The sequence below is a fragment of the Artemia sp. Qi Xiang Cuo genome, chromosome 9 (genome assembly GCF_049724085.1).
Source record: "Artemia sp. Qi Xiang Cuo chromosome 9, ASM4972408v1, whole genome shotgun sequence".
Taxonomy (NCBI): Eukaryota; Metazoa; Arthropoda; class Branchiopoda; order Anostraca; family Artemiidae; genus Artemia; species Artemia sp. Qi Xiang Cuo.
In genome coordinates, this window is record NC_142802.1 from 54,122,757 (window position 1) to 54,194,845 (window position 72,089).

The 72,089-nt window shown below is 37.7% G+C and overlaps 1 protein-coding gene across 1 annotated transcript; it reads right to left on the minus strand.

The window, feature by feature from the left end:
• Window positions 1-17,150: 17,150 nt before the first annotated feature.
• On the minus strand, window positions 17,151-46,769 carry LOC148948814 (galactose-3-O-sulfotransferase 2-like). The gene is made up of 5 exons (XM_089094096.1): window positions 46,523-46,769; window positions 43,926-44,221; window positions 38,109-38,463; window positions 37,232-37,411; window positions 17,151-17,806 (listed from the first exon to the last, which is right to left on the minus strand). Exons 1-5 carry the CDS (start codon window positions 46,720-46,722, stop codon window positions 17,692-17,694), a joined length of 1,146 nt encoding a protein of 381 aa, XP_088950222.1. The 5' UTR covers window positions 46,723-46,769; the 3' UTR covers window positions 17,151-17,691.
• Between the last annotated feature and the right edge of the window lie 25,320 nt (window positions 46,770-72,089).

Genomic DNA, 72,089 nt, shown 5'->3' on the forward strand with positions numbered 1-72,089 from the left:
TCTATGGAAGATAATAAAGAATAAAGCTTTAAACATAGGGAATACTGCCCATAACGGGCAGTAGTCATCACCAAATTTAGGTTGTCCCCATAGAGGGAAAAAGAAGTTTAGAGAAAGGATTTTATGGAAGAAAATAAAGAATTAAGCTTTAAACATAAGCTTTAAACATAGGGAGGTAAAGAAGAAGCTTGCGTAGTTGTGTTTGCCTCAGGTGGCTTGGTGCTTCAATGGCTTATAAGCAGTAGCGGTAGTAGTAGTCATCACCAAATAAAGGTTGTTCCTATATAGAGAAAAAGAAGTCTAGAGAAAGGATTCCAGAGAATCAAGAACTCTATGGAAGAAAATAAAGAATAAAGCTTTAAAAATAGGGAGGTGAAGAAGGAGCGTGCGTAGTTGTGTTTGCCTCCGGTGCCTTGGTGCTTCAATGGCTTGTTAGCAGTAGTGGTAGCAGTAGTCATCACCAAATACAGGTTGTCCGCATAGAGGGAAAAAGAAGTCTAGAGAAAGGATTTGAGGGAGATGGGCACTCTATGGAAGAAAACAAAGAATAAAGCTTTAAACAAAGGGAGGTAAAGAAGGAGCGTGTGTAGTTGTGTTTGCCTCCGGTGGCTTGGTGCTTCAATGTTTTATTAGCAGTAGTGCTAGTAGTAGTCATCACCAAATACAGGTTGTCCCCATAGAGAGAAAACGAAGTCTAGAGAAAGGATTTGAGGGAAACGGGCACTCTATGGAAGAAAATAAAGTATAAAGCTTTAAACATAGGGAGGTAGAGAAGGAGCGTGCGTAGTTGTGTTTGCCTCCGGTGGCTTGGTGCTTCAATGGTTTATTAGCAGTAGTGGTAGTAGTAGTCATCGCCAAATACAGGTTGTCCCCATAGAGGGAAAACGAAGTCTAGAGAAAGGATTTGAGGGAAACGGGCACTCTATGGAAGAAAATAAAGAATTAAGCTTTAAACATAGGGAAACGGGCACTCTATGGAAGAAAATAAAGAATTAAGCTTTAAACATAAGCTTTAAACATAGGGAGGTAAAGAAGAAGCTTGCGTAGTTGTGTTTGCCTCAGGTGGCTTGGTGCTTCAATGGCTTATAAGCAGTAGTGGTAGTAGTAGTCATCACCAAATAAAGGTTGTTCCCATATAGGGAAAAAGAAGTCTAGAGAAAGGATTCGAGAGAATCAAGAACTCTATGGAAGAAAATAAAGAACAAAGCTTTAAACATAGGTAGGTAAAGAAGGAGCTTGCGTAGTTGTGTTTGCCTCCGGTGGCTTGGTGCTTCAATGGCTTATTAGCAGTACTGGTAGCAGCAGTCATCACCAAATATAGGTGGTCCCCATAGAGGGAAAAAGAAGTCTAGAGAAAGGATTTGATGGAAATGGGCACTCTATGGAAGAAAATAAAGAATAAAGCTTTGAGCATAGGAAGGTAAAGAAGGAGCGTGCGTAGTTGTGTTTGCCTCAGGTGGCTTGGTGCTTCAGTGGCTTATTAGCAGTAGTAGTCATCACATAATACAGGTTGTCCACATAGAGGGAAAAAGAAGTCTAGAGAAAGGATTTGAGGGAAATGGGCACTCTATGGAAGAAAATAAAGAATAAAGCTTTAAACATAGGGAGGTAAAGAAGGAGCGTGCGTAGTTGTCTTTGCCTCAGGTGGTTTGGTGCTTCAATTGCTTATTAGCAGTAGTGGTAGTAGTAGTCATCACCAAATACAGGTTGTCCCCATAGAGGGAAAGAGAAGCCTAGAGAAAGGATTCGGGGGAAACGGGAACTCTATGGAAGAAAATAAAGAATAAAGCTTTAAACATAGGGAGGTAAAGAAGGAGCAAGCGTAGTTGTGTTTGCCTCAGGTGGCTTGGTGCTTCAATGATTTATTAGCAGTAGTGGTAGTAGTAGTCATCACCAAATACAGGTTGTCCCCATAGAGGGAAAACGAAGTCTAGAGAAAGGATTTGAAGGAAACGGGCACTCTATGGAAGAAAATAAAGAATAAAACTTTAAACATAGGGAGGTAAAGAAGGAGCGTGCGTATTTGTGTTTGCCTCAGGTGGCTTGGTGCTTCAATGACTTATTAGCAGTAGTGGTAGTAGTAGTCATCACCAAATACAGGTTGTCCCCATAGAGGGAAAAAGAAGTCTAGAGAAAGGATTTGAGGGAAATGGGCACTCCATGGAATGAAATAAAGAATAAACTTTTGAAAATATTGAGGTCAAGAAGGAGCGTGCGTAGTAGTGTTTGCCTCCGGTGGCTTGGTGCTTCAATGGCTTATTAGCAGTAGTGGTAGCAGTAGTCATCACCATATACTGTTGTCCCCATAGAGGGACAAAGAAGTCTAGAGAAAGGGTTTGAGGGAAATGGGCACTCTATGGAAGAAAATAAAGAATAAAGCTTTAAACATAGGAAGGTAAAGAAGGAGCTTGCTTAGTTGTGTTTGCTTCAGGTGGCTTGGTGCTTCAGTGGGTTATTAGCAGTAGTGGTAGTAGTAGTCATCACCAGATACAGGTTGTCCCCATAGAGGGAAAACGAAGTCTAGAGAAAGGATTTGAAGGAAACGTTCACTCTATGGAAGAAAATAAAGAATTAAGCTTTAAACATAGGGAGGTAAAGAAGGAGCGTGCGTATTTGTGTTTGCCTCAGGTGGCTTGGTGCTTCAATGACTTATTAGCAGTAGTGGTAGTAGTAGTCATCACCAAATACAGGTTGTCCCCATAGAGGGAAAAAGAAGTCTAGAGAAAGGATTTGAGGGAAATGGGCACTCCATGGAATGAAATAAAGAATAAACTTTTGAAAATATTGAGGTCAAGAAGGAGCGTGCGTAGTTGTGTTTGCCTCCGGTGGCTTGGTGCTTCAATGGCTTATTAGCAGTAGTGGTAGCAGTAGTCATCACCATATACTGTTGTCCCCATAGAGGGAAAAAGAAGTCTAGAGAAAGGGTTTGAGGGAAATGGGCACTCTATGGAAGAAAATAAAGAATAAAGCTTTAAACATAGGAAGGTAAAGAAGGAGCGTGCGTAGTTGTGTTTGCCTCAGATGGTTTGGTGCTTCAATGGCTTATTAGCAGTAGTGGATGACTACTGCCCATAACGGGCAGTAGTCATCACCAAATACAGGTTGTCCCCATAGAGGGAAAACGAAGCCTAGAGAAAGGATTTGAGGGAAATGGGCACTTTATGGAAGAAAATAAAGAATAAAGCTTTAAACATAGGAAGGTAAAGAAGGAGCGTGCTTAGTTGTGTTTGCTTCAGGTGGCTTGGTGCTTCAGTGGGTTATTAGCAGTAGTGGTAGTAGTAGTCATCACCAAATACAGGTTGTCCCCATAGAGGGAAAAAGAAGTCTAGAGAAAGGATTTGAGGGAAATGGGCACTCTATGGAAGAAAATAAAGAATAAAGCTTTAAACATAGGGAGGTAAAGAAGGAGCGTGCGTAGTTGTGTCTGCCTCTGGTGGTTTGGTGCTTCAATGGTTTATAAGCAGTAGTGGTAGTAGTAGTCATCACCAAATACAGGTTGTCCCCATAGAGGGAAAACGAAGTCTAGAGAAAGGATTTGAGGGAAACGGGCACTCTATGGAAGAAAATAAAGAATTAAGCTTTAAACTTAGGGTGGTAAAGAAGGAACGTGCGTAGTTTTGCTTGCCTCAGGTGGCTTGGTGCTTCAATGGATTATTAGCAGTAGTGGTAGTAGTAGTCATCACCAAATACAGGTTGTCCCCATAGAGGGAAAAAGAAGTCTAGAGAAAGGATTTGAGGGAAATGGGCACTCTATGGAAGAAAATAAAGAATAAAGCTTTCAACATAAGAAGGTAAATAGGAGCGTGCGTAGTTGTGTTTGCCTCAGGTGGTTTGGTGCTTCAATGGCTTATTAGCAGTAGTGGTAGCAGTAGTCATCACCAAATACAGGTTGTCCCCATAGAGGGAAAAAGAAGTCTAGAGAAAGGATTCGGGGGAAACGGGAACTCTATGGAAGAAAATAAAGAATAAAGCTTTAAACATAGGGAGGTAAAGAAAGAGCGTGCGTAGTTGCGTTATCTTCCGGTGGCTTGGTGCTTCAATGGTTTATTAGCGGTAGTGGTAGCAGTAGTCATCACCAAATACAGGTTGTCCGCATAGAGGGAAAAAGAAGTCTAGAGAAAGGATTTGAGGGAAATGGGCACTCTTTGGAAGAAAATAAAGAATAAAGCTTTAAACAAAGGGAGGTAAAGAAGGAGCGTGTGTAGTTGTGTTTGCATCCGGTGGCTTGGTGCTTCAATTGTTTATTAGCAGTAGTGGTAGTAGTAGTTATCACCAAATACAGGTTGTCCCCATAGAGGGAAAACGAAGTCTAGAGAAAGGATTTGAGGGAAATGGGCTCTCTATGGAAGAAAATAAAGAATAAAGCTTTAAACATAGTAAGGTAAAGAAGGAGCGTGCGTAGTTGTGTTTGCCTCAGATGGTTTGGTGCTTCAATGGCTTATTAGCAGTAGTGGTAGCAGTAGTCATCACCAAATACAGGTTGTCCCCATAGAGGGAAAAAGAAGTCTAGAGAAAGGATTTGAGGGAAATGGGCACTCTTTGGAAGAAAATAAAGAATAAAGCTTTAAACATAGTAAGGTAAAGAAGGAGCGTGCGTAGTTGTGTTTGCCTCAGGTGGTTTGGTGCTTCAATGGCTTATTAGCAGTAGTGGTAGTAGTAGTTATCACCAAATACAGGTTGTCCCCATAGAGGGAAAACGAAGTCTAGAGAAAGGATTTGAGGGAAATGGGCTCTCTATGGAAGAAAATAAAGAATAAAGCTTTAAACATAGGGAGGTAAAGAAGGAGCGTGCGTAGTTGTGTTGGCCTCAGGTGGGTTGGTGCTTCAATGGCTTATTAGCAGTAGTGGTAGCAGTAGTCATCACCAAATACAGGTTGTCCCCATAGAGGGAAAAAGAAGTCTAGAGAAAGGATTCGGGGGAAACGGGAACTCTATGGAAGAAAATAAAGAATAAAGCTTTAAACATAGGGAGGTAAAGAAAGAGCGTGCGTAGTTGCGTTATCTTCCGGTGGCTTGGTGCTTCAATGGTTTATTAGCGGTAGTGGTAGCAGTAGTCATCACCAAATACAGGTTGTCCGCATAGAGGGAAAAAGAAGTCTAGAGAAAGGATTTGAGGGAAATGGGCACTCTTTGGAAGAAAATAAAGAATAAAGCTTTAAACAAAGGGAGGTAAAGAAGGAGCGTGTGAAGTTGTGTTTGCATCCGGTGGCTTGGTGCTTCAATTGTTTATTAGCAGTAGTGGTAGTAGTAGTTATCACCAAATACAGGTTGTCCCCATAGAGGGAAAACGAAGTCTAGAGAAAGGATTTGAGGGAAATGGGCTCTCTATGGAAGAAAATAAAGAATAAAGCTTTAAACATAGTAAGGTAAAGAAGGAGCGTGCGTAGTTGTGTTTGCCTCAGATGGTTTGGTGCTTCAATGGCTTATTAGCAGTAGTGGATGACTACTGCCCATAACGGGCAGTAGTCATCACCAAATACAGGTTGTCCCCATAGAGGGAAAACGAAGCCTAGAGAAAGGATTTGAGGGAAATGGGCACTTTATGGAAGAAAATAAAGAATAAAGCTTTAAACATAGGAAGGTAAAGAAGGAGCGTGCTTAGTTGTGTTTGCTTGAGGTGGCTTGGTGCTTCAGTGGCTTATTAGCAGTAGTGGTAGTAGTAGTCATCACCAAATACAGGTTGTCCCCATAGAGGGAAAAAGAAGTCTAGAGAAAGGATTTGAGGGAAATGGGCACTCTATGGAAGAAAATAAAGAATAAAGCTTTAAACAAAGGGAGGTAAAGAAGGAGCGTGTGTAGTTGTGTTTGCCTCCGGTGGCTTGGTGCTTCAATGGTTTATTAGCAGTAGTGCTAGTAGTAGTCATCACCAAATACAGGTTGTCCCCATAGAGGGAAAACGAAGTCTAGAGAAAGGATTTGAGGGAAACGGGCACTCTATGGAAGAAAATAAAGAATAAAGCTTTAAACATAGGGAGGTAGAGAAGGAGCGTGCGTAGTTGTGTTTGCCTCCGGTGGCTTGGTGCTTCAATGGTTTATTAGCAGTAGTGGTAGTAGTAGTCATCACCAAATACAGGTTGTCCCCATAGAGGGAAAACAAAGTCTAGAGAAAGGATTTGTGGGAAACGGGCACTCTATGGAAGAAAATAAAGAATTAAGCTTTAAACATAGGGAAACGGGCACTCTATGGAAGAAAATAAAGAATTAAGCTTTAAACATAAGCTTTAAACATATGGAGGTAAAGAAGAAGCTTGCGTAGTTGTGTTTGCCTCAGGTGGCTTGGTGCTTCAATGGCTTATAAGCAGTAGTGGTAGTAGTAGTCATCACCAAATAAAGGGTGTTCCCATATAGGGAAAAAGAAGTCTAGAGAAAGGATTCGAGAGAATCAAGAACTCTATGGAAGAAAATAAAGAACAAAGCTTTAAACATAGGTAGGTTAAGAAGGAGCTTGCGTAGTTGTGTTTGCCTCCGGTGGCTTGGTGCTTCAATGGCTTATTAGCAGTACTGGTAGCAGTAGTCATCACCAAATATAGGTGGTCCCCATAGAGGGAAAAAGAAGTCTAGAGAAAGGATTTGATGGAAATGGGCACTCTATGGAAGAAAATAAAGAATAAAGCTTTGAACATAGGAAGGTAAAGAAGGAGCGTGCGTAGTTGTGTTTGCCTCAGGTGGCTTGGTGCTTCAGTGGCTTATTAGCAGTAGTGGTAGAAGTAGTCATCACCAGATACAGGTTGTCCCCATAGAGGGAAAAAGAAGTTAAGAGAAAGGATTTGAGGGAAATGGGCACTCTATGGAAGAAAATAAAGAATAAAGCTTTAAACATAGGGAGGTAAAGAAGGAGCGTGCGTAGTTGTGTTTGCCTCAGGTGGTTTGGTGCTTCAATGGTTTATTAGTAGTAGTGGTAGCAGTAGTCATCACCAAATACAGGTTGTCCCCATAGAGGGAAAACGAAGTCTTGAGAAAGGATTTGAGGGAAACGGGCACTCTATGGAAGAAAATAAAGAATTAAGCTTTAAACATAGGGTGGTAAAGAAGGAGCGTGCGTAGTTGTGTTTGCCTCAGGTGGCTTGGTGCTTCAATGGCTTATTAGCAGTAGTGGTAGTAGTAGTCATCACCAAATACAAGTTGTCCCCATAGAGGGAAAAAGAAGTCTAGAGAAAGGATTTGAGGGAAATGGGCACTCTATGGAAGAAAATAAAGAATAAAGCTTTAAACATAAGAAGGTAAATAGGAGCGTGCGTAGTTGTGTTTGCCTCAGGTGGTTTGGTGCTTCAATGGCTTATTAGCAGTAGTGGTAGCAGTAGTCATCACCAAATACAGGTTGTCCCCATATAGGGAAAAAGAAGTCTAGAGAAAGGATTCGGGGGAAACGGGAACTCTATGGAAGAAAATAAAGAATAAAGCTTTAAACATAGGGAGGTAAAGAAAGAGCGTGCGTAGTTGTGTTATCTTCCGGTGGCTTGGTGCTTCAATGGCTTATTAGCAGTAGTGGTAGCAGTAGTCATCACCAAATACAGGTTGTCCGCATAGAGGGAAAAAGAAGTCTAGAGAAAGGATTTGAGGGAAATGGGCACTCTTTGGAAGAAAATAAAGAATAAAGCTTTAAACAAAGGGAGGTAAAGAAGGAGCGTGTGTAGTTGTGTTTGCATCCGGTGGCTTGTTGCTTCAATGGTTTATTAGCAGTAGTGGTAGTAGTACTCATCACCAAATACAGGTTGTCCCCATAGAGGGAAAACGAAGTCTAGAGAAAGGATTTGAGGGAAACGGGCACTCTATGGAAGAAAACAAAGAATAAAGCTTTAAACATAGGGAGGTAAAGAAAGAGCGTGCGTAGTTGTGTTATCTTCCGGTGGCTTGGTGCTTCAATGGCTTATTAGCAGTAGCGGTAGCAGTAGTCATCACCAAATAAAGGTTGTCCGCATAGAGGGAAAAAGAAGTCTAGAGAAAGGATTTGAGGGAAATGGGCACTCTAAGGAAGAAAATAAAGAATAAAGCCTTAAACACAGGGAGGTAAAGAACGAGCGTGCGTAGTTGTGTTTGCCTCAGGTGGTTTGATGGTTCAATGGCTTATTAGCAGTAGTGGTAGTAGTAGTCATCACCAAATACAGATTGGCCCCATAGAGGGAAAAAGAAGTCTAGAGAAAGAATTAGAGGGAAATGGGCACTCTATGGAAGAAAATAAAGAATAAAGCTTTAAACATAGGGAGGTAAAGAAGGAGCGTGCGTAGTTGTGTTTGCCTAAGGTGGTTTGTTGCTTCAATGGTTTATTAGCAGTAGTGGTAGTAGTAGTCATCACCAAATACAGGTTGTCCCCATAGAGGGAAAAAGAAGTCAAGAGAAAGGATTCGGGGGAAACGGGAACTCTATGGAACAAAATAAAGAATAAAGCTTTTAACATAGGGAGGTAAAGAATTAGCGTGCGTAGTTGTGTTATCATCCGGTGGCTTGGTGCTTCAATGGCTTATTAGCAGTAGTGGTAGCAGTAGTCATCACCAAATACAGGTTGTCCCCATAGAGGGAAAAACAAGTCTAGAGAAAGGATTTGAGGGAAACGGGCACTCTATGGAAGAAAATGAAGAATTAAGCTTTAAACATAGGGAGGTAAAGGAGAACCGTGCGTAGTTGTATTTGCCTCAGGTGGTTTGGAGCTTCACTGGCTTATTAGCAGTAGTAGTAGTACTAGTCATCATCAAATACAGATTATCCCCATAGAGGGAAAAAGAAGTCTAGAGAAAGGATTTGAGGGAAATGGGCACTCTAAGGAAGAAAATAAAGAATAAGGCTTTAAACATAGGAAGGTAAAGAAGGAGCATGCTTAGTTGTGTTTGCCTCAGGTGGCTTGGCGCTTCAGTGGCTTATTAGCAGTAGTGGTAGTAGTAGTCATCACCAAATACAGGTTGTCCCCATAGAGGGAAAAAGAAGTCTAGAGAAAGGATTCGGGGGAAACGGGAACTCTATGGAAAGAAAATAAAGAATAAAGCTTTAAACATAGGGAGGTAAAGAAGGAGCGTGCGTAGTTGTGTTTGCCTTAGGTGGCTTGGTGCTTCAATGGCTTATAAGCAGTAGTGGTAGTAGTAGTTATCACCAAATACAGGTTGTCCCCATAGAGGGAAAAAGAAGTCTAGAGAAAGGATTCGGGAGAAACGGGAACTCTATGGAAGAAAATAAAGAATAAAGCTTTAAAAATAGGGAGGTAAAGAAGGAGCGTGCGTAATTGTGTTAGCCTCCGGTGGTTTGGTGCTTCAATGGCTTAGTAGCAGTAGTGGTAGCAGTAGTCATCACCAAATTCAGGTTGTCCCCATAGAGGGGAAAAGAAGTCTAGAGAAAAGATTTGAGGGAAATGGGCACTCTATGGAAGAAAATAAAGAATAAAGCTTTAAACATAGGGAGGTAAAGAAGGAGCGTGCGTAGTTGTGTTTGCATGAGGTCGCTTGGTGCTTCAATGGCTTATTAGCAGTATTAGTAGTACTTGTCATTACCAAATACAGATTGTCCCCATAGAGGGAAAAAGAAGTCTAGAGAAAGGATTTGAGGGAAATGGGCACTCTATGGAAGAAAATAAAGAATAAAGCTTTAAACATAGGGAGGTAAAGAAGGAGCGTGTGTAGTTGTGTTTTCCTCCGGTGGCTTGGTGCTTCAATGATTTATTAGCAGTAGTGGTAGTAGTAGTCATCACCAAATACAGGTTGTCCCCATAGAGGGAAAACGAAGTCTAGAGAAAGGATTTGAGGGAAACGGGCACTCTATGGAAGAAAATAAAGAATTAAGTTTTAAACATAGGAAGGTAAAGAAGGAGCGTGCGTAGTTTTGTTTGCTTCAGGTGGCATGGTTCTTCAGTGGCTTATTAGCAGTAGTGGTAGTAGTAGTCATCACCAAATACAGGTTGTCCCCATAGAGGGAAAAAGAAGTCTAGAGAAAGGATTTGAGGGAAATGGGCACTCTATGGAAGAAAATAAAGAATAAAGCTTTAAACATAGGGAGGTAAAGAAGGAGCGTGCGTAGTTGTGTCTGCCTCAGGTGGTTTGGTGGTTCAATGGCTTATTAGCAGTAGTGGTAGTAGTAGTCATCACCAAATGTAATGTCCCCATAGAGGGAAAAAGAAGTCTAGAGAAAGAATTAGAGGGAAATGGGCACTCTATGGAAGAAAATTAAATAAAAAAAAACAAGTTTTTTAAACTGAAAGTAAGGAGCGACATTAAAACTTAAAACGAACAGAAATTATTCCGTATATGAAAGGGGCTGTCCCCTCCTCAACGCCTCGCTCTTTACGCTAAAGTTTTTTATTGTTTTAAAAAATAAAGTTGTGAGACAGAGTCAAACTTTAGCGTAAAGAGCGAGGCGTTGAGGAGGGGACAGCCCCTTTCATATACGGAATAATTTCTGTTCGTTTTAAGTTTTAATGTCGCTCCTTACTTTCAGTTTAAAAAACTTGTTTTTTATTTAATTTCTGATCGTTTTTTAGTTAATGCAGCTTTTATTTGCATAAAAATTTTACTTTTCTTTTTTTAAATGGATGTCTTTACAAATTAACTTACGTAACTAACTTCTATATTTGTATATTTTTCTTCTGGCAAAAAATACAGAGTCGCAGATTTTTGCAGATATGAGCTTGAAACCTATGTAATAGGGTTTTCTGATACGCTAAATCTGACGGTGTGATTTTCATTAAAATTCTTTTACTTGTAGGGGATGTTTCCCTCTTTAAAAAATCGAGTAAATTTTCTCAGGCTCGTAGCCTTTGATGAGTAATACTAAACTTAATAAAATTTATATATTTAGGATCAGCATTATAAACACATTCTTTTGATACATTTATTGACATCAAAATTTCGTTTTTAAAAGTTTCGATTACTATTGAGCCGTATCGCTTGTTTTTTTATTGTTTTTTTTTTTTATTACGTATATGTTATTACTTATATGAAGGGGTTCTCCCCTTAGTCAATACCACGCTCTTTACGTTAAAAGTTAAAAAAATTTTGATTCACAAACCCCTGAATCACAAAGGTCGTTTAATTAGAATAGATAGCTCTTTTGAAAGCACTAAAAAAAACTGTAGCGTAAAGAGCGAGGTATTGACTTGGGGGAGAAACCCCTCACATACGTTATAATTTCTGTTCGTTTTAAGTTCTAATATTCCTTCTTACATTTCAGTTGAAAAAACTTGTTTTTTTTTACTTAACTTCTGATCGTTTCTTAAATAATGTTTGGAAATTCGGCGCCCCCTTCATAGAAATGTCCCTTACCCCAAAGAAACATCCTCCACGGAAATATTCTCCAGAGTAATCCCCTCCTCGAGCCCCCCCCCCTCCAGAAAAAAACCTTCCTGAAAATGGTTGTATACTTCCCAATCACCAATAAATAATGCTGGCAAGTCCGGCGCCCCCTTCATGGCAATTTCCCTTCCCCCATGAAAACTTCCTTCATGGAAAGATCCTTCCATATAGCCTCCGACCCTCTCCTTCCCCCACCTACCAGAAAAAAATCTCCTCTGAAAAAGTCTGTATACTTCCCAATAACCAATACTATATGTTAACATTGAGTAAAGTTCATAACTTTCAGCCCTCCCCCTGGGGACTGTGGGGGATCAAGTCATCCTAAAAGAAATTTTTATCATATTTTCGACCATGCTGAACAAAATGGATAATTTTGATCGAGTGACTGGAAAAAAATGAGCTTGGTAGGGGGCCTAGTTGCCCTCCATTTTTTTTGGTCACTTAAAAATAGCACTAGAAAGTTTAATTTCCGTTCCAATTTGCCCTCCAACGATATTCTAGGACCACTGGGTCGATATAATCATCCCTGGGGGGAAAAAAAAAACAAACAAACAAACAAACAAACAAATAAACACGCATCCGTGATCTTTCTTCTGGCAAAAAATGCAAAAATCTGCATTTTTGTAGATAGGAGTTTTAAACCTCTACATAAGGGTTCTCTAATACGCTGAATATGATGGTGTGATTTTAATTCAGATTATCTCACGTTTAGGGGGCCGTTCCCCCTTTTTTCGAAAATCATCCAAATTTTCTCAGGCGGTTTAATTTCGATGTGTAACACTGAACATAATAAATATTATATATTTGAAATCAGCATTGAAATCTAATTCTTTTGATATATCTATTAGCATCAAAAACCCGTTTTCTAGAGTTTCGGTTACCATTGAGCCGGGTCGCTCCTTACTTACAGTTCGTTACCACGAACTGTTTGATAAAGAATAAAGCTTTAAACATAGGGAGGTAAAGAAGGAGCGTGCGTAGTTGTGTTTGCCTCCGGTGGCTTGGTGCTTCAATGGCTTATTAGCAGTAGTGGTAGCAGTTGTCATCACCAAATATAGGTTGTCCCCATAGAGGGAAAACGAAGTCTAGAGAAAGGATTTGAGGGAAACGGGCACTCCATGGAAGAAAATAAGGAATTAAGCTTTAAACATAGGAAGGTAAAAAGGAGCGTGCGTAGTTGTGTTTGCCTCCGGTGGCTTGGTGCTTCAATGGCTTATTAGCAGTAGTGGTAGCAGTAGTCATCACCAAATATAGGTTGTCCCCATAGAGGGAAAAAGAAGTCTAGAGAAAGGATTCGGGGGAAACGCGAACTCTATGGAAGAAAATAAAGAATAAAGCTTTAAACATAGGGAGGTAAAGAAGGAGCGTGCGTAGTTGTTTTATCTTCCGGTGGCTTGGTGCTTCAATGGCTTATTAGCAGTAGTGGTATTAGTAGTCATCACCAAATACAGGTTGTCCCCATAGAGGGAAAAACAAGTCTAGAGAAAGGATTTGAGGGAAATGGGCACTCTATGGAAGAAAATAAAGAATAAAGCTTTAAACATAGGGGGGGCGGGGTAAAGAAGGAGCGTGCGTAGTTGTGTTTGCCTCTGGTGGCTTGGTGCTTAAATGTTTTATTTGCGGTAGTGGTAGTAGTAGTCATCACCAAATACAGGTTGTCCCCATAGAGGGAAAACGAAGTCTAGAGAAAGGATTTGAGGGAAACGGGCACTCTATGGAAGAAAATAAAGAATAAAGCTTTAAACATAGGGAGGTAAAGAAGGAGCGTGCGTAGTTGTTTTATCTTCCGGTGGCTTGGTGCTTCAATGGCTTATTAGCAGTAGTGGTATTAGTAGTCATCACCAAATACAGGTTGTCCCCATAGAGGGAAAAACAAGTCTAGAGAAAGGATTTGAGGGAAATGGGCACTCTATGGAAGAAAATGAAGAATTAAGCTTTAAACATAGGGAGGTAAAGAAGGAGCGTGCGTAGTTGTGTTTGCCTCAGGTGGCTTGGTGCTTCAGTGGCATATTAGCAGTAGTGGTAGTCATCACCAAATACAGGTTGTCCCCATAGAGGGAAAAACAAGTCTAGAGAAAGGATTTGAGGGAAATGGGCACTCTATGGAAGAAAATAAAGAATAAAGCTTTAAACATAGGGAGGTAAAGAAGGAGCGTGCGTAGTTGTGTTTGCCTCATGTGGCTTGGTGCTTCAATGGCTTATAAGCAGTAGTGGTAGTAGGAGTCATCACCAAATACAGGTTGTCCCCATAGAGAGAAAACGAAGTCTAGAGAAAGGATTCGGGGGAAACGGGAACTCTATGGAAAGAAAATAAAGAATAAAGCTTTAAACATAGGGAGGTAAAGAAGGAGCGTGCGTAGTTGTGTTTGCCTTAGGTGGCTTGGTGCTTCAATGGCTTATAAGCAGTAGTGGTAGTAGTAGTAATCACCAAATACAGGTTGTCCCCATAGAGGGAAAAAGAAGTCTAGAGAAAGGATTCGGGAGAAACGGGAACTCTATGGAAGAAAATAAAGAATAAAGCTTTAAAAATAGGGAGGTAAAGAAGGAGCGTGCGTAGTTGTGTTTGCCTCAGGTGGCTTGGTGCTTCAGTGGCATGTTAGCAGTAGTGGTAGTAGGAGTCATCACCAAATACAGGTTGTCCCCATAGAGGGAAAAAGAAGTCTGGAGAAAGGATTCGGGGGAAACGGAAACTCTATGGAATAAAATAAAGAATAAAGATTTAAATATAGGGAGGTAAAGAAGGAGCGTGAGTATTTGCGTTTGCCTCAGGTGACTTGGTGTTTCAGTGGCTTATTAGCAGTAGTAGTGGCAGCAGTCATCACTAAATACAGGTTGTCCCCATAGAGGGAAAACAAAGTCTAGAGAAGGGATTTGAGGGAAACGGGCACTCTATGGAATAAAATAAAGAATAAAGATTTAAACATAGGGACGTAAAGAAGGAGCGTGAGTATTTGCGTTTGCCTCAGGTGGCTTGGTGCTTCAGTGGCTTATTAGCAGTAGTAGTAGTAGCAGTCATAAATAAATACAGGCTGTCCCCATAGAGGGAAAACGAAGTCTAGAGAAAGGATTTGAGGGAAACGGGCACTCTATTGAATAAAATAAAGAATAAAGCTTTAAACATAGGGAGGTAAAGAAGGAGCGTGAGTAGTTGTGTTTGCCTTAGGTGGCTTGGTGCTTCAGTGGCTTATTAGCAGTAGTGGTAATAGCAATCATAACCAAATACAGGCTGTCCCCATAGAGGGAAAACGAAGTCTAGAGAAAGGATTTGAGGGAAACGGGCACTCTATGGAATAAAATAAAGAATAAAGCTTTAAACATAGGGAGGTAAAGAAGGAGCGTGAGTAGTTGTGTTTGCCTCGGGTGGCTTGGTGCTTCAATGGCTTATTAGCAGTAGTAGTAGTAGTCAGAGTAATTATCCCAGTGTATTGTCCGTGTCTTTCAATTGAATTCCTTTTGGTGATTCAAGGTTTAACTGACATCGATATAAAGGCTAACTTAAAAACCGTTCAGAAGGGTATACTTCATCCCATAAATGAATCAAATGGTTATCTCCAAATATTGATCGGATGTTTTTGGGGAAAAAGGGTTGTGGGAAGGAGGCTAGTTTCCATTCAATCCTTTAGATCGCTCAAAAGGGCGCTAGAACTTTTAAATTTTCGTTCAAATAGACCACTCCCGATCTTCCAGGACCATTGGTTCGATACGATCATCCCAGGGAAAAAAACAAATGAACACGCATCAGTGATATTTCTTCTGACAAAAATTACAAAATTCCACATTTTGGTACATAGGAACTAGAAATCCCTACAGTAGGTTTTCTGACATGATGAATCCGACGGTGTAGTTTTCATTAATATCGCTTGACCTTCTGGGGATTTTTCCACTTTTTTGAAAGTCAGTCAATTATAGTCAGGCTCGGAGACTTTTGATTGCTAACATTAAACTTAATGAATTTTATATATTTGGAACCACCAGAAAAAAAATCCAGTGTTTTTAATGTGTTAAATGTTATCAAAATTCCTTTTTTTAGCTTTTTATATAGCTTTATATAAAGATTTGACATGGTAGATCATTTTGTCTTACTGCGAAAACTTTCTCTACTTGGAGTTTGGGGAGTTGCTTTTGAATGGTTTAAATCTTACCTGTCTAATAGATCACAGTTTGTGTGTTACGATGGGAAATATTCTGATCTAGCCTCTATTTCTAAAGGGGTACCTCAAGTCCTCCATCTTCAAACCTTGATTCCCATACTGTTTTGTTTGCAGACGATAGTAATTTTTTTGTGGTTTCTAATGATCTGCCCTCTGCTGTTTCTAAGCCTCAGGTGCTGCTCAACCATGTGTGTCATTGGTGTGAGGAGAACGGGATACTGTTGAATAGCTCTAAGAGTAGCATTATCCATTTTTGAACCCCAAACCACATGTCTGAACCTTCCCCAACAATCTTCGCTTTTTATGGTACTGACATAATTCCCCAGTGCTCTTGTGTTAAACTTCTTGGTCTGCACGTTGATTGTTTTCTTTCTGTCAAAACTCATATTTCCTATACGCATTCTATAATTTCTCGTCAAGTGTCTATACTTCATCGTGCCAATCAATTTTTTCCTCCCGATGTAATGCTCTCTCTTTACTATGCATTTGTCTTTCCTTATCTTTTTATTGGTGCTCTCTATGGGGCAACACTAACTATTCTTCCCTCCGACAACTCCTAACAACACAGAATAGAGCGGTAAGGCAACTTTCCGCCTTCCCCGACTCTATCCTATAACTGATCTTTACAGTGATACAGGTCTAGATGCCTTAGATGTGGTTATCAAGAAGCAGAACCTAAAACTAGCTCATCGAGCCTTCAATTCCTCGCTTCCACCAAACATCATATCCTAATTTGATTGAGCATCAACACGTAAGTGCCAGAGTTTGCTTTGGAGCTCTGTTCACCAATTTCGGCTCCTTAAAAGGGTATCCTCAGCAGCTCAGAGGTCACCAATTTATAGAGCAATTGCTCTTTGGAAGTCTATTCCCAGAGACTTTCTCTTATTAAAAACTCTTCTTTCCTTTGCAGAAAAACATTCTCTAAGGCTTGAAGTATTTTCGTTTTCTATATTTGTTTATTTATTTTGCCTTATCTATTTTTTTCCGCTTTACTTTATATATTTTTTTCTTTTCTTTTTCTTCTCTTATTATGTTGAATCAGATTAGAATCCCGTGGTTTAATATTATTATTAATGGTTTGGAATTTATTTGAATTACAGGAATATTTCAGTTTGGAGAAAATTAAGTCTAAGGTTATTGTGTAGCAGTTTTTTTTGTTTTTTTTTCTCGTATTGTGGTTATATTTTCGAGATATTGTTGCATTTTTTTTTCCTTCCCTGATTTGTCTTGTTTTGTGTGGATTTTGTGTTTGATACGAGGTCCTCCACAAGCTATGCTTCTTGAGACCTCTAGCGCCTAACTATCTATGTAATTATTGTAGTATTTAATAAATTGAATTGAATTGAATTAGAGTTTTGGTTACTGTTAGGCTGAGCCACTCCTTACTTACACGAACTGTTGGGTTCAATTTTTAGCCTGAGAATGTGGATGCTAAACGTAAATTTGACATACAAAAAAAAATCCAAAATAATTAAGTGAAAAGTCCAACGAGAATTCGAACTTTACGTTTAGAGGAGGGGAGGGACTAAAAATGTTTTCTCTCTGATTCACCTAAACATTTTTGTTCTAGAAGCTCCTATGGGAATCTGATCTATTCAATTCTAAGTAGGAAGGTAAATCAAAAAATACTACGTGTTGTCAGGTTATTAAAATACCGTATTTGAAATATCCTGAGAATGACATGATCTATTAAGTTAAACCTTTCAGGGAGTGTTAAAGGAGCTAAGTGGAAACTGAAGAATATCTATCTCATTGAGTTGTTTATTTTGCCCTTTTTATGTGTTTGAATTTGTAGCCTAAAGGATTAGATAATAAGAAAAAATTGTAGATACAAAAATTAAAAGATAAAGCGATAAATGAAAAGAAGCGCAATATTTTTAATCTGAGTCGAAACCAAAGGTTCAACTAGTAAATTCTATCCAAGAAACTCGCTCAGATTTAAATAATGACGAATAATTGAAAACTACTGAAAATATATATGATAACAAAAAAGACACAACATAGTGACCCTTCACAAAAAAATCTTCTAAGAATAACTAAAACTCCCTGCTTCAATGCGGGAGACTTTAGCCATCGTCACTGAGCGCGAAGATTCATGTGAGCAACTGCACATTTGTATTATCCAGACCTCTTGGGAATGAATGCTATAGCATAAATCTATGACCAGTAGGCTGGCCATTTTCAATGCATTTAAGAGGGGCTGTAAGGCTAATACACGTTTGACGTATTGTATCACACATACCTCAACGAGTAGAAATTTAGTCCATTTATTATTGAGTTGTGAGGTTATGATAAAATCTGAAATCTCTTTGTCTTTGCAGGACCTTCAGTTCATCAATGAAGACGTTTTCTTTCAAGCCAAATAGTCTGCACTGAATGTTCTCGCTGAAAAAAAAAAGTTCTTTAAACCAAAGATGGGCAGAAATAAAGACAAATAATTTTTCTAAACCTGTGGTATCTTGAAAAATTTGCTAAAATTTACCTGTGAAGCTCCTGTTTTGTACAAAATTTGCATAATCTGGTGGCAGTAACGGTTATAGACTGCTGCCACTTTGTAGGTATAACAATTTAGTTATAACCAACACGGTATTTGGCCATAAAATGGCCCATAACTTAATCTGGTAGCAAGGTAAAATAAACAACCTTACTGATTATTATATTGTGAACCGAAGACCGGGAGGACCTATACAAGATACAAGGGTATATAGGAGTGATTTTTTGACCTAGTAGTGTCTAGGTCTAGGACTAACTTAAAGCCAAAATGTAGGAAGGTTAATTACCTGCCAGGAAGTTATGACGTTGTTAGATTCTAGGATGAGGACTTGAGAGAGACTTTTTATGAACAGTTGAATATTAAATCGAAATATAAAATTTGACAATATTGAACATGGATAGTATAATTTTAGGAAAATAGTTCACAAAGTAGTGGATAGGGTTTTAGGGAGGTTACATAAAGTTAGGAACATACCTAAGAAAATCAGTGAAAACCTTTCAATTTTAGTAGAAAAGAAGAGGGGTTTGTTCAAGAAATATTTGAGTGACGGATCATATGAGAAGAAGAGGAATATAAGGAAATTAGAGAAGTCAGAAAAATATAAATTAAGGGACCGTGAAGTAGAGACCAAGGATAAAGTTACTGAAGATTTGGAAGATGCAGCCAGACAGCGCAGTAGTAAAATATCGTAGTAGCAGGTCAAAAAATTGAAAGGGAATATTAAATCTTAACTCGTCCCAGTTAAAGATAGGAACGGATCCTCAATTATTGATAAGGAAAGTGTTAAAGACAGATAGGCGGAACATATTGAGAATGGGCTAAACCGTGGTAAATTTACAGGAAATGATGTAGAGAAGAATGAAAAAGTTTGTGACACTTTGGAAGTGAAGGAAAATTTATTTTACGAGGAAGAATTACAGACAGTACTAAGAGGATTGAAAAATCATGAGGCCCCAGGTCCTGATGATGAGATAAATGAGTTATTTAAATAGTCTGGCTGTTAAGTTGGAGATGAATTACTGAAAATAAGGAATATGATTTTTGAGAAAGGGGGAAGTGCCTAGCGATTTTAGAAGAATTTAATTTGACCCCTCTATAAGAAATGTGTTAAGAGTATTTTTGGTAATTATGGAGGTGTTACCTTGGTTTCTGTAGTTATAGATAAAATTCTAAGAGAAGAACAGAATTGTTTGAGGAAGGGGAGAGGAGGAGAAGACCAAAATTTCACTCTTAGGTTAATAATTGAGAAGTACCTGAGTCATCAGACCTCTTTAAACCTCAGTTTTATAGGTTATGATTCAACGTTTGATTCAGCCGATAAAAGAGTTTTAGCAAAGGTCCTATCCTTATACTGGCTGTCCTCTGCCAAAACCAAGTATCTACAAAAATTTTGATTTTGAGTTGAGGATGAACCTCCCCTAATCTTAACACGGCGAAGCCAGTTGTGAAGTCCGAATTTTTCTATCTGTTATAGACGCTGAGATACCACCTAGTATCTACATTGATAAAAACGTATTTTACCCGTTTTCCACAGCCAAAACCTAGTATGCAGATACTATAATTGTAAAACCTAGTATCTATATCCAGCAAGAAAATGGGTGGCAAAACCTAGTATCTGCGGCGAAAATCGAGCAGACGAAACCAAGTATCTACGGAATTCGCGAAACAACGACAAAATTTCATCATGATCATCACTTTCTTCTGTTTACTTTTTAGAAAGAACAATAACGAAGTCTGAAGAATAATGAAGGGTTTTAGTAATAGTAGAGGAGAATTACTTGCAAAACTCGCAGTGCAATAGCTTTCTTCCATTCATAGTCCAGGACTTTTAGGGTTTGACCCGGACAAAATTGCAATATAAACGAAAATGGTACCAAAATGATCAGAAAAAAATTATGTACAACATACTAAAAGTCCCCATAAATCCGAGTGGGGCGAGTACCCGAAAAACAGGGGAAAAGGGGGAAATGCGGGGGAAATTGGGAAAAATGCCGAACATGCCCAGAAAATAGTTCAAAGTGAGTTTTCTGGGGCTTTCCCATACGCTGATCACGAAACTAACATCTAAAATTCAGTATAGAACAAAAGTACTACGGAAAACGGAGGGAACAGGGGGAAGAGTGGAAAAAATTTAAAGATACAGGGTAGGGGTAGAAAGCACTTTGAAATATGTTTTCTGGGGTCTTTCTATCTTCTGATCCTGAAACTGACGTCTAAAATGAAATAAAGAACATGAGCCCCACCATAACGGGGGAAAACGGGGAAAGAGGGGAAGAAAAGGGACAATTGAAGTCAGGGGTAGAAATCAGTTTGAAATGTGTTTTCTGGGGTTTTCCTATCTGCTGATCACAAAACTGACACCTAAAATGAAGGAGAAAAAACGAGAACCACGAAGACCAAACAAAACTGGAGGAAATAACGGACAGGGGGAAGGGAAGCCTGACTCCTGAGCCAGCTGCTAATGGCTAATAAGTGGGCATATGGACAAAATAATTGGCTTAAGTATCAAAATTTTATTTGATTGAATCACAAACGTTTCTTACAACCATTTGAATTGCTCAACATAAGGAAAACAACCGCTTGAACGTGATCACAGTATAAAACTTCCGATGTTATACGTGAACTTTGAAATTTCGTAGGCAATATTATTGAATAAAAAACTAAAGAAAGAAATTCAGTAACTTTGGGTAAAATCTTCACTATTTAAGGCAGTAGAGTTGACTTGAAAAACACAGCATTGATGTCACTAGTCGAGCTCCTCGTCTTCGACAATCTCGTTGTCCCTGTTCAAACAGTTGATACCCTGACATTTTCTGCACGCGAGCGTACACGCTAATCCATTTTTCTTGCAGCTGCATCGCGAGTTCTCGCAGCCTGTCTTACAGTTGCATCTCACGATACTCAAAAGAGTCTGAGGTGCGGGCAACAAATCGGTCATCACAGGTGAGTGTTTATGGTTTCTGAGGACCCAACCCCAGTCAGCCGGGCCGAAGTCAGCTGGTTCCACCTTCCAAAGGGATACTTGGAGGCAAACTCGCTGGGAGTGGAATGAAGCTGCAGCTTCGGTTGGCGGAAGTCTTTCAGGCTTAACAAACGCCGTAGTATTTGACGAAGAGACTTTTTCCAAGAAAATTCAATCTCGCAGCTTAGTGAGATTTTCGTTTGATTGTGCTTTATACAAGCTGAGGAGAAGATATTCCCCCGCTTTCACAATTTCATCTCTAGACGATGATTCATTCTGAAACACTTCGTATTTTTTTCTGAATACTTCGCTCTTCTTCAAAAGAGGTACTAAGAGGTAGCACAGCTTGCTTTCCAAGTCCGAAAACTCTTGAGGTCGTGTCAAATCCCAAGAGTTCGTGCCCTACCAGAAGTAGCCTGGATACTTCTCCCATTTTTTTTTTAACTTCGTTGAGGCACCAGAACCGTGTTATCGCTTCTTTTGCGTTCGTTGACGATTCGAAGTAAAGTGTCTTTGCATTAGGCGGGAGGTGATACAAGAGTAGAATCAGAAGGTCAGTGTCGTTGCCAAGAACTATTGTTTCAGAGTTTTCTGCTTTCGTTACGGCAGTCTTCACGATTAGTTAGTCAGCATCGTCCTTTGCATGGACGACTTCAAATACTTTGGCTCTGAGATTTTCCCTGATGTAGCTTATAATTCGCTGTTTGTTCTGAGAGTTGCTCAAAAACTCTTCCTTCTTTTTCTGGAGCTTCATCCCTAAACTGAAATCGATCACTTGATGCTGGCTTCCCTTACACCGTCGGTTGTGGGTCTTTCGTGGTTGGACCAGCGCTGTATCCATAGAAGACAACAGTAGGGGAGGTACAGCGTCGAGTAACGAAACTAACATAGCTGTCACAGATTGAATCATAAGTATCACCAATCTTCCAAGGTACTTGCTGAAGCAGCCAACCTCCGTCAACTACAGTGACACGATCTGACACTGGCAGGTGGTGAATCGAGTCTGTTTTCGCTTCTTTCCATATTGCTTTCGCTAGTGCAGGTTTGTCTGGCTGACGCATTATGCCAGAATTCTCAAACAAAGCGGGCGGATAACTGCACAGTTCGTAACGTAGAGTTTCTGCCATGTCGTTTTCAGATGTATGGGCAGCAGTCGAAAGACGTTGAAAAAGCAGTGCAGGGTCGATATGCAAAATCTCGCCATCTATCCTTATGTTCCCATCGGATGCCAGTGTAACGACTTTGTCTTTCTTCCTGAATGACAAACTTTCGACGGATTGGCCATCAATGCGCTGGAGGATCAGCTCACCTACAGCTTTAGCATCCTCTGCATTGACGCCTTTTTGGGCAATCAGCCTGGAACCTATACTTCTAAGCTCTGTGGAACTAGTGAAAGGACAGTTCTCTAGAAGGAATTCAAGAAACGTCAGTAGATCCTTAGTATCTCTATTTATTCGTGCTGCGGTTGCAATAACGTGCTTTTCACTAGAATTGTACTCTAGGCCCGTCAGTTTCTGCATTAGATCATTCACTGAAGCGAGTACTGGCATAGACATTGTCCATATATTTCTCTGAAGCTCAGTCATCCCTTTTCCTCTTGTCAGCCCTCCATATTTTGTTAGGCTCTTCATCAGCACTGTCTCGATGACGAGGTCTGGAGCCAATCCAGCCCAATAACGATCACTTCATTGGGCAATAAACTTGCCGCTTGCAAACTGTCCAAAGAGCTGTGGATTCGATGTTTCAAGTTCCTGCATCATCTGAAGAAAAAGACCAACTGACTTGGCATAAAGATTATGCCCCGCAGCTGCGAGGTATGGGAGCATTTCAGAAAGAGAGGATAAGTAGAGATCCCAGTCTCCAGTCCTTTCTGCTTTCAAAAACTTCTGAAAGATTGAAACCATTTCGGAATACTGCATGAATAGTTTTGCAGTTCTGCTGGATTTCAGAGACGATTTTAAGGCTTCGAGGCGTAGCGAAACCACCTGAAGGGCTTCGTGATTAGCCGCTTCTTCCACAGAAATCTTTCCATCCACCAAATCGTCATACACGCTGGAGACTCGTACAAGATCTTCGTGGTCGGAAGGTCTCTCGCCATACGGAATCAAATATGCCATACACAAAAGTGAAATATTCAGTGATGCGTCGACTAGGTCGTGAGCTCTTACTGCTCTTGCAACCACTTTGCTGCTCAAAATATGTTTCACTGTATTCTCCCCGTAAACAAGTTCTAACATCTCTTTCAGGACCGACCCTTCCATTATATAGCCTATGGCCCCGAAGAAGCTCATTCGTGTATGGAACCCTCCAAGCATTGTTAGAATTTTCTTCAGGGGACTTGCTGGAGGCTCGTCATGAACAATCTTTGTTGATTTCCAGAAGAGGGGCTGGTCAAACGTGACAACGGGAGTTACACCCCTCCCTCCCCCCCCGATTTCCCCGTTTTATGTTAATCAATTTTTCTATATCATTTTAGTTCTCAATTTCGTAATCACCAGATAGGAATACCCCAGAAAATATCTTTCAAACCGCTTTCTACCCCTACCCTGTATTCTTCTCTTTTCTCCCCTCTTTCCCCTGTTCCCCCGTTTTCCGTAGTACTCTTTTTCTATACTGAATTTTAGATGTCAATTTCGTAATCAGCGTATGTGAAAACATCAGAAAACTCACTTTAAGCTATTTTCTAGGCATGTTCGGCATTTTTCCCATTTTCCCCCGCATTTCCCCCTTTTCCCCTGTTTTTCGGGTACTCACCCCACTCGGATTTATGGAGACTTTTAGTATGTTGTACAGAATTTTTTTTTGATCATTTTGGTACCATTTTCCTTTATATTGCAATTTTGTCCGGGTTCGACACTTTTTTGAGCTAAAAGTCCTGGACTATCAGTATTTCTTGAGCTATTTCAAGATATTGAACCTGTGAATCTCATTTAACCATCGTAGCCCTTTTCTAGTACACCCGACCCTGGTAAAAAGAGTGTGCTAACTTACGTCAGATCAGATATAGGAAAAGGAGTGTTACCAAGACTTTTGCTATTGGGTCTTTCATGGAGTCATGAGTACTACAATCACAACCCTAAGCAGTACAAACTACTTTGTTTAGTTAATCCTACAAAACAACTGGTTTCACATTCCATCTCCAGATTCGGTTTGTTTGTTTGCAATTTCAGGGTTACTCAAAGATTTCTTCCATTTTTTGGTTTCAGCGATTCGGGGTTGCTGTTGTGCTAAGCAGGAATCATCTTATATTCCATTTATAGTGTGCTCCAGTTAGGTGTTAATTTTTCCATTTGCTGGAGAATTTCTGATAAATCTCACCATATATCACAATATTTGCCCTCCTGCATAATATTTTTATTCCAAGCCACAAAGGTTTGAACCCTGTCGGCAAATTTTTTGGAAGTTTCGAAAAGGATAAGAACTCAGGAAAACAGTGATGTTGAGTTTTTAAAATAGGAGTTTCTGGCTCACTACAGCCTGTAAAAATTTTAGCAAAAAATTATGAATCTAGTACAAAAAAAAATCTGTATTAGAAAATGGAAAAGACGAATTATGTATTTCCTATTTCAGGTTTGGCCAAGCAGTTTCAGTTAGTGATGTAGTTGTGGGACAACGTATTGCTGTAAGAAGCGCAGCTGAGCAGATGACAGCTTACGAAGATATCCAGATTGACAAAGACCCTTCTGTTAATGAGTCTGAACTTCTAGTGTTTCATGAATTGCAACCATTATTCCCCTATGATGTCTTTGAACACATTTGTGCAATTTGACATGGCATGCAGTACACTGACTGAAACTCTTGTAGCTAATAAACAGATCAGTGATGGTGAAGTTTTGAGGAATATCAGTAGTTCTGAGGAAAACAGAGCCGATTATAGTACTAGTGGAGATAAGCTTCAAGGAAACAGTCAAGACATACGAGAACAAAAAAAATAAAAAAGCAAGAATTGTGTCGGTAAATGGTAACTCAAATCAAGAAATTAGTGATACTGAACAACAAGAAAAAGCGAATACGGAGCACCCTAGAAGAAAAAAAACAGAAATGAAGAGGCAAAAAAAGAAAATACTAAGGACAAGAATCCTTTTATTGAAAACTACTGTGATATTACATGTAAAAAGAAATGTAAAGAGCTTGACTTTGGGACCAGAAAAGAAATCTGGGAAAGTTTTTGGAAAGAAGGCTATGCGTCAAGAACCAAATTTCTCGCCGGCTGTGTGAGACTGGAGGGCATAAGAAAACGGGCGGTCAAAAGTGACTCTCAATCATACTACCTTCCGAAGAAAGATAAAAATGTGGTAGTGAAGATGGAGGTTTACAAGAAACTGTTCATGAATACTTTTGGGTTTAAATCGGATTCTTTCCTAACTGAATTGAGCAAGAAGATGAAAACTGGTCTAGTTGGCCAGCGCATAATGGATTTCAGGGGTACGCACAGTACTCACAACAAGCTACCCCCAGAAGTAGTTGAGAATGTGAAAAATCATATCATTTCTTTTGGACCCTCTACGCCACATTACCGTCACAAAAATGCACCAAACATCAGATATCTGCCATCTTCTTTGACGGTTGATCTGATGCATCAGGACTTTGTTACTAAGAATCCAGTACCAGTTGTGTCGCACGAGACTTACAGACGGCAGTTGAAAGAAATGAACATTTCGCTAAAGATGCCAGCATGTGATGTTTGTCCTGAGTGTGAAAAGTACAATCTCATGGAGAACGATGATAGAAGCAAAGAAAACAGCAGCGATGAAGGTTTTATTTGAGAATTTGAACCTTCTTCTGCTGCTGCAAATAAGATTCACGATGCTGATGTTTCCAGGCAAAACTGGCAAGAACACATTAAACAGGCAAGGAAGGCTATTCAAAACAAGACGTCACGTTGCCTCATCAACGTGACGGAGCCGGTATTCGAGAAACTGAAGTATGTGTATTACCATTTTACAAACAAAAAATGACTCTATTACTCGGCATGCCAGGGAATCAAGAAGAAATATTTCTTAGTCATTTTGTTGTGTTAAAAAAGACCTTTACCTGTGTCGAGGAGTATGAAGCAGCGTGTGTTGGAAAAGGCCGGTCTTTTTCTATGTTGTGGCACAAAGCTTTGAGGGGCAGGGGTTCCAAAAAACAGTGGATTCTGTTTATACTGTAGTTACAGCATACAGGGATGTGCAGGAATTCATATTCTGGATGGACAATTGTTCCAGTCAGAATAAGAACTGGGTGCTTTATATTTCTCTTGTGATGATGGTCAACAGAGAAGAAGGGTCCAAGAGGATAACGTTAAATTATCTGACAAAAGGCACATTCACAGTGCAGCAGACGGCATACACGGCAACATTGAAACTAAAATGAGAAAAAAAGGGGAAATGCTATGACTTTCCTGACTTTTTTGAGTGTGTTGCAAACTGCAGGAAAGGGATTTCTGCAATAGAGTTGAAGGATTTAAGAGATTGGAAATCCAAGAGAACAAAGCCTGGTAAAAAGGATTCGCCTTTACTAAAGTTATACTCAATTTTTGCAGCTATCTTTCAAAAGAAGATCTGTGGTATAAAATTCCTCCAAAATTTCGACGGAAAGGAAGAGTAATTCTTGTTTCTTCAGAAGAAATTCAATATCAAACAGCTTCCCGAGCCCAACTCTTTTCCGAGGGGTGTTCAAAGCCAGAAAAAAAGCTTCAATTGTTAACAAATTGTGTCTGATGATGCCGGCAAATCGAAGGAAATTTTGGAAGGACCCTTCCGGTTTCCGATGAAAGCCTAGATCTCATCGAGGATGAAGACGACCCATATGAAGAATAAACCTCTCTGATAAGCTATGGGTACAGTTCTCCTTTCTTTTTATTCGAAGAAGCAGTTTGTCTTCATTGTTACTTGAAGATCTTTTTTAAAATACAATTTGGTGCAGATACTAGGTTTTGGCGGTGGAATACTCAGTTTATTAGCAAAAAAAACTCTGCCAAAACCTAGTATCTACATTTACTGAAATTAAAAAAAAATAATCTGAAAAAAAATACTTCTCCCTACTAAGCCGACTCCGGAATACCTATTGACGAAGTTGTGTATCGTCATCAGCTATTCCAGCTTAGAAAATGAAAAAATCACTATTTTACGATTTTCTCGAAACTTGAAAAGTGTAGATACTTGGTTTTGGCAGAAGACAGCCGAAATAGTGTACCAAATAAATACATTAAATTGATTAGTGCTATATGCGAAAACGAAATTGGTTTGGTTAATCATAGGCAGCGCAAACGCGCTGCCTAAGTAAAGAACGATGTTGGCACAATGTATTATTTATTTTTTTCCATAGCAGGGCACTTCGTATCGAAGGAGTTGCCGTAGGAACTTCGAAATAGGCTCATTCAATTGGAAATCGGAGTAGCTAGTGCCATTTTTAATAGTCGAAAGTGATTGGAGGGGAACTAGCCCGCCCCCACGCCCATCATTCCCCGAAACACATCCAATCAAAATTTTGAGATAGTCATTTTGTTCAGCGTAGTTGATTTCCAGATAGAAAATATTTTTTTGAGACGGACACCCCCCACATCCCTCAGGACAAGAGTTTTAATTTATGCCCTGACAGCATATAAGAACGAGGTTGGCACAATGTATTATTTATTATTTTTTTTTCGTTTAGAGCAGGGCGCTTCGTATCGAAGAAGTTGTCGTAGAAACTTCTAAAAGGGCTCATTCAATTCTAAATTGGAGTGGCCTGTGCTCTTTTTAATATCGAAAGTGATTGGAAGGCAACTAACACCCTTCCACGCCCACCTTTAACCGAAACACATCCAATAAAAATTTTGAGATAGCCATTTTGTTCAGCGTAATTGATTTCCAGATAGAAATTATGTTTTTGAGGAGGACACTCCCCCACAACCCTCGGGGCAAGGATTTTAAGTTATGCCCTAAGGGCATATAAGAACGATGTTGGCATAATGTATTATTTATTATTTTTTTTTCCTTTGAAGCAGGGTACTTCGTATCGAAGAAGTTGTCGTAGAAACTTCAAAAAGGGCTCATTCAATTGGAAATTAAAGTCGCTTGTGCGCTTTTATTATTCGAAAGTAATTGGAAGGCAACTAACACCCCTTCCACGGCCACCATTTCCCGAAACACATCCAATCAAAATTTTGAGATAGCCATTCTGTTCAGCGTAGTTGATTTTCAGATAGAATTTATGTTTTTGAGGAGGACACTCCCCCAAAGCCTTCAGGGCAAGGGTTGTAAGTTATGCCCTGGGGGCAAATAACGTTTTACAGAAGGCGTTGTCGTAGAAACTTCAAAAAAGGTTCATTCGATTGGAAATTCAAATGGCTAGTGCCCTTTTAATAGTCGAAAGTTATTGGAGGGCAACTATCCCCCCCCCACGCCCATCATTCCCCCAAACCCATCCAATAAAAATTTTGAGATAGCAATTTTGTTCAGCGTAGTTGATTTCTGAATAGAAAATATGTTTTTGAAGAGGATACTCCCCCACAACCCTCGGGGCAAGAGTTTTAAGTTATGATCTGATGGCTTACAAGAACGATTTTGGCACGATCTATTGTTTATTATTTGTTTTCCTCTGAAGCAGGGTACTCCTTATGAAAAAAGTTGTCGCCAAAAACTTGACACGGGCTGACCGTACTGGAAATTGGAGTGGCTTGTGCCCTTTTTAATAGTCGAGAGTGATTGGAAGGCAACTAACACCCTTTCCACGCCCACCAGTTAAGTGATGTAGTTATGTAGTTTTAAGTTCTGTAAATTAGATCTTTGAGGATGACAGCCCCCTCACAGCCCTCCGGGCAAGGGTTGTAAGTTATGCCCTGGGGGCATATAAGGTTTTTATAGAATGCGTTGTCGTAGAAACTTCAAAAAGGGCTGAATCGTTTGGAAAATGAAATTGCTACTGCCCTTTTTAACAATCGAAAGTGATTGGAAGGCATATAACACCCCTTCCACGCCCCCTATTTCCCTAAACACATCCAATCGAAATTTTTAGATAGCCATTTTGTTCCACGCAGTTTAAAGTTCAGGAAATTAAATCTTTGAGCAGAACACTCCCCCCACAGTCTTCAGGGCAAGGGTTATAAGTTATGCCCTGGGGGCATAATTTTTATTGAAATCTTTGTCGTAGAAACTTGAAAAAGGGCTCATTCGATTGGAAATTCAAAGGTCTAGTGCCCATTTTAATAGTCGAAAGTGATTTGAGGGCAACTAACCCCCCTCTCTCGCCAACCTTTCCCCCAAACTCATCCAATCAATTTTTTTAGATAGCCATTTTGATCAGCGTTGTTGATTTCCAGATATAAATTATGTTTCTGAGGAGAAAACTCCCCCACAGCCGTCAGGACAAGGGTTGTAAGTTATGCCCTGGGGGCATATAAGGTTTTTATAGAACGCGTTTTATAGTAAAGATCAATGTGAGTATAATGTATTGTTTTTTTGTTGTTGTTGTTGTTTAGATTCGGGAACTTTGTATCGAAGGAGTTGTCGTAGGAACTTCGTAAAGGGCTCGTTCGATTGAAAATAGAAAAGGCTGATGCCCTTTTTAATAGTCGAAAGTGATTGGAGGGAAACTAATCCCCATCCCACGCCCACCCTCCCACTTGCCTTTATGTTTAAAAACTAAATGTTGCCATAAGATTAAATCAAAATGCACTGTGTTAATGCTAATTCCTAATAAGGCATCTCAGCAGTATCCCAAGAACGACTGAGTAAAGACACTTGGCGTGGAGTCAGAGGAAATTGCTGGCAGAACGCATGGGAAAAGAAAGTACTCGAGATTCAGTGTTTGCTATGTGGCGAAGATAGAGGCAGGAATCTTTCCTTGTTCCAGAGATCAACTTTCAGCAACATTTATTGTGTATCAAGAATACTTTATCTGGCCCCAGTAATGCCCCTCCTGGAACCTATATCAAAGAAAATTGAAACCTACATGGGGCGTTTTATATGGAGCGGTAAGCTAGAAAAACTGAGTAAGAAGTTGCTCTTTTGCACAAAGGAATCGGGAGGTCTAGGAGTACTGGATTTTAGAAAACTGTGCCAAAATATGCTTGCTAGAATGACACTTACATTTTTAAATGGACTACAAGAACACTTTCAAATGACCAGAGAGTGGTTGGTTCCCCTACTAAACAATCCTAATTCAACAAATTCAGACACAAACGTCCCAATTTTCATGAAAGATTCTTTCCCGATATTAAAGCAACTGCAAGAGAAGGGGCTTCTCATGGCAGATAGTACAGAAATAAAAACTGAGATGACCAGGATTTTAACTCCCGAAGAGGAAAATAATGGATATCATGTAAAAGAAAAAGAACCATTTGTAAATTTTGAAAATGCCTTTAGAAATCTACATTCTTTCCCCATGGAACCAAAAGTGAGAAGGCTTATGTTTCAAGTCATACGTATGATTCTGCCTTGCCGAACTAGACTGTCAGGCTTCCTGAGAAATGAACATAAAAAATGCTTTTTTCGTTTTAAAGTAGTGGAAGATGGTTTAGACCACCAAATCATCAAGTGCAATGAAAATAAGGGAACTTTTCAGTTTGTTTTTGATTTAAGCGAAAAGTGCAAAATTAAAGTTCAAAGTGATGAAGAAAAGAAGAAGCTGGTGAAATTTGACATAAATTCGGATTTGGAAGTGAAAAAGAAAAATTCTCTGTGTTATATTATTGGAAATATGTGTCATTATGTGTGGAGTAGAAGGAAAAGAAAGAAAGTGGTGTGTTTAGTGGGTTTTAGGAGTTTAATTGAGAAGAAAATGGAATTACCTGAAGATAAGAAATGAGTGGAGAGAGTATTTTTTTGATTTTGAATTATGAATTTTTTTTTGTAAATATGGTGGGTGGAAAAAGAGAGTGAGAAAGTAAGTAGTGGAGAGAGTTTGAGTTTTTTATTGGTAAGAGATAGTTTTTTTGCGTGAGTGAGTGAGAAAACAGCGTTGCCAGTAAGGTAGTTTAAAGAAAATTATTGATAATTGTTTTTTTTTTATTATTAGCAGCCAAAAAAGGAAAAAATGAAAAAAAATGAAGTTTAAAAATGGGGTTTGGTGGTCATTTCAGCTTATTTGTTTTTCATAAATATTAGTGTGTTTATTTTTGTGTGTTGTAAAAATAAGCTGAAATGATAATGTAAAAGAGGGTTTTTTTGGGGCTTTTTGTTGTTTTTTTATTTATTTTTTATTGGGATATTTTTTTTATATATTTTTTTTTTTTTTTTAGTAGTGGCTTTTTTCCAGAATTGGAATTTGAGAAAATTTTGTCTGTTGTTGTAAATGGCCACCGCAAGCGGGGACTTCCTGTGGAGGGGGGACGTCCTCTCTGCGGGAGAGAATTTTATTTTATTGTTAATTTGGATTAAAAATTATTTTAGTAGAAGTACAATAATGCGAAGACCACTCTTTGGCTGCTAATTTTAGTAAATTGTAGAGTGTAGGTGGCATTTAGATTTTTGTAATTTTCAAAAGTTGTTTTTTTTAAATGTTAGTGCCACTGAGAGGAGAGGAGGTGGGATTTAAAAAAAAAAAAAAAAAAAAAAAAGAACGACTGAGGGTATTATGTTCAAACTTTCGGGGCTATTTCTGCTCATAAAATTTAAGCAAATCAAAATAGCGGAAGTGTATCCAAGCTATCTACTACTACTACTAACAACTCACCGCAGCACCAAGCCGCCTGAGGCCAACACAGCACAATCCTCCTCTACCCCAATCTATTCAAAGCCTGCCTTTTTACACCCGCCCACGAAGGTCCCATTTCCTTTAAATCTTTCTTTATGACGTCCTCCCATCCCAGACGGGGACGACCTAATTTCCGTTTGTCCCTTGATGGTTTGCCGAAAGGAACAATCTTCGGCAATCTGTCATCCTTCATCCGCACAACATGCCCTAACCACCTCAACCTTTCTTTCATTATAGACCTAGAAAGCGGTATTGAACCAAATATTTCATATAGCCTATTGTTTGAAATACGGTCAGTCAGCCGGGTACCAAGAACAATCCTTAAGCAATTTCTCTTGAAAACATCAAGCAAATCTTCATCCGCTTTTCGGAGCGTCCATGCTTCAGAGCCATATTTGACCACTGTCATCACTGTAGCTTCTAAGATTCTAATCTTGGAAAGACTATGTCAATATAAAACGAACAGAAATTAATTAAAAAACTTTTTTCCACAAAATAAGTTTTTTAAAGAAAAGTAAAGAACTCCATTAAACAAAAAATGAGCAAAAATAAAATCAAATAATCTACCAAGCGTGAAAATACCACAAATCAGCATCGATAAATAAATGAAATCCAAAACGAACAGAAATTACAATAAATAAACGAGTCAGACTCAAAACAAGCAGAAATTAACATAAGTTGGGCTCAAAACCCCTATGCCTTCCCAAGGCTAGAACATAATTTGCACTTTACTGAAAAAAATACAAATGAATGTGCATTGTCAGTTTAATATACATATACTGATATTTAGTAATCAAAATGTAAATATTATTTGATTTATTAAAGTCTTAAAAGTAAAAAAATTTATAATTAGTAATAATTAGTAAACATGAATAATTAGTAAAGATGGTGGATGTAGTGAAGGATGTTAAAAGTAGAGTAGCCAAGGCCCAGGTTTTTTTTTTTTTTCAATTGAAAAAGAGTTTGGAAGCTACCAAACTTTACTAATCTACTAACTAATCTAATCTACTTAACGAAATTAGAATATTGGAAGCTACAGTGATGACACTTGTCAGGTATGGTTCTGAAACGTGAGGGCTTCGACAGACGGAGGAACAATTATTAAATGTTTTCCAGAGAATCGTCTACGGATTCTCTTGGACATAGGCCTGACTCAGCATATTTCAGACAATACGCAGCACGAAAAATGTGGTTATATCCAGATCTCTGGGGCTATAATGATCGTGAGATTGAGATGGCTAGGACAGGTTCTGCGCCTGAAAAATTACACTACCAAAGATCGTCCTTTTCGGTCAACCAGCTAATTCAGAGTGAAAAGCAGGTCATCCCTGAATGGACTTGGAAGAGGTCGTCAGAATATTCAAGAAAACTGGGACTGCTTGGGATGGTGTTAAAAGGGAAGCTTCAAGTATATTGGGGGAGAGAGGAGCGTGCAAAGCTGTGTTTCCTCAAGTCGTCCCTGAATGGGCTGGGAAAAGGTCATAAAAAAAGATTCAAGGAAACTGGGACTTCTTGGGACGGTGTGAAGATGGAAGCTTTGAATATATTGGATGGAAGAAGAGAGTGCACGGCTGTGTTGGCATTAGGGGGCTTGGTGCTGCAGTGAGTTTTTGTTAGTAGTAGTAGTAGTAGTAGTATACGGTACGAGGTTATGAAAATAGCGTATCAGTAATACCTCTAGAATTACTCGGGGTATTAGATTTAAACTTTCAGAGAGTTTTGGGAAGACCTACTTGACTTCAACTTTTGACTTGGGGTTGGGAACAGCTAAAAACTTATTTTCTTCAATCCACCTAAATGTTTGTGTACTGTGATCCTCTACCTATTCAGGTAGGGGGCCTATTACCTATTCAGAGTTAAATAGCAAAATTGATAAATCAAGACACTATGTTTTGCCTTGTGATCAAAATCGCGAATCTGTAAATTCCTGGGAACAAATATTAAAATAAAGATGAAATTTTTGGGAAAAGTTAGACATCCAAGTTGACAAAACGTCAACTTGGGGGCAGGGGCAGAGAGAAAGGATACAGAGAATTGGCCTCCAGTTAATTTAAGGCACTAAGAGCCTCTGTTGGGCTAGAATCTGTTTTTGGTGCATATCTGCATTATCTGAGGGATATATTTAAATTTTCCAAGGGTGTTAGGGGTCAAGTGTATCTCAAACTTTAACTCAGAGGGAGGGGAAGAGCTGACTCGAAAGAAACTATGGATCCAGATTATCAAAACGGCTTTTACGGAAAATAGACCGGATCAGGGGGAACTTAAAAAGAATAATAAATTTTGGAGAATGAATACAGTTTTACCGGTTCCTAGGTAAAAATTTTGAATTGTTTTTTGAAGCTGATCTACTTTGAAGATTTAAGCCATGGTCATGCAGACACATCAATTGAAACTACTGAACTAAAATGACCTCAAATAGGACAAAGCGAAGGAACAAATTTGGTTGTATTAATTGATTCAAAGAAAAGTCACTTTATCCAGTTTTATACGTCTAAAAATTACGACTTGTAAAAACTTAACAAGAGAAAATAATCTATCAAACTTGTCAAGGCTAATGAACCATTTATAGAAATATGGTTTGCTGTATACTTTAAAGTACTAAGATGTCATCTTACTATGGAAAAAAAATTCCACTATTGAAAAGTCTGCTGTCCGTTTGATCTTGTTACTGACTGTATGTTCATAGACATTGAGAAAAATACTGATGATTACCAAAAAGAACTCATTTAGAAACAAAAGCATGTATAAACTGTATATACTGTTCTATTAGAACTACAACTTAATTGACTTTACATAGGATTATGTGTTACATCTCATTAGTAGATTTTTAAAATGTAATTCTTTGAAAAATCTTTGGGCCATAGGCTTCATTTTACTCCAAAATTGTTCTATCCAATTAAATAATAGCATTATGGTATACTGTATGCTTTAAAGTGCAAAGATTTCATATTAATATAGGGAAAAATTTCCATTATTGAAAAATCTGCTGTCCATTTGATCGTGTTACTGACTGTATGTTCATAGACATTGAGAAAAAAAACTGATGATTACGAAAAAAAAAATTCATTTAGAAACAAAAGCATGCATAAACTGTATATACTGTTCTATTAGATTGATATAATTGATATATTGATTGATATAATTGATTGATATAATTGATTGATTCGTCTTTTTTTAAGACACAAAATTTTAATAAATGACCTTGTCATTGCTGCATTTGAACAACCATCATTTACAATACAAAAATACTCATCTAATGCATAGCATGGTGTATTAAGATACTTGAACGTATATCCGAGTATGCCTACAGGATGAGAATAATGATGACTTCAGCTCTTTAAAAGACAAAAAATTACGCAGGTTTTCAACTCATGTGAATAGGAATGCCCTTCTCCATCCACCCAAAATCGGTACTAATAAGACTTTTACTGCAAATTTATTGCAAGCATTATTTTGATGAAAAACTTTGACTGGATGTTCTAATTTTATCCAAAATTTGCATTGCAATCCTACATTTTGATTCATAAGCCGAAAAACTGGAACAGTATTCAACATATTCCTAAGATTAAGCAGCTATAAAAAGATGTCAATTAAAAACGAGCAAAAGTTAATTTAAGAAAAGTTTTCGCAAAAAAAAATTTTTCAAAAGAAACGTAAAGAACCATATTAAAACCTAGGACTAGCGTCTTATAATAATTTATACTTTAACGAATACTCAAGACGATATTAAAACAAACAGAAATTACGACAAAAAGGAGTAGGACTACCACCCCCTATACGATTTAAAGCCTTTAGCTTCATTTGTGTTTTACTGAAAATAAAAGACATTGTAAAAGTTTCTCTTTAAAATTATAACGTTGAAATATCAAAAATTGCGGAAATTTTCCGGAATTGACATCATCATATATTGTAAATCAGTTTATTTTAATTTTTTCTTACGAGTTATCTTGATTATTATAGTGATTCTATTTTTTACTTAGAAATGATGTGCGGTTAAAAATGTGAAAGTATCCGCTGGCGGCTCTCTTGCTTGGCATAATAGTGTTTTAGATTTACTTATGTGAGGGCTAAATTCCAATCTGTTTACGTTATTTAGCCCTTGAACCCTTAAAAGACCCGAAAGATGCTTGATTAGGTATTGAAACGAACTAAATTGACTCTATGGTTGTTATGGGGAAATTTCGCTAAAACGCAAATGACACTGAAGCGATTCTGAAGGTATTTGAGGGAGGGGAAGTAGAATCACTCTTACTTCTGGATCCTGATTAGCCTTGTAAAATTATTTTTTTGTTTTGTTTTTGTTATTATGATAAATAAAAAACACATTTATTAAAATACTGATCTTTTTCAGTAAAGCACAAATGACGCTAGGCTTTTAGAGCGTTTATGGGGAAGTAGCCCTATTCCGTTTGTAGTAATTTCTGATGGTTTTTTTTTTCTATTTCGGCTTGGTCTTTTATTTGAATTTCTGTCCATTTCAGGATTAAAATATTCATCTATAGTAGTACCTGCTGCTTTTATTTTTTACGTGATTTTTTTCTTTTCTGTTTGTTTTAGAATACATTCCTTAACTAATAGTAATTTCTAGTCGTTTTGGGTTTGAATCATTATAGAACGCTCGTCTTAGACTTCTCTTTTCTTTTTTTTTAAATATTAATTTTCCGAAAACATTTCTAAAAATTAATCTTGCCAAGAGAGCAACGCCTTTAGACGGTGTAAACTAAGCTATATTAAAAAAATTGTTGATCAAATTATTGAATAAAAAGCATTGCATCGGGCTTGTTTAAGGTTACGCCAATTCAAAGCATCTTCGTTACGTGGATTGTATAGGCTATTCATTATTCAGATTTCAATTTTTATTTCTATTATTATACACACTACGATCAATCAGTCCTTTACACGGAAGGAAATTACCCCATCCTGGGAAAAATTTATTTAAAAAGAATCCGGAGTAGCTATTTCAGATAATGCAAGTTTCTTCTTTTCATTCCTCCTTGGACATGTAACCGGATTCTAATAAATAAATATAATATACCTGATATAACATTGAAGTTGGAAAAGCTTCACAGGATGCTTTCGGGTACTGATCTTGATGGACTTCCTCCGCATAATCGTCTTGTTAATTTGTTCTATAGTTATCTTTCGTTTGTTGTATTTTTTTTGTGAATTTCATTTCTTGTGTGTATTTAATGCTTAAAATTTTTCATTTCTCAATAGTTCTTTTTTTGTGAGTGTGTTTATTTGATTCTTGTGTTTATTTAATGTTAAATTTTTTTCTATGGTCATTATTTTTCGGTTTTTGTATGTTTAGTATTCTTTGTATGCATTTAATTGTTTTACTCCACATTTTAATAACTGTATAGTATTTTTATGGGTAATAAGTAAATTATTTTTATTTTTAAATAGATGGCACTGTCAAGGAAACACGCTATGTTTGTACTGATCTACTATCACTTTTTTTCTTCAAACTTTAGGAAATATTCGTGATGTTTTTGACAGGAGCCATGCTAAAAGTCAAAGGAACGAACGGGGGTTCGTCAATCTGACATATAGCTTTGATCTCGGATATGGGATAGCGTCGATGGTTTTACATAGTTTGCAACAAAAGTGGCCGCAAAATGTCCTCCTGATATAAAAAAGATTATATTCCATGTTATTGTTTCGCATTTATTAGTCTAAAAAAAAAGATACTTACCTGACTTGAACAGCAATCACTTCGTCGCTGTAAGGTCGGCTCTTCAAGTTGTTAATTTTGTCGGGCTCGTTTAAACCCAAAACACAGTTCCTTTTAACAATTTCATTGGCTTTCTTCAGTCTTTCCACTTCTTGGCCCAAATAAACAGAGTCAAACTCGCTCACCTTCTCTTCAAATCTTCTGTAAAGACATGGAGTAACACTGTATGGTTTATATTGTTATTTTGTGATATAGCAATGTTAACAAAGTTATATACATTAACTGACATTCTGAAATCGCGTGTTCCAATTTTACTGTAACGTTAACATTAAATGCACACTACAAGCCCAGTCCTTTTCCCAGTTTGTTTTCTGGGATTTATGTGCAATTTATACCTTCTATTGAAGAAGCCAACCTCTGGTTTTGATTAAATTACTCCCCAAGAAAGAAATTTCCAGAAGGATGAACTGCACCAGGCAAAGCCACTTTTGAAATATTCTTTCCCAGGGTTTTCCCTTTTAGACATTAAGAGCGAGCTATTTTCGAGCAATGAAACTTGAGGATTTGAGTCTTCTGAGGAGTTCTTGAGGAATTCTGAGGAATTGACATTGTAAACAAACATTTAAAGTATTTGTTTACCTGAATGTTTACTCTTTCAGTTCGTCATTCTTATTAACTGAATCCCCATAATTTGGCAAATTATTTTAAATTATTTTACTATTGTCCACCGGAACGAGGGGTCATTTTATCCCAAATTCCAAAACGAAGAGATTTGGGAGTTTGACGTGACAAATGAATGCCAATTATGTTTTTCAGTAGCGTTTAAAATGCGAGCAGTGCTTTTTTTGAATACATCATCTTGAAAAAAAATTGTTGAATTCTAAAGAGCAAATCTCACCTTGAGAAATATTCGTATATCATCATGTCTGCAGAAAGCCAATTCTCAAGAGTTTCTCTCTGTCTTTTTGAAAGTTCCTCTTTATTTTCAGCTTTTCTCTCGTTCAACTTCAAACTCGTGACGTCTTCAACGGACCAGCACAAGGATCTCTTAAGTATAACCAGGGATTTTTCAATTTGTTCAGCGATCATCACTAAGTGAAAGTTTTCTTCTACCGATCTTATGAAGTCTTTTATTTTCCTGGGCCGAACAAAATCACGTGGCGTTAATCCGAAGTCCCAAGATATTTGATTCCAACCATATCGACCATTGAGACGCATCCTTTGAATATCAGTTACATTGTTTCTCTCAAGATCTAAAAGAAAAGGAGATAAGATACACTTGGATTACAATGAGTGATTTAGTTATAATTAAAATGTTTCTCATTTTATTTCTTTTTGACTATTGTTTTTTTTTTAAGCAATAGTGTATGTTGGGCCTCTGCCCTGATTATCAGATAAATTTCTTTTTCTTGGAATTTATTATATTCTCAAACTCATTCTTTCCTTTTTCCGCGAGAATCTTGTTACGTCTTGTATGAATAAGCCAGCTGATTAAAATAAACTCGAAATTTGCTCAGACGATAAGTTTGGACGAAATTGTAGCGGAAAATTCATTGAGCAGGATCATGCAGTTGCCTCATGTCGCAATGGGCCTTGATCGGTCAGAACATCAAAGGGATACACCTGCTCAGAAGCTGCTAAATATTTTTGTTTGATATTTTTTCTCAGTCCATTTTTTAAGTTGAACCAAATAGTAAGTTTTTTCCAGTTATTGCGTCTACATACATTTTTCTTAGCCTATATTCAGGTTTTGGAAGTTTTGCCATGATTTTTGTTTTAGGAGAGTTCATCTCCTATTTCGATAAAGAATATTTTATGATAGAAGCAAGGCCGGATTTACAGCTTTGGCACTCCTAGGCCCAAGCGTTTTTGCCGCTCCATTTTTGCCAAATTTATCAGAGAAATCCAGCAAAAATTCGGGGAAATTGGAAGTACTGAACAAAACGCGATTGATGTGCCAAAAGTAACGAAAGAGAGCGGTTATACCGAACTCTCAGCTGTCATTCTTGGGAAAATCTCACGGTTTATAAGTGGTCACAGAATTCCTGTGTTGTATTAAAATCACTTTTCTGTGGATAGGCAGCGCAGCGGCGGAGTGAGCCTGGCACTTTGACGATAATCATATCAGTCCAGTTCTTATTAAGAAAAAATAGCTCAGTTATAAATTATTTCGCCCCCTTACATTTTGCTATCCTAGATCCAAACCAAGTGGGCCTATTGGTAAATCCAGGCCTGAATAGAATATATCATGGGTTTTTGGAGTATAGATAAGAGATACCCGTTTGGTTTTACCTATGGAATATCCTTCCCCAGCCTAGTACCGAGAGTGGCAGGCTGAGGTCATGACTGAGTAACAGAGACTCAGGCAGATTCCAAGTGTGAGGTTTCTCCGGGACAGTTCTCTTTAAGCGACAAAAAAATTGCCAACAAGGAGTAATTGGTATAGGTTATATTTCAAATTAGGATTAGAGTGTAAGCGTCAGTTTTACTTTTAGCCCCTTCCAAACCTAAAACACTGTTTGCAGCGGTGCAAACCCGCTTTTTTTGAGGATACAGGCTATTTTAGCGTATAAGAGTAGCCTATATAAATTACGTGAATACCAACAAAACAAAGAACCATCTTATTAGACTTAAAATTTCGGGGGCCTAGCCAGAACCTGGGACTAACGCATTAAGACAATTACAGTGTCAAAAACATCGTAGACAGGATGATTGCTAGGCATAGCTTAAAGGGATCTGTTACCTAACAAATTGGAGAAAATAGACGTCAGAAATTGAGTAATTTGATCAGGGAAAGAAATTCTCGTGGATGATTGATGTGTTTTTGAGATTAGAAATAATAAATTTTGTACACATACAGTCAAAGCTAGAGAATTGAAAAAAGAGTTTAAAAGCACCATATTTACAAGGATAGAGCTTCGTTTATTTAAATACGTGAATTGAGCAGACTATTCAGTATAATCTTCAGAATTGAAGATTATTTTTGGAAAATCATGAAAATTTTGCTGTGAGATATGAAGAAAGGTAGGAAGCCAGTCCTTTAGGAGAAACCTGTCAGTATTTTGGTAGTTTAGGAGAATCTGCTGTGGGGGGGGGGAAGCTCATATTTGAGCTTCATATATTAAATGTTGCAATACAGAGTAGTTTTGCCCTGTGTATTTTACAGTCCTGCTAATTCATTAAAAAGATTTTCATTGCACCCTAATAAATATATGTGTGCTTTTCTCCTATAGACTATACGCATTGAATTTCAGAGTTTGAAGTTAGAGACGAACTAAATTAGGACTCGCGACTTCAGAAATGTATTCCCGGAAAATTGCAATAGTAGTAGAAAATGGAGATTTATGACGGAAGTACCTACAAGGTGGGTAATACTTCCCAGTTCTCTCGAGAGAAGAGATAAATTGGTAGAATTAGAAAGGGTTCCGAGAGAACACAGAGTTTAAAAAAAAAGTGGTCATAAGGGTTGCTACTTGTAGACGACACAAGTAGAACAAAAACGATCGGAGAGCTCTGCAAGCCAAGTACTGATAATTATAGATTAACGGTGGTTACAACAAGAAGTTCGCTTCCACCAATACCAGGAAAATATAACTCTACCCTGGATTTACATGTGCTTAAAACAGGGTCGAAAAAGCGTAGAGAAAAGATCGCCTGTTGACGAAAAACATAATTTGAGTCAGCTCGTTAGATAACAGATTCATATGCAGGGGGTAAATTCCCAACAAGCTCATGGATGCTGAGATCTCCAATATAATCTCAAAGGCGGGAGGACAACGAGCACCAAAATCAAAAATAATTATTCCTGGAACATGCAGTGTATTATAGTATATGTTGTGCTATCGGGAAATAGCACATTCTACAGTGAGCTTAGATGCCTAGGAAAAGTGAAGGCCAGTTATATGAAGACCCCATTGAAAAAAAGAACAGACACAAACTGCCTTTGTGATCTTGCTGATTTATTGCGCGAGGGCTTCCAAAAACTGAAAGAAGCTATTTTTGCACGATTTCAACTATCTCCGGAACACTTCCGTCTGAAATTCAGAAATGAAATAAAGAGGAACTTGGAGCCTTAGAAAGAGTTCCAATACTAATTAGGCTAAGATCTAAGCCATAAATGGCTGGAAACACATGAAGATACCATGACATAAAACGCCGGAGAACTAAATAAAATAAATAAAAAGGGAAATTGTAGACAAAATAATAATAGAACAAAACTTAGGAAAAAACCATAAGCGATTTAAGAAATTTTTACAAGAAAACAATCGGAAGCAAGTGGAGAACTGGGAAGGTTAGCAGGACATTTTTCTGAGATTAGAAAAGACATATCAAATGCAGCAAGAATAAAACAGGGAGGTAATAGTGGGGTGATATACCATTCCGCAAATGAAAAAAAGTAGATTCCAACAAAAACAAAAGGAATCTACTTACTATCACTGCATATCCCCAGGTAATTTTGACAGAGATTGCCCCAACAGATAGGATCGGAGATCCACAAAAAAACAGCTCAGGCTAAAATCCTTAATAACAAAAAAAATTATACGTTTGCAGAATCATAGAGTATACATGAAAAATCAAATAGACAGTTAGTAGATGTTGCCGCTCATCCTTGTACCGATCAAGCCTATGTGCAGACTACCCTTATTAGTAGAACAGAGATTAACCACATCTGAATCGGAATAAGAAGTAATCTTAAAGCACAATAATATTTAGCGAAAAGTGGGGGGGGGGGGGGTCGACAGAATAATATCTTTTCGTTACGAGTTTTAATGTTGCTCTTTACTTTCATTTGAGAAAACTTGCTGTTTTAATTTAATCATAGCGAAGATTATTTTGACCTAAATCGCTTTAAATACAATCAAAGACCACATTGGCTATACATGACATATGAAAATAAGAGAGAAAAGAAAATAATAAATGAAAAAAACAAAATCAAAAAGGTGAGAAAACGAGGATTTTGTCAGCCAGTGGCTTAACTTTTTTTATTTTATTTTTCATTCAATATTTTCTTTCCTCGCTTATTTTCATATGTCTAAATCGCTTTATTTGCTTGATGTACTAAAATAGCAGTGGGCTTTACATATTTAATAAAAAAGGAATGATCTCGTTTGACAGAAGTCGTGCCAAAAGTGAATTCATTATAAAAATCCTATTAAGTGCATTTTTAGCTGGTTTTATAGACATGTGTTGTACTGACTTAGAAGCAACAATTTTTGCTGGTTTTAAGTTTTATTTTCACCCTTTCATAAAAACAAACATTTATTTTAATTGTTAATTTTTCTCGTTTTTAGTGTTCATTTTTCCAAACAATAAACCAAAGAAAAAAAATTCTACCTAACTTTATCTTCGAAAGAATTTTTTTAATGACAATTAAGAAAATACGATTTCCATTACGAAGCTAAATTTTATTATTTTTATTTTATTTGGAAATGGTTACATTCGTCTGAAGTGTTGTTGTCAGTCTTGCTTACTTAATTTTTTTGGGAGGAAGGACTTACTCCTATTGCACCCAAAAGTGAAGAAGAAAGTTTCGAGATAAGGTAGACTTTATACATATAGCTAATATCAAATAGTTTTCGGTCGACTTGCGATCTCAGAATTTTTTCTCGTCGGCATTTTAGTCCTACTTGGCCAAAATTGTTGGTTTATTGCAGAAAATAGTACTTTGTTGGGGCGCAATATCTTTTAGGGCTAAAAAAGAGGCACTAAATTTTTTAACTTCCTATCAAATTTCTTGCAGTTTTCAAGAGCGGGACTATAACTCATTAAATTAGGGTTTCTGACTATGATTGATCATGGAATGGCTATCCCTAAATTTACAATTTCTAGCTTTGTGGTATCACTTTTGACAAAACTGATGTATGCAGCAAAAATGGCAGAAAACAACAGTTTGCTGTGATGAAATCTATTTACTCACTTAAAATGAGCATTGTGTATTTGAATTTCCCCTCAAATAAGTCTTTTTCCAATGTTTTACGGATAAAGCACTACTACCCGTGCAAAAATGGCGAGTTTCCTGTTTTTCAGGATCGGTAGGCTTCCGTTTCAGGGTTTTCGTCCCCTGCAATTTCAAAGATGCTATATAAATTAGGATTTGATGTTACTTTTGGGCGGTTTCAAACTATTTTTTCCAAAATTCTCAGAATATTTTTATCGTAATGACAAATTACTATCCACCAGAACTTGAATAAAACTCATTGTTTTCAAGTCAGTGGGGATTGAAAAAACATAACCACTAAATAAATATTTTAAAACTAGTGATTTAATTGTCGTTCGTTATGGGCCGCGGTTCGCTCATTACTAGATTATCTTCTACTTATAGATATATCTCAGGTTACGAACCGGACTATTACATTTGTTAAAACCCAAGGTTTATTTGTAATTTCATACCCAGTTTTGTAGCGGAGGAGTCTATTGTGAGGGGAGCTTCATCGTCCCACACACTCACCTGCAGGGGCAAATCTCCAGCATTTTTATTGGGGGGGGGGGGGGGGGAAGAGGGGTCCAAATCTGGATAGTCCAAGGGCATGGGATGTCTAATATTTTTTTTCTCCACATTATTGGGGGGCAACTGCCCTCCTTGCCACTCCCAAATGACGCCCCTGCTCGCCTGGATCTTGCTGGATACGCCCATTGCATCATTACACGCTAGTACAGAACGGAGATTCAAACAAGGAACAAATTAGCAGATAAAATAAATCGACTGTACGCATACGTTCAACAAACTCCACTAAAGATCCTCCGAAGAACTTATCCATATGTCCGTAGGCAAATAATGATTCAAACAGATCAACAGGATGACGAAGAATAGTTACGTAAAACGTATTAGGCCCAAGTATTTTTGATACTTCTTGATGGTTCCACCTCGTGTGCAAAAGAAACATTTCAAATCCATGATAGTGCCCAGGAGAATCCTTCAACATTTTAGCTTCAAAGTGATCTGGATTTCCAAGATAATTGTTATATTCTTCTGGTGGGACGGCAACATTGATGTTATTCAAATAAGCATACCTAAAATAAAAATCGCAACTAAACAAATAGTAATATAAATTAATGACTGGGAATTAATTCTCAAGGATGTCACGGGAAATTTTGTAGTATCCTATAATTTATTTACGAAAAATTCTGAGGTTGGAAAAATTCCTAAAATATCAAATGATAATAACTATATACTTTATTAAGTTTTTGAGTAAGGTTTAGTATGTACTCTTTCCGAGATTTAAAGCTCATGACTGCTACTTCAAGGTCTCGGGGACATCCCATGGAGCGGAAGCCATAATTCTGATTGCTAATATTAAAGGATTGTCTTGACTTGCTTAGTGATAGGAGTCGTCAGTCTTAATTGATTGCCAAGTTTAAGCAGTTTACGGAATATTATTTCTAGCAACATCTCCAAAAATCACTTATATTTGTTTTTTCTTCGCCAAAATTTTCTTGATTGGATCTATGTAATTTCAAGCAAACCCAAGTACTTTCGTTCGGAAGGTGTGTCGGGCTTAGAAGTATCCTAAGCCTCTGAAAAAACCTCCTCTAGATTCCCTGGGCCCAAGACGCTAGCTCCACCAGTTTCAGGTAGATCTGAGCTTTTTCCTGCATAGGTCAGAGAAAAAAATTCAGTGGTGCAGCAAGAAGGGGGAAAAGGGGTGGCTGTCCCCATTCACAGCCTCTGAGAGCACGCCCAACTGAGTTTTTTACTATTCTGTTTACTAACATTGCGGTAGTGATGGTGGGGGCAGGAAGCAAAAACCAACATTGTTGCTGGGTGCTGAAAACCCCAGCCTCGCCTCTGAAGGAGCGTGATTCTAAAGATCATCAAAGCAAGCTCCAATATTTTAAAACAGGAGAAACATAACTTTGGGGCGCTGGTCTAAGCAAGGAAGGCGTTGAGAAATTTTCCCAAGAGGGAGAATTTTCTAAGGAAAAGTTATAAAATTAATAAACAAAGGCAATTCAAATAGGTTAACAAATAGTAACATCTTTCCTAAAAGGAAAATGACTTAATTTTAAATAGACCTGAGAACAAAAAGGGGTAAAGGCACATGGATCTAGAACTCAAAGTGAGATTTTTATTGTCTTAGTGCTCCCCGAATGCTGGCACCCCCCCCCCAGTTCCTTCTTGGCGGTGCCTACTAGCCCAAGGTACCTTCCCTATAAATCCCAAGGTAATGTGTGGAAAAAAACTACCTCCTCTTCTGCTTGAAGTTGGCAGTGTGTAAAGAAACGTGTGCGGGGCGATGGTCGCTGTGCCACCAATCGGGCATATTGCGTATCTTTACATAATTAGGGTTGAAAAAATGTGCCACATGCCTACCATTCAACTAAAAACTTAGTGACGGAGGAAAGGGGGCTCAGAGTCGTTTTGATCCTCAAACTCATTGGTCTTTCAATCATTCACATTGAAAGGTCTTGCATGATTCCAGCCCAAATAAGGTACAAAATGCCTGAATATCTTTTGAAAAGTTTATGTTCAGAGGGACAAATGCGTTGAAGAGTCACGGGCCTGTTTTATGCCTTCAATAATACAGACAAAAAATTTCGCAGGATTTCGTTTCAAAAAAGCTGCAACATCCTTACCTTTTGATAGAAATTTATTGAACGGACCACACGCTCCAAAAAATGGAAGAAGATTTGCTAGATGTTTTCCAGAGAAATTGCCTACGTATTGTTTGGGTACCCGACTGACTGACCGTATCTCAAACATAAGGCTGTACAAAGAGTGTGGTTCTTCCCACTTTCTAGGGCTATAATGAGAGAAAGGTTGAGATGGTTAGGCACGTTCTGCGGATAAAGGATGAAATATCACCAAAGAATATCCTTGTCGGTCAACTGTCTAGGGCCAAACGAAAAGCAGGTTGTTCCCGGTTGGGGTGGGAGGATGTCGTAATTTTCTGGGTAGTTCCGTACGTAGCTGTGTTGGCCTCAGACGGCTTGGTGCTTGCAGTGACTTGTAGGTAGGTAGAGTAAGTAGTATTATTATTGGCAAAAATACAGATTGAAAATATCTACACATGCTTGTTGGTCCGCAATGGCGGATCCAGAGGGCGAGGGCCCCCCCCCCCCTAACGTAGACTAAAGTAGTGTAATTTACTTAGTTAACGCCAGTTTACGTTAATTAAATTTACTCCTAACACAAGTTTATCGGATCAACCTATTTTTCGCCCCTCCCCCCCCCCTAAAAAATCCTGGATCCGCCCCTGTTGCTCCGTCCTTTAAACGAAGGCTCTGTCTTGATGTAAAGCATATTTGTATTTAAGAATTCCTCAAGTACTTCAGAAATTCCTTCGTTAGAAATTTTCCTGAATAGTTACTTACCTTAAAAAAATATTTTGAATAGTTGAGCTTGCACATTTATGAATTTTCAAAAAACCAACTTTCCTTTTTGATACACATTGTAATCGAAATTTAGCGGAAAAACCTGCATTTTTCTTATTGAAACTTTTGAGGCAGATCATGCACGTTAAAGAAAATGCACAAATAACCACTATAGTAAAAAACTTCGTTCTGTTAGACATTGCTAAACTTCTCTTTTCACGCACAGAAAGCAGGTTTGAAGAGGTACAAGAAAAGCTTACTACGCCAAAACATTAATGTCTTGTATTCATGCATAAACAAAGTAAGTTAATACATGTGCCTAGGCGAATTACCTGTTTGATGACGTCAGTCTCGCAATTAACAACAGCTGAAGACGCATTCTACGTTATTGTTGCCGCCTAGATAATTTTTTACTATTAATCAAAAAAACTTTTTCCACAAAATAAGTTTTTCAAAGAAAAGTAAAGAATTCCATTAGACCAAAAATAAGCAAGAAATAAAATCAAATAATCAACCAAGCTTGAAACTACCACAAATCAGCATCGATAAATAAATGAAACCCAAAACGAACAGAAATTACAACAAATAACCGAGTCAAACTCAAACGAGCAGAAATTAACAAGAGTTGGGCTCAAAACCCCTATGCCTATCCAAGACCTAAACATAATTTGCGCTTTACTGAAACCAGTGCTTCTTTGTGGATGAATTTTATTTCTAAAATGAAATACATTACTTTCAAAGGCGTTATTGACAGGTATTTATACCGAGAGGAATTATGCAAATTAACTAAATTCATGATCTGATGGACCCTTTCAAAGGAATATTAGTAGAAAGATGATTATTTGGCAGATTCTATCAAACATATTTTTATGCGTCACCTCGTCCTTCACATCCTGTCTTTAGAAGTACAACACGCTCAGTGTTTGCAGCGTGTTTGCAGCACTGAAGAACTACTTCAGGGGCAAGTACCCAAAATACCGTGCTTAATACTTAATTAAGCAGAAAACACAATAAATTTTTCCACTGGAAGTCAGGAGGGGAATTCAAACTTAAAACGAATAGAAACTATTCCGTATATTAGGGGGCTGTCCCCTTCTCAATACCTCGTTCTTTACGCAAATGGGTTTTAGTATTTTTAAAAAAAGCTTTTTGTTCCAAAAGCTTCTCATTTCAAGTCAGGCAGCCTAAGTGTTTCAGGAGACATTCTTCAAGAATTTAGACAAAAATCAAACAATAACTTAAAAGTGTGAAGTATTGAGGGTTTGACAGCCCTCCTTATATACGGAACAATTTCTGTTTATTTTAAGCTTTAATGCTGCTACTTACTTTCAGTTGAAAACCCTCCTTTTTATTTAATTAATTTAAAAAAATTTCCACGAAATAAGTTTTTCAAGGAAATGTGAAGAACTCCATTAAACCAAAAATGAGAGAAAAATAGAATCAAATAATCTACCAAGCATGAAACTGCCACAAATCAGCATCGATAAATCAACGAAAACCAAAACGAATAGAAATTACAATAGATAACCGAGTCAAACGAGCAGAAATTAACATGAGTTAGGCTCAAAACCCCCACGCCTTCCCAAGTCCAGAACATAATTTGCACTTTATTGAAAAAAAAATGAATGCACATTGTCAGTTTAATATGCACATGCTGATATTTATCCCTAAAATGTTAATAATAATCGATTGATTAAAGTTATAAAATTGAAAACACTTAAAAAAAGTTTTCAGTAAAGTGCAAATTATGTTCTGGCCTTGGGAATGCATAGGGGTTTCACCTTGATACGTTAAGCCGTTCCAAAAATATTATTGATGTGCGTTTTCGACACACTTTTGACGTCCTTTTCATCTTCATTAATTAAAAAAAAACTTTTTCCACAAAATAAGTTTTTCAAAAAAAGTAAAGAACTCAATTAAACCAAAAATTAGCAAAAATCAAATCGAATAATCTACCGAGCGTGAAACTACCACAAATCAGCATCGATTAATAAATGAAATCCAACAGAAATTACAATAAATAACCGAGTCAAACTAAAAACAAGCAGAAATTAACATGAGTAGGGATAAAAAAAAACTCTATGTCTTCCCAATGCCAGAACATAATTTGCACTTAACTGAAAAAATATAAATGTTTTTAATTTTATAACTTTAATAGATCAAATAATATTAACATTTTAATTACTAAATATCAGTATATGTGTATTAAACACCCGTATGTTTATTATTATTCATTTGTATTTAGTATGCATTCAATGTTGTACCCACATCGATCTTTGCTATAAAAACGTCAAGCCTTCTAATCACTTTCGATTATTAAAAAGGGCACTAGGCATTTCGATTTCCAATCGAATGAGCTCTTTTTGAGTTTCTACGATAACGCTTTCTATTAGTAGACTAGAACCTTATACTTCTAAGAGTCCTATGTGCCAAACAGGTTTTTCTAGTAGTCCTATTCTACAGGGCATACACCTTTGCCAAGAGATTTACGCAATTTCTAGTTCAAGGTATATACATGTCTTTTTTTAGTGATAAACCAAAACCAGCATGTCTCGTTTCGCTGTTATGCAATTATTTTTTGTATATATTCAGGTTTCAAATTAGGTTCTTCAACAGTTTTTGAAAAGCAGACAGGTTTGTTTTTTTTTGTTTAGCATTTGCAAAAAAGGGGTAATTAGTGATTGGAAAATTTTTTAATGCTTTTACAATCGGAAACGTTTGATTAACCTTTGCAAAAAAAGGGGTAATGGGATTTGCGAATTGGAGGAGATGCAGTGAATATGTACTGTATAATACACAAGTGATGTTTTGGAGAGTATTGTCAACTTAACGAGAAATGGAGGGTTGAGTTGCATGAGAGTTCAGTTAAAGGGGGTACAGTTACACGTAGGTTTAGTTAAATGGGGTCGAGTTGCATGAGGGTTCAGTAGCACGAGGGTTCAGTTGCATGGGGGAACTCAGAAGCTTGGGATTCAGTTAAAGAATACCTCCTCAACAGATATATATTTTTTTTTAATGTATTTTATAGCTATTAGCAAAACGTCTAGCATAAAGAGCAAGGTATTTCGGAGAGGGCAGCTCGCTTCATATACGGGATAATTTGCATTCATCTTAGTTTTTAATGATGTTCCTTTTTTGTTATTGCGAAAGGGTTACCAAATTGGTGATTAAGACGGGCTTTGTCTAATTCTAGCAGGAAACTCAGAATTGATAGGTCGCAAGATCAAAAAAAGGGGTAATTAGTGATTGTAAAATTTTTAATGCTTTTACAATCGGAGATGTTTGATTAACCTTTGCAAAAAAAAGGGGTAATGGGATTTGCGAATTGGAGGAGATGCCGTGATTATGTACTATATAATACACAAGTGATGTTTCGGAGAGTATTGTCAATTTAAAGAGAAATGTCTGAAAAGTGTTTTGAGGGAAATGGGTTGCATGGAGGGTTGAGTTGCACGAGAGTTCAGTTAAAGGAGAGTATAGTTACACAGTGGTTTAGTTAAATGGGGTCGAGTTGCATGAGGGTTCAGTAGCACGAGGGTTCAGTTGCATGGGGGATTCAGAAGCTTGGGATTCAGTTAAAGAATACCTCCTCGACAGATATATATATATATTTTTTTAATGTATTTTATAGCTATTAGCAAAACGTCTAGAATAAAGAGCAAGGTATTTCGGGAGGGGGCAGCGCGCGTCATATACGGGATAATTTGCATTCATCATAGTTTTTAATGATGTTCCTTTTTTGTTATTGCGAAAGGGTTACCAAATTGGTGATTTAGACGGGCTTTGTCTAATTCTAGCCGGAAACTCAGAATTGATAGGTGGCAAAATCAAAAAAGGGGTAATTAGTGATTGGAACATTTTTTAATGCTTTTACAATCGGAGATGTTTGATTAACCTTTGCAAAAAAGGGGTAATGGGATTTGCGAATTGGAGGAGATGTCGTGATTATGTACTGTATAATACACAAGTAATGTTTGATAAGTATTGTTAATTTAAAATAGGATCTAACGTTCCCTTCGCCCCCCCCCCCATTTCTGAGAGGAGGGGTCAATTTTGGAGGGAAAACATCTGCATCAAGGGGAAGGCTCGGAGGCCCTTCTTTGTCTGAAAAGTAACAATAGAATGACATTGTGACTTGACCTAGCTTTCTAACTTAACTTTTAGGAATAGGACTTCATTCAAACAAGTAAATAAGCTTTATTAAACGTAATAATGCACAAAAAAAGACTATTATTTTCCCTCCATGACCAGGTTAACACACTCATTCTTGAGCTTCCTGATGAGGCCTTTGACAACAACTGGATACGCGCAATGAGTCTTTTTGATCTGTTTGTGTCTCTTTGGACTGTTTGAGTCTTTTTTGGGTTGTGTTTTTCTCTTTGGGCTTCTGTCTCTTTGGGCTGTTTGTGTTTCTTTGGGCTATGTGTGTCTCTTTGGGCTGTTCTGTCTCTTTGGACTGTTTGTGTTTCTTTGGGCTATGTGTGTCTCTTTGGGCTGTTTGAGTCGTTTTGGTCTGTGTGTCTTTCTTTTGGCTGTTTGTGTCTCTTAGGGGTCGTGTGTGACTCTTTGGGCTATGTGTGTCTCTTTGGGGAGTTTGAATCTTTTGGTCTGTATTTGTCTGTATGGGCATTTTTTGTTCTGTGTGTGTTTCTTTTGGCTGTTTGTGTCTCTTAGAGGCCATGTGTGTCTCTTTGGGCAATGTGTGTCTTTGGAGGGTTTGAATCTTTTTGGTATGTATGTGTCTGTATGGGCGTTTTTTGTCTCTTTGGGATGTGTGTGTGTCTCTTTGGGCTTTGTGTGTCTCTTCGGACTGTGTTTATGTCTCTTTAGCCTGTTTGTGTCTCTTTGGGATGTGTGTGTCTCTTTAGGCTGTGTGTGTCTTTGAGCAGTTTGAATCTTTATGGTCTGGGTGTGCCTCTTTTGGCTGTTTGTGTCGTTTTGGGCTTTGTGTCTCTCTGTTGGATGTGTGCATCTCTTGTCTCTGTGGGCTGTGTGTCTCTTTGAGCTGTTTGAGTCTTTTTGGTCTGTTTGTGTGTCTCTTTGAGCTGTTTGAGTCTGTTTGATCTGTGTTTTTGTCTCTTTGGGCTGTTTGTGTCTCTTTGGGCTGTGTGTGTTTCTTTGGGCTTTGTGCGTCTCTTTGGGCTGTGTGTCTCGTTTGACTGTTTGAGTCTTTTTGATCTGTTTGTGTCTCTTTTGGCTGTTTGAGTCTTTTTTGGGCTGTGTCTGTCTCTTTGGGCTGTTTGTGTTTCTTTGGGCTATGTGTGTCTCTGTGGACTGTTTGAGTCATTTTGGTCTGTATGTCTTTGGGAAGTCTGTGTGTCTTTGGGCAGTCTCTTTGGGCAGTTTGAATCTTTATGGTCTGTGTGTGCCTCTTTTGGCTGATTGTGTCGTTTTGGGCTTTTGGGTTGTTTGAGTCATTTTGCTCTTTGTGTGTTTTTTTCGGCTGTTTGTGTCTCTTAGGAGCCATGTGTGTCTCTTTGAGCTTTTTTGGGGTGTCTGAGTCTTTTTGGTCTGTATGTGTCTCTTTGGGCTGTTTGAGTCTTTTAGGTCTGTGTTTGTCTCTTTGGGTTGTGTTTCTCTTTGGGCTGTCTGTGTAACAAGCTCTTTATTGATTTCACCTCTTGAATATACAGTACAGATACTTCATTCAAGAAACGTGATTAAACACGTTTTGAAACTACATGCTATTTGCATGGCTTTCCTTGGCACCTTTCCAATTGAGCGGGGATTCCCCACTGCTTCCCACACATTGCAAAAAAGTGAGCAGTACGAAAACTCCACGTTTTCAACCAGAACACGTTACGTGCGCGCACGTAACCTCGTCTAAATTAACCTTAAAAATGAAATAAAGCTATGTCGACTTTGCATGTCTCTCGTGTTGTCTAAAAAAAAACTAGTCTGGTTGAAAACGTGGAGTTTTCGTACTGCTCACTTTTTTGCAATGTGTAGAAAGCAGTGGGGAATCCCCGCTTGTTTGGAAAGCTGCCAAGGAAAGGCATGCAAATAGCATGTAGTTTCAAAACGTGTTTAATCACGTTTCTTGAATGAAGTATCTCTACTGTATATTCAAGAGGTGAAATCAATAATGAGCTTGTTACTTACTTACAAATACTTTCATAATTTCTTGAATGAAATTTCCGTAATGTGTATCTAAAAGTTGACTTCAAGAAAGAAATTGTTACTTACTGAGAATTTTTTCATAATTTCTTGAATTAAATTTCTACATCGTGTAGCTAAGTGAAAATTGTTTTTGATAAAGAGAAAAAAAGTTACTTACTTGCGATTTTTTTAATAATTTCTTGAATGAAGTATCTGTACTGTATATCCAAGAGGTGGAATCAATAAAGAGTTTGTTACTTACTTACAAATATTTTCATAATTTCTTGAATGAAATTTCCGTACTGTCTATCCAAGAGTTGACTTCAAGAAAGAAATGGTTACTTGCTGGGAATTTTTTCATAATTTCTTGAAATTAATTTCTACATCGTCTATCTAACTCGTGAAAAAAATAAAGAGTTTGTTACTTAATTAGAATTTTGTAATAATTTCTTAAAAGAAATGTATTTTTGTTTATCAAACAGGTGAATTCAAGAAAGAATTTGCTACTTAGATTGAGAATTTTTTCATAATTTCTTGAATTTAATTTCTACACCGTATATCTAACTCGTGAAAACAATAAAGAGTTTGTTACTTACTTAGAATTTTGTCATAATTTCTTGAATGGAATGTCTTTTTGTTTATTCAACAAGTGAATTCAAGAAAGAATTTGCTACTTAGTTACAATTTTTTCATAATTTATTGAATGAAATTCCCGTATTGTGTACCCAAGAGTTGACTTCAAGAAAGAAATTGTTACTTACTGAGAATTTTTTCATAATTTCTTGAATTAAATTTCTACAGCGTGTAGCTAATTGAAAAAAAAGAAATTGTTACTTACTGAGAATTTTTTCATAATTTCTTGAAATTAATTTCTACATCGTATATCTAACTCGTGAAAACAATAAAGAGTTTGTTACTTACTTAGAATTTTGTCATAATTTCTTGAACGAAATATCTTTTTGTTTATTCCAACAGGTGAATTCAAGAAAGAATTTGCTACTTAGACTGAGAATTTTTTCATAATTTCTTGAATTTAATTTCTACATCGTATATCTAACTCGTGAAAACAATAAAGAGTTTGTTACTTACTTAGAATTTTATCATAATTTCTTGAATGAAATGTCTTTTTGTTTATTCAACAAGTGAATTCAAGAAAGAATTTGCTACTTAGTTACAATTTTTTCAAAAATCTCTTGAATGAAATTCCCGTATTGTGTATCCAAGAGTTGACTTCAAGAAAGAAATTGTTACTTACTGAGAATTTTTTCATAATTTCTTGAATTAAATTTCTACCTCGTGTAGCTAAGTGAAAATAAAGAAATTGTTACTTACTGAGAATTTTTTCATAATTTCTTGAATTAAATTTCTACATCGTGTTGCTAAGTGAAAATTGTTTGTGATAAAGAGAAAAAAAAAGTTACTTACTTGCGATTTTTTCATAATTTCTTGAATGAAGTATCTGTACTGTATATCCAAGAGGTGAAATCAATAAAGAGTTTGTTACTTACTTACAAATATTTTCATCATTTCTTGAATGAAATTTCCGTATTGTGTATCCAAGAGTTGACTTCAAGAAAGAAATTGTTACTTATTGAGAATTTTTTCATAATTTCTTTAATTTAATTTCTACATCATACTTCTAACTCGTGAAAACAAAATAGAGTTTGTTAATTAATTAGAATTTTCCCATAATTTCTTGAACGAAATGTCTTTTTGTTTATCCAACTGGTGAATTCAAGAAAGAATTTGCTACTTAATTACAATGAAATTTCCGTATTGTGTATCCATGAGTTGACTTAAAGAAACAAATTGTTACTTACTGAGAATTTTTTCAGAATTTCTCGAATTTAATTTCTACACAAGAGTTGACTTCAAGAAAGAAATGGTTACTTACTGAGAATTCGTTCATAATTTCTTGAAATTAATTTCTACATCGTATATCTAACTCGTGAAAACAATAAAGAGTTTGTTACTTACTTAGAATTTTGTCATAATTTCTTGAACGAAATATCTTTTTGTTTATTCCAACAGGTGAATTCAAGAAAGAATTTGCTACTTAGACTGAGAATTTTTTCATAATTTCTTGAATTTAATTTCTACATCGTATATCTAACTCGTGAAAACAATAAAGAGTTTGTTACTTACTTAGAATTTTGTCATAATTTCTTGAATGAAATGTCTTTTTGTTTATTCAACAAGTGAATTCAAGAAAGAATTTGCTACTTAGTTACAATCTTTTAAAAAATTTCTTGAATGAAATTCCCGTATTGTGTATCCAAGAGTTGACTTCAAGAAAGAAACTGTTACTTACTGAGAATTTTTTCATAATTTCTTGAATTAAATTTCTACATCGTGCAGCTAATTGACAATAAAGAAATTGTTACTTACTGAGGATTTTTTCATAATTTTTTGAATTACATTTCTACATCACGTAGCTAAGGGAAAATTGTTTGTGATAAAGAGAAAAAAAAAGTTAATTACTTGCGATTTTTTCAAATTTTCTTTAATAAAGTATCTGTACTGTATATCCAAGAGATGAAATGAATAAAGAGTTTGTTACTTACTTACAAATATTTTCATAATTTCTTGAATGAAATTTCCATATTGTGTATCCAAGAGGTGACTTCAACAAAGAATTTGTTACTTACTTACAATTTTTTCATAGTTTCTTAAATGAAGTTTCTGCATTGTGTATCCAAGAGGTGACTTCAGGAAAGAGTTTGTTACTTGCTTACAATAGAACTATTCTAAAGAATAAAGACGGGTTAAGCTTAAAGATATTTATTGCTTAAACGTATTGACACAGAGCCCAAAGAGACACACAAAGCCCAAAGAAACATACACAGCCCACAGAGACACACAAAGCCCAAAGAAACATACACAGCCCAAAGAGACACAAACAGCCCAAAGAGACACACAAACAGACCAAAGAGACACACAAACAGTCCAAAAAGACTCAAACAGCCCAAAGAGACACATAGCCCAAAGAGACACACACGGCCTCAAGAGACAAAAACAGCTCAAAGAGACACAGACAGCCCAAAGAGAAACACAACCCAAAGAGAAAAAAACAGACCTAAGAGACACAAACAGCCCAAAGAGACACATACAGACCAAAAAGACTCAGACACCCCAAAAAAGCTCAAAGAGACACACATGGCTCCTAAGAGACACAAACAGCCGAAAAAAACACACAAAGAGCAAAATGACTCAAACAACCCAAAAGCCCAAAACGACACAATCAGCCAAAAGAGGCACACACAGACCATAAAGATTCAAACTGCCCAAAGAGATATACACCCTAAAGAGACACACACAGCCCAAAGATACACACACAGGCTAAAGAGACATACACACAGTCCGAAGAGACACACAAAGCCCAAAGAGACACACACACAGCCCAAAGAGACAAAAAACGCCCATACAGACACATACATACCAAAAAGATTCAAACCCTCCAAAGAAACATACATTGCCCAAAGAGATACACATGGCCTCTAAGATACACAAACAGCCAAAAGAAACACACACAGACCAAAAAACGCCCATACAGACACATACGGACCAAAAGATTCAAACGCCCCAAAGAGACACACATAGCTCAAAGAGGCACACAGGACCCTTAAGAGACACAAACAGCCAAAAGAAAGACACACAGACAAAAATGACTCAAACAGCCCAAAGAGACACACATAGCCCAAAGAAACACAAACAGCCCAAAGAGACAAACACAGCCCAAAAAAGACTCAAACAGCCCAAAGAGACACAAACAGATAAAAAAGACTCAAACAATCCAACGAGACACACAGCCCAAAGAGACGCACAAAGCCCAAAGAAACACACACAGCCCAAAGAGACAAAAAAAGCCCAAAGACACAAACACACAGAACAAAAAGACTCAAACAGCTCAAAGAGACACACAAACAGACCAAAAAGACTCAAACAGCTCAAAGAGACACACAGCCCAAAGAGACAAGAGATGCACACATCCAACAGAGAGACACAAAGCCCAGAACGACACAAACAGCCAAAAGCGGCTCACACAGACCATAAAGATTCAAACTGCCCAAAGAGATATACAGCCTAAAGAGACACACACAGCCCAAAGAGACACACACAGGCTAAAGAGACATACACACAGTCCGAAGAGACACACAAAGCCCAAGGAGACACACACACATCCCAAAGAGACAAAAAACGTCCATACAGACAAATACATACCAAAAAGATTAAAACCCTCAAAAGAGACACACATTGCCCAAAGAGACACAGATGGCCTCTAAGAGACAAAAATAGCCAAAAGAAACACACACAGACCAAAAAACGCCCCATACAGACACATACATACCAAAAGATTCAAACGCCCCAAAGAGACACACATAGCCCAAAGAGGCACACACGACCCCTAAGAGACACAAACAGCCAAAAGAAAGACACACAGACCAAAATGACTCAAACAGCCCAAAGAGACACACATAGCCCAAAAAAACACAAACAGTCCAAAGAGACAGAACAGCCCAAAGAGACACACATAGCCCAAAGAAACACAAACAGCCCAAAGAGACAGAAGCCCAAAGAGACAAACACAGCCCAAAAAAGACTCAAACAGCCCAAAGAGACACAAACAGATCAAAAAGACTCATTGCGCGTATCCAGTTGTTGTCAAAAGTCTCATCAGGAAGCTCAAGAATGAGTGTGTTAACCTGGTCATGGAGGGAAGAACAAGGGAAAATAATAGTCTTTTTGTGCATTATTATACATTTAACAAAGCTTATTTACTTGTTTGAATGAAGTCCTATTCCTAAAAGTTAAGTTAGAAAGCTAGGTCAAGTCACAATGTCATTCTATTGTTACTTTTCAGACAAAGAAGGGCCTCCGAGCCTTCCCCTTGATGCAGATGTTTTCCCTCCAAAATTGACCCCTCCTCTCAGAAATGGGGGGGGGGGGCGAAGGGAACGTTAGATCCTATTTTAAATTAACAATACTTATCAAACATTACTTGTGTATTATACAGTACATAATCACGACATCTCCTCCAATTCGCAAATCCCATTACCCCTTTTTTTGCAAAGGTTAATCAAACATCTCCGATTGTAAAAGCATTAAAAAAATTTCCAATCACTAATTACCCCTTTTTTGATTTTGCCACCTATCAATTCTGAGTTTCCGGCTAGAATTAGACAAAGCCCGTCTAAATCACCAATTTGGTAACCCTTTCGCAATAACAAAAAAGGAACATCATTAAAAACTATGATGAATGCAAATTATCCCGTATATGAAGCGAGCTGCCCCCCCCCCGAAATACTCCCTTTAACTGAACTCTCATGCAACTCAACCCTCCATGCAACCCATTTCCCTCAAAATACTTTTCAAACATTTCTCGTTAAATTGACAATACTCTCCAAAACATCACTTGTGTATTATATAGTACATAATCACGGCATCTCCTCCAATTCACAAATCCCATTACCCCTTTTTTTTGCAAAGGTTAATCAAACATCTCCGATTGTAAAAGCATTAAAAAATTTTCCAATCACTAATTACCCCTTTTTTTGATCTTGCCACCTATCAATTCTGAGGTTCCGGCTAGAATTAGACAAAGCCCGTCTTAATCACCAATTTGGTAACCCTTTCGCAATAACAAAAAAGGAACATCATTAAAAACTAAGATGAATGCAAATTATCCCGTATATGAAGCGAGCTACCCTCTCCGAAATACCTTGCTCCTTATGCTAGACGTTTTGCTAATAGCTATAAAATACATTAAAAAAAAATATATATCTGTCGAGTAGGTATTCTTTAACTGAATCCCAAGCTTCTGAAACCCACTATGCAACTGAACCCTCGTGCTACTGAACCCTCATGCAACTCAACCCCATTTAACTAAACCTCCGTGTAACTGTACCCCCTTTAACTGAACTCTCATGCAACTCAACCCTCCATGCAACCCATCTCCCTCAAAACACTTTTCAGTCATTTGTCGTTAAATTGACAATACTCTCCAAAACATCACTTGTGTATTATACAGTACATATTCACGGCATCTCCTCCAATTCGCAAATCCCATTACCCCTTTTTTTGTAAAGGTTAATCAAACGTTTCCGATTGTAAAAGCATTAAAAAAATTTCCAATCACTAATTACCCCTTTTTTGCAAATGTTAAACAAACAAAAAACAAACCTGTCTGCTTTTCAAAAACTGTTGAATAATCTAATTTAAAACCTGAATATATCCAAAAAAAAATTGAATAACCTTGAAACAAGACGGGCTGGTTTTGGTTTATCACTAAAAAAAGACATGTATATACCTTGAACTAGGAATTGCGTAAATCTTTTGACAAAGGTGTAATGACCTGTAGAATAGGACTACCAGAATAACCTGTTTGGTACATAGGACTCTTAGAAGTATAAGGTTCTAGTCTACTTCTATTAACACCTTATATGCCCCCAGGGCATAAATTACAACCCTTACCCTAAGGGCTGTGAGGGGGGTTGTTATCCTCAAAGACCTAATTTCAAGAACTTTCAACTACGTTAAACAAAATGGCTGTCTCAAAATTTTAATTGGATATGTTTGGGAAAATAGTGGGCGTGAGAGGGGCGTTAGTTGCTCTCCAATCACTTTAAACTATTGAAAAAGGCACTAGCCCTTTCAATTTCCAATCACATAAGCCCTTTTGAAGTTTCTACGACAATGCTTTCAATAAATCCTTATATGCCCCCAGGGCATAACTTACAACCCTCACCCTAAGTGCTGAAGGGAGGGGGTGTAATCCTCGAAGACCTAATTTCCAGAACTTTCTACTAAGTTGAAGAAAATGGCTTTCTGAAAATTTTGATTGGATGTATTTGGGGGAATGGTGGGCGTGAGAGGGGGGTTAGTTACACTCCAATCACTTTGGACTATTAAAAAGGACACTAGCCCTCTCAATTTCCAATTGAACGTGCCCCTTTTGAAGTTTTTACGACAACGCTATCTGTAAGAACCTTATATGCCCCAAATACATAATTTCCAGAACTTTCAACTACGTTGAACAAAATAGCTATCTCTAAACTTTGATTGAATGTATTTGGGGAAATGGTGGGCGTGAGAGGGGGGTTAATTACTCTCCACTTGCTTTCGACTATTAAAAAGGGCACTAGCCCTTTCAATTTCCAATCAAAAAAGCCCTTTTTTTAAAATTTCTACAGCAACTTTCTACGTAAACTTTATATGCCCCCAAGGCTTAAATAACAACCCTTGCACTAAGGGTTCTGGGAGGTTTATCATCCTAAAAGACCTAATTTACAGAACTTTCAACTACGTTGAACAAAATGGATGTCTCAAAATTTTAATTGGATGTGTTTGGGGAAATGGTGGGCGTGAGAGAGGGGTGAGTTGCTCTTCAAGCACTTTTGACTATTAAAAAGGGCACTAGCCCTTTCAATTTCCAATCAAATTAGCCCTTTTTGGAGTTTCTACAACATCGCTTTCTGTAAAAACCTTATATGCCCCCAGGGTATAACTTACAACCCTTGCCCTGAGGGCTGGGAGGGAGGGGTTGTCATCCTTAAAGACATAGTTTCCAAAACTTTCAACTACGTTGAATAAAATGGCTATCTAAAAATTTTGATTGGATGTGTTTGGGGAAAAGGTGGGCGTGAGAAGGGGGTCAGTTGCCCTAAAATCACTTTCAAATATTAAAAAGGGCACTAGCCCTTTGAATTTCCAATCGAATGAGGCTTTTTTGAAGTTTCTACGACAAAGATTTCAATAAAAACCTTATTTGCCCACAGGGCATAACTTACAACCCTTGCCCTGAGGACTGTGGGGGAGTATCCTCCTCAAAAACATAGTTTCTATCTGGAAATCAACTACGTAGAACAAAATGGCTATCTCCAAATTTTGATTGGATGTGTTTCTGGAGACGGTGGGCGTGGAAGGGGTGTTAGTTGCCTTCCAATCACTTTTGACTATTAAAAAGGGCATAAGCCACTATAATTTCCAATTGAATTATTCCTTTTCGAAATTTCTTCGGCAACTTCTTCGATACGAAGTGCCCTGGTCTATAGGAAAAAAATAAAAAATAACACATTGTGCCAACATCGTTCTTATATGCCTCCAGGGGATAACTTAAAACCCTTGCCCAGAGGTTTGAGGGGGAGTGTCCTCCTCAAAAACATAATTTCTATCTGGAAATCAACTACGCTGAAAAAAATGGCTATCTCAAAATTTTGATTGGATTTGTCTGGGGAAATGGTGGGCGTAGAAGGGCTGTTATTTGCCTTCCAATCACTTTCGACTATTAAAAAGGGCACAGGACACTCCAATTTCCAATCGAATGAGCCCTTTTTGAAGTTTCTAAGACAATTCCTTCGATACGAAGTGGCCTGGTCTAAAGGAAAAAAATGAATAAATAATACGTTGTGCCAACATCGTTCTTTACCTAGGCAGCCTGATTGCGCTGCCTAATAATATTCTATCCTGACTAATAATAATATTCTAAACCTCACAAGTTGTTGCAGTTAAAGTACTAGTTGGAGTAGTTTAGTAGTAGTAGTGGTATTAGCAAAAGTAGCACTGGTGTTCGTGCTAGAAGTTACATGCATATTATTACCATGCATATATAGGGGTGGTTAACACCTCCAAACACATAATTACTGAACCTTTCAACAATGCTGAAATAAATGGATGTTTCAAAACTTTGTTCGGATGTTTCTTTTGAGAAATGATGGGCGTGGGGAGGGGTGTTTTCTCTTAAAAAGGGGATTATAGCTTCCAATTTAAAATCAAATGAAACCTATCTGAATTTAATACAACCACCCATTCCATAAAAACCTCATATGCCCCCAGGGTATTACTAAAATCCCTTGCTACAGGGCTCTGGGGAGGTTGTGTCAACCCTGGAGGCATTGTTATATGTTTTTTGGAGTATTTTAAACACAACTGCTATTGCACAATTTCAATCAGCTGCATTTGTTGAAAAGAGGAGTAGTTGGGGGGGGGGAGGGACTAGTTGACCTCCATCGTTTGTGTTTCTTAAAAGCGAACTAGAACTTCCAATGTTAACCAAATGAGCCACCTCTAAAGTTTATAAAACAAATCTTTTCACAAGAACCTTAAATACCCCAGGAGCATAACTTACAACCCTCGCTGTCAAGCTCCGGTGCTTTTTTCAACCCCAAAAGTGTTGTTATATGATCTTTGGACTATTTTGAAGACAAGCACTATCTCAAAGTTTCTATTGGATGCATCTCGGGGGAAAAAGACAGGTGTGAAGGGGGGGGGGGGTAGCTGCGCTCTGGTCACTTTTACTCTTAACTATTGCACTAGAAATTTGGATTACCAATCTAATGAGTCCCCTCCAAAGTATATACAACCACCCTTTCCATAAAACCTTTATATGCCCCCAGGGCATAACTTACAACCCTTGCCCTGAGAGCTGTGGGGGCGGTGTGTCTTCCTCAAAGACATAATTTCCGGATTCTTCAACTACAATGAACAAAATTGCTATCTCCAAATTTTGATTGGATGTCTTTGGGGAAATGATGAGTGGGGGTGGGGTGGGGGTGGTTGTTCTCATATTACTTTTGACTCTTAAAAAGGACACTTTAACTTCCAGTTTCAAATTAAATGGGTGCCATCTGAAGTTTATACGACCACCCATTCCATAATAACCTTGTATGCCCCTAGGGTATGACTTACAAAATAGCTGTCTCAAAATTTTAATTGGATGTGTTTGGGGGAATGGTGGGCGTCGGGGGGGGGGGGGGGGCTAGTTGCCCTCCAATCACTTTTGATTATTCAAAAGGGCACTAGCCCTTTGAATTTCTAATAGAATGAGCTTTTTTTGAAGTTTCTACGAGAACGCCTTCTTTAAAAACCTTCTATGCCCCCAGGGCATAACTTAAAACCCTTGCCCTGAGGGTTTTGGGGGAGTGTCCTCCTCAAAAACATTTTTTGTATCTGGAAATCAACTAAGTTGAAATAAATTGGCTATCTCAAAATTTTGATTGGATGTGTTTGGGGGAATGAAGGACGTGAGGGGGGCTAGTTGCCCTCCAATCACTTTCGACTATTAAAAAAGGCACTATAACTGTCAACTTCCAATCGAATGAGCCCCTTTTAAAGTTTCTACGACGACCCCTTCCATATGAAGTGCCCTGCTCTAAAGGAAAAAAAAATAGTACAGTGTGCCAACATCGTTCTCATATGTCCTCAGGGCATAACTTAAGACCCTTGCCCCGAGGGTTGTTTGGGAGTATCCTCCTCAAAACATATTTTTTATCTGGAAATCAACTACGCTGAACAAAATGGTTATCTCAAAACTTTGATTGGATGTGTTTGGGGGAATGATGGGCGGGGGGGGCTAGTTGCCCTCCAATCACTTTCTACTATTAAAAAGGGCACTAGCCCACTCCAATTTTCAATCTTTTGAGCCCTTTTCGAAGTTTCTACGACAACTCCTTCAATACGAAGTGCCTGGTTATGGAGAAAAAAAAACACATTGTGCCCTCATCGTTCTTTACTTAGGCAGCGCTAGCGCGCTGCCTATGATGAGACAGTCAACAATGGAAAAAAGTTCTACAGATGTCCACTGTATTTGTATACATTGGGCAGCTGGCCATCCTGTGAGAATTGCACTATTGTTGATGACTATGACGAAAAGTGTAGATTGTGAAATCTCTGTAAATTGCATAGAGGACATGCAGTGCAAAATAAAGACTGCAATTCTTGTCTTGAAGATGTTTGTGACTCTCAAACTAGAGGTTACCTATTCTCCAATTCAATCGAGGATTTTCCACATAAATGCTGAGAAATTCAGTGTAAGTATAGCAACGACATCGAAAAATAAAACATAGTAGTACATGAAAACCACAACCTTTTGTCGATAAATGTTGTACTCGCTTCCGATTTTGAACAATAGATATCACACTTCGCTCAAGAAAGCTTTTAATCTGAGGCATGTAGAATGCATTTGGCAGGCCTAGAGGATCGAACCACTTTATATTCTCCGCTGTACTAAAGACGCAAAGTCAATGAGCCGTATTTACAGTAAACGAGGTACTATTAACAATGACAAGGTTATCGCTATCGTTATGAACATGTTCAAGGAAATCCGGGGGTATGGAATAGTTTTGTATTTGGACATCTATGGATCCAAGTTAAATACACTGATTATCTGATTTGTGTTCATGGCTCCAAGTCTAATAGAACACTGCCATCGGGGATAATTTCCCAACAGGCTTCAAAATGATGTAGCGAGATTAATGCTAAACTCTCTGTCAAGGCCTCGGCAAAGTTAGACTCTAAACCACAGTTTATATAATTATCCAGTATGATCTTTCCCTATCTGACCCATTATAAAAACCCGGACCGAGGTGCGAGTGCTCCAGAGAACATTTTTGCAGATATAAACATAAGTGGCATTAGATCTTTTCACGGGTAGACAAAGAATATCCACCTACGGAACAAGTACTGACAAAACCACTTGGCTGGCTCAACCAATAAGTGGATAATAAGTGCAGAAATAAGTGGGAGGAGCCTTTTGTTCACACCGAGAATGAAGAGCCAGAAATCATTTGCGGTAAACTTACTGGATAATTTTATAAACTGTGCTCTAAACGTACAGTACCCGTTCAGACAATATTCATCTCTTTATTACCAGACAAATCCAATACAATGATACCATGACTTTTGTAAAATGTAAACGTTGTATCGGTTAAAGCATTTATAATAGCTGTGAATCTCGATCTAGGGATTGCATTGTCAATTCATATATGATGTTGTAGGATTTATCAAAGGATAAATTGTAGAGCGGAATTCCATTTACTTTACATTCAAGAGAGGAAAACCCAAACCTTTTAAGTTTGTATGAAGAACTTATCCATGATATTACAGCACTATCACTTTTAAAAAAAGCCAAAGCAAGTTTTAAAGCAAATTTCACCATTGATAAATGAAGAGTTGGTCTAAATACGCTAACCCGTGGCAATATGCCGTTGATTTATGATTGTATGCAGAATGAGCAGTTTGATATTATTTCCATTAGCTGTTAATTTTTCTACTGCCAAAGCAATAGAGCTCATGACCTGTTTTTTCGTACATGAAGTAATTCCGAAGTAGCAGCGACTGTTGGATCAGGCGCAGTGGCAAGTACCTCTCCCAAAATAAATTTGGACTGGGCAAGTTGTAACTTTGTGTCAATCTTAACATTGGGAGGCAACCATTAGGATATATTAAGTAAGTATGATGGCACTAGACCTGTAAGATCCAAACCGGCGGTGCTGATCTCCGTTTCGTGACCCTTCAGCCAGGAAGTACAATGGGGGGCTGGGGGCCAGCCATCCTGTGCTTTCGTACACCCTTCCTGCTTACCTTCCCCAGATATCTCCAGATACCCGTTTAGAGGTGGGTTGACTCTGGCTATGCTTACAGAGTCACACCACTGACCCGCGTAAGAATGCCATGATTTATTTTCCCAAGTAAGGGTAAATCGCTAGTTGTCACCTCTCTAAATATATTGGTAGTGTCAGTCTCCGTTTTATATTAATATCCGATGACTAAGCTCCTCAATTTCTTATTGGACTTTGGAGTCACCAACACAAATTGTATTTTACTTGCATAGTTTGAAATGTTGTTGCTAGTGCTCACCAATGTTACTTTTATGCAGACACTTACTTGTCAAAACAAATTTTCAAGTACACAATTTTCGTAGGATAACCCCTTGTCAGCACTTGGTTTTTTATTCTTAGATTTTTTTACTGTCACATGCAAATCTATAGATTTGGAAGTCAAATCTAGGAAATAATCTTCAATGGAATAATTTTGAAAATAAACCTTGTCAGAGAGTGGTTGTTGCGGATAGAATTGTTCATTGTAACCATATTTTACACTCATATCAACATTTTCTGCATTGACTGATGAATATGACTCTTTGTGTGGTAAATATGCCATTTCTATCCAGGAAAAGAAATCCTTTTTCGATCTAACAATTTTTTTTCTTGGTTTTTTTTTCTTTTTTGACAAGAGTGATTTCTTTCGTTTCTGGCCTTAGTTCTGAGTAGAGACTGATGTGCGATGGGGTGTTTCTCGACCTTTTTAAACCTTTTCCGCTTTGTCATGATTTCAATCACCCGCTGATAGAATGAGCGCTGGACCTGAGATTTTGTGAAACTCTTTGTTTAAAATCTATCCCAGAGCCCAAATCTTGTAGTGTAGCGACGCAAAATCTGAGGCAAGTTGAGAGAAATATTTTTTAGCCAGGGCCAGCCAGGGGTATTGCAAAGCAAAACAACTTAGCAAACCAATTTCCAAGACCGTAACCCCACATTGACGAATGACCTATATAATAGCCCATTCTATGACCCAAATGTCACGGTCAAAGAATAGCAAAATAGCAATCAATATCAAAACAAACAAAAGTGTTTTTTCTATTGGCCATCTCACTGAATGGGTCGAAGATGACGGTGTAATCACAGCAAAACCTTTGTTATTGCAAGAGGATCACCTCTTCATCCTCACCTCTAAAAGGATCATTTCTTAATATTAACTGGCAGAGTTCCAAATATGAAGGGTTTACAGAAATATATTGGAGAAGCTTTATATTGTAGTGCTGATATGTTTTCGATTGGTTTTTTGTTCAAAAACACGTAGGAGGATGACATTGCTACTCCCAACTCTCGATATCTAAACAAAGAATGCATGAAAAAAATTAAACTGTCCGATGAGGAGCCAGGTGGATAGTTTGCAAAAATAACACATTCTATCCTACTGACGGTTCCAGGACTTTTAACATTGATTATATTCCGTTTAAACCAAGAATATCTCTCAGATTGTCTTTGAGATGAATCATTTCCTGGTCAATGAGGATTCTAATGTAAATCCTACTATGCTCCATTAAATAGTTAAAGTGAAATACAGTATTCTTTTGCGCAGAGATTACTCTATTGATTGCATGACACAAAATCATTCATGGTATCAAATTCTTTGTATTTTAGGGTGAGATGTAGGTATAAATCAGATTTAAGTGATTTAATCCATTCGTCTACCTCACCATACAATGGTCAATCATGTGGTCTAACTTTTATGCCATATGTAAGATCTTTTCTCAGAATACCATATGTATTTTTGAGAATACAATCAACAAGAGATACTTCGTACTTTGCATCGAGTTTGATGGCAGAGGGAATTTTTGTCCAAAAATAGCTTCTTTTATTCAAATCTTCGTAGAGGGGGTCAGAGACATTGGACATGGATATCACATGGAAATCATTGGGCATTGTGAACGTCTTCAGGGGCAGTCCAAGAAACAAACTTGGATTAACAAATTCCCAATGTCGATCTGTTTGAATTTTCCTGTGACTATTTTGTTCAAGGATAGATTTAAGAGCTTTGCAACTTCATCACCTCTCTTTAACGGCAATGGAATGGCATATGCACAGCGACTAAGAACACTGATTGTAAGTAAAATATCCTTGTTTGGACTGTTATGACGTCTTTGAACCCCGTCTAGAGTCAAATGGTCTGCTTGTAATATATGCAATGTGTTATGTACCAATTAATGGCTTACGTGATCTTTCCAATGGGCTGAACTCAAATGTACAAATTAATGGCTTATGTGACCTGCCGCATGGGCTGATGTAACAGAAGAGTGCACGCCGAGTTAAGAAGGAATGAATTGATAGCATATAAGGAAGTGTTGTGAATATTATAGTTAGTTGAATTCTGGCTGCGGATTAAAACGGATCATAATACCTTTTCTGACTTACTTCATAATATCTGGTGGCAGCGGAGGTACCCGTTCCCAAGGTGAGCTCCTTCTATCCGGGTTCTGTTTCCAAAGAAAGACTACTTTAAATCTTTGCTTCCGGGTTTAGTTCCGAGCAGAAAATTCACTTATTTGTTGCCATTTTCGAATAGAAATCTCTTATTTATTTCGTTTCTAAATTCTATTTTCGGGTTCACTTCCGAACAGAAAACACTTTCTTGCTTTCGTTCCTCAAGTCTGTTTACGGGTTTACTTCCGGAGAGAAGTCCATTTTTCTATTTCTGATCTCTGTTTACGGGTTTATTTCCGAACAGAAATCCACTTTTTTTCCTTATCTGATTCTAGTTTTCGGGCTCACTTCCGAACAGAAATCCCTTTTCTTGTCTACAGGTTTACTTCCGAAAAAAAATCCAATTTTCTTTTGCTTTTCTGATTTCTGTTTACGGGTTCATTTCCGAACAGAAATTCACTTTTATTTTCGTTCTAATTTCTGTTTACGGGTTTACTTCCGAACAGATGTCCATGTCTCAATTTCTGATCTTTGTTTACGGGTTTATTTCCGAACAGAAGTCTATATTTTTTTGGTTTACTTTTCTGATTTCTGTTTACAGGTTCAGTTCCAAACAGAAATTCACTTTTGTTTCGTTCTAATATCTGTTTAAGGTTTTACTGCCGAATAGAAGTCCATTTTTCTGTTTTTTTTTAATTTGTGATTTCTGTTTACGGGTTCAGTTCCGAACATAAATTCACTTTTGTTTCGTTCTAATTTCTGTTTACGGGTTTACTTCCGAACAGAAGTCCTTTTTTCTGACCTTTGTCTACGGTTTTATTTCCGAATAGAAATCCATTTTTTTCTGATCTCTGCCTATGGGTTTATTTCGAACAGAAACCCACCTTCCTTTTTTTTCTCTATCTCTGCTTGTTCTTTTTTTGCTCCTTTTTTGTTTTACGGGTTCTACTTCCAATTCAGGCTTCTTTGCGATTAGACATCAATAAGTTAAGCTCATATAATTTCATCTTTTGCGCTGACGGACGACAAGGAGACGAAAAAACAATCCAGGAGCGCAAGAGTTCCAAGAACTGACTTCGTTCCTTACCACACAAGGTCAAGAACCAAGCATAATTCTGAAGGGGAAGATCTAGAAACAACGTCAAAAATGGACCAGACTGTCTTTAAGCTATCAGTAGAAGCCTTCCAGCATTCAGGAGTTTAGTGGACAAAAGCCTTGGTGGGAAACCAGCAGAAAGCACTAGGAGAAGCTTTAATGGCAGAGCGGAAGCTGAACGAAGAAAACCAGCTGTCTCTAATACATCACCAAAAGAAGCAGATGCAACAAGACATAGAGCTTGTAGAAACTAGCATTCTTACTCTTACTGAGTCTGGAACCACGACCTTCTATATGGCTCCACTAAGAGAAGGTGACGACGTGGAGGTCTACTTGGGAGAATACGGGGACTACCTGACTACCACAACCAAAAAATGACTCTGTTGTGAGAAGGTGGAGGAACAAAGAACGGCAGAACCCAACCTGGCCAGTCATTTAGATCAGGTCCTAGAAAAATTGCAGTGGAGCAGTTCATTGCAACTGCTAACCCAGACCGTAGGGTTTTCTTAGGTCAGAGTGGTGCAAAAACTCTGGGAGAATGCATCAGGAAGGCCGATGACTGGGACAAAACTCTACGACCGTTGAAGAAGGAGGTAGCTCGAACAAAGAGACTTCTCACCAAACTTCAGCAGATTCTTGGTCTGGAAGACAAACACTGGTCACCAGCTGTGTTAATGTGATATTTATGGTATTTAAGGTGATGTCGTGGTAGATGCCTTATTCTCCCTTTATAGGGGAGATAAATTATGGCCCTAAGATACTCGGACTTTTGTAGCTCGCCTTAGGTTATGTCTTAAATAATGAGGTGTACCCGCAGAGTATATTCAAGACACTAGATGTAGATTGTAGAGAGGTTGGCTATAGTACAGCACTTTTGATCAGTTATCATATACTAGTACAAGGTTTAATAATAGATATATATTCTGCTGGGACTGGTTGTCCCAAGGAGACCCCAAGTCTCAGAAAACTACCATAATATATAATAAGATACTTAGACACTTACAATAATCCGACAATATTTCAAGGTGTTTCTAATAAGATAACAAACGGGCAGAGGTTTACACTGCAAGTCAAAGAGTCCAACCTGTGTCTAAGAATTCTGAGTATATATATGAAAAACCAACCGCGTCCATCCGGCTCATTGACGTACTTAGCCAGAAAATTGGTTATTGATCACGTTCCCTCCAAGCTTACACATTCCAGGATGTGTATCTTTATCTTAATAAAAAGTGGTATTTCGAAACTTTTGTATTTGCGTCTTAATATTTTACTAAATTCCAAATTGACCTAAGTAGAAGGCTTCACCACAAATCTATACAAACATAGTGGACATGTGTAGAACATTTTTCACTGTTGACTGTCTCACTGCCAAAAATAACTGACTTCCGATCGATAAAACGAATGTTCTTTTTACTTCTAGAGAGAGAGATAGAGAGAGAGATGAGGAGTGATCGAGTGACGTCACAGATCAAATCAATTAAACCTATTTGGTCGGGATTTTTTTAAATTGTCGTCTTATTTGCTGTTGCTTTACTAAACAGAGACTGAAAAAATCCTTTCGACAGAGTCTTAAATGTATTTCTAGGTAGTGTCCAAAAGCAAATCCACTAAATCATTTTGTTTTGTTTTGGTGAATATTTCAATAAATTGAGTAAATGCGTTTGGCCCGCTACGAACAAGCCTCATACAATAACCCAAAGACTCATATTTCATGATATTGTCAAGTATTCTTTGAGAAAATATTTTCTTTTGCACCGATAACTTTTGAAAAAGATTCAAACATTTTTCGAAAGTCATAAGATTCCGCAAGATAATTTGTTTCTCAAAACCATCCATTTTTAATCCTGAAACTCTCACTGCTAATTAATGACTAAACTAACAAAGCCAAATAATGGAGATTGTTTCTACTTCGAGCACTTTATCATAGCCTATTGGCTCCCTAGAGAGAGGAGTGGTAACCTAGTGAAATATCTAACAAGAAAAAACATTTTTCTTTCGATTTTTATTTTCAAAAATAGAATAGTAACACTCTCACTCTTTTTCACATACTGACTCAAATCGTTGTCTTCAATATATTATACAATTGCATTTCCAACAGAGTAAAAACACTCAGATTCAATACTAAATACATGCCTTCTAAGAACAAAAATCGATATTCACAATTTTGATGCTCTGAATTCTTTTCCAGTACTGAGGTAAGTGGACCAAAACAGGTCTTACGTAAGCTCTAGCAAAACAACTGTCTTTGACCGTCAAAATTACGTCATCTGCAATAGATTTGCACAAGTAAACAGTAATATATCCTAAACTATTAAGTAACAACCATTTGTGTGTAATAGATCAATTATCAATTACACCTGCGTCTTGGAAAAATGCTTGAGGGTTTAGCAACTTCAGGTAAACCCCCTATGTGTGCTAGTACCAAAAACGCCCCCATTACTATAAAAGAAATATTATTTGGTGTTACCCACTGTTTTGCAAATGTGGAGTGATATAAAGAAATAGAACTCATCAAAAACATAGCACTATCAATGACATAAAAATTATCGAAACAACATCAACAGACGTACAAACATGAGAAAACTAACCTATTCAGAGACAACGCCCCAGCGTTGTCTGGGTTGCAGCGGTAGCTAGCAGCCTAGTAAGAGACGATCACGTCCAATAATAAGAACTATAAATACCCATAACTCCTAAAAATAGAGTGAGATCAAAACAAAAATTAAATTATTAGAATCGTCTTGGCTTGAACAACAAAACGTCCCTTGGCTTGAACAACAAGGGAAATACCTTGGCTTGAAAAAAAAGTTGCTGAAACCAAGATATTCTGCATGTACGGCATCTTTTTCCAGTTTTCATTTTCTCAAATAGTGGAGCACTGGAACATCGTAGAAAGCTGTTTAATGGCTCATTTTAAAGGAAATTGACGGGGTTAAAATAAAACTTATGTAATTAAAAAAATAATGTTTTAAATATAATTAATTTTCTACGAAAAACTACATTTTCTTATAACACTTTATCAGCTTATATTATTATAACATCAGGAATTTGTCACCTCTACGTGCTTTTGTAATTAAAATAAAATATTTTATAGTAAAGAGCCATATGGCACCAATGTATTATTATTATTTTTCCAAAGCCACTTCAAATGGAAGGGCTGGTCCTTTTAACCTCGGGGGTTGGCGGGGGGCTCATTTGGTTTCAAACTTGAAATTTTAGCGGTCTCTTTAAGAGTCAAAAGTGATCAGAGGGCACCGAGCCTTCCCCCACTCTTATTTCCCGAAAAGACATCTCACTTACGAATGGTAGAACTGATAAAAAGCACGTAGTTATGATTAAAAGTTTTGAAATGAGCCATTAGACATCACTCTAAAAAGTTCTGGAAGCCCACTAGCCCCAGCTTTTCCATTTGAGACATTGTACCAAAAGTGCCATTTTTAGCGCTATTTGAAACTTGCAGACGGTGGATATGAGCTATCAAAAATGTATCTAAGATGTTCTGGTAGCCTGCTAGCTCCACCCCTCGAAAAACGGCATAAAAAGTGCCTTTTTTCGTTCCATATGGCATTTGCACACGGTCAAATTTATATAAACCACGTACATATGAGAAATA

Excerpts from the sequence above, each read along its gene's own strand:
- LOC148948814 (XM_089094096.1), bottom strand. The coding sequence starts at position 46,722 with ATGTCTAACAGAACGAAGTTTTTTACTATAGTGGTTATTTGTGCATTT. Across the intron at positions 38,464-43,925 it reads TTTAGTGGAGTTTGTTGAAC|ATCTTGAGAGAAACAATGTA; the intron begins GTATGCGTACAG and ends CTTTTCTTTTAG. Across the intron at positions 37,412-38,108 it reads ATATACGAATATTTCTCAAG|AAGATTTGAAGAGAAGGTGA; the intron begins GTGAGATTTGCT and ends ATGTCTTTACAG.